Source organism: Parasteatoda tepidariorum, chromosome 5 (genome assembly GCF_982258835.1).
Source record: "Parasteatoda tepidariorum strain Cologne lab strain chromosome 5, Ptep-v5.0, whole genome shotgun sequence".
Taxonomy (NCBI): domain Eukaryota; kingdom Metazoa; phylum Arthropoda; class Arachnida; order Araneae; family Theridiidae; genus Parasteatoda; species Parasteatoda tepidariorum.
This window is the reverse complement of record NC_141759.1, coordinates 2,046,524-2,118,612: the sequence shown is the minus strand read 5'-3', so window position 1 is coordinate 2,118,612 and position 72,089 is coordinate 2,046,524. Positions and strand designations below refer to the sequence as shown.

Below are 72,089 nucleotides of genomic sequence, written 5' to 3'. Positions count from 1 at the left end.
AAAAAAAAAAAAAAAAAAAAAAAAAAAAAAAAAAAAAAAAAAAATTTTTTTTTTTTTTTTTTTTTTTTTTTTTTTTTTTTTACAATATAGTATTAAGCCAAACGCTAAAACTATATAATCTCATCGCATTGGAATTTTTTGAAGCTCTGACAACTTGCTCTTTTTGCTTGATAATTTTAATGAAGAAAATCTGTGTCTGACGATTTGGATTACGGATGGTCCTCTGACAAATTGACTTGGTTGAATTGGATCTCGTGATATTTACCTCGGCATCATCTACCACACTCATTCCATTGGGTCTTCTCTTGTGGTAATCCGTATCACATCCAATGCCATTATCCGCAGCAAACATGTTTCAAGCAATGAAAAGAGTATTAAAATGTAAAACTAGGAAAAGTAACAGGTGCACATGTAACTATCAGAGTTACACCCAAAGCTACTGGTTTGATTTTTTTAAAAGCTTTGGAACAATTTCTAAAGATTGGGATTCGAATATGTGGAAATACAATTCTTCACTTGAGAAGAAAGACATGGCGGTCGAAAATTTGAAAACTGATTGTTCAATTTGTTTGGCTACCTATAAACCACATGACGTTGCAAATAAGACTGGATGCAATCACATTTTCCATAAGGCTTGTTTATACAATTGGATGCTGATAAATAATTTTTGTCCAATTTGCCGAAAAAGTTTGCAATCACCATACCTTTGAAAAAAAAAAAAAAAAAAAAAAAAAAAAAAAAAAAAAAAAAAAAATTTTTTTTTTTTTTTTTTTTTTTTTTTTTTGGACATTGTAGTCTAAAGCTATACGTTTAGTCTTATGATCTCAGACTCGTCAGAATTTCTTGAAGCCCTCCAACTTGCAAGTTTAGAATTTCTGGGGCCTGGCAACTTTAGAATTTCTCGGAGCTCGCAACTTTAGAATTTCTTGGAACTCACAACTTTAGAATTTCTTGGAACTCACAACTTTAGAATTTCTTGGAACTCACAACTTTAGAATTTCTTGGAACTCACAACTTTAGAATTTCTTGGAACTCACAACTTTAGAATTTCATGGAGCTCGCAACTCTAGAATTTCATGAAGCTCGCAACTCTAGAATTTCATGAAGCTCGCAACTCTAGAATTTCATGAAGCTCGCAACTCTAGAATTTCATGAAGCTCGCAACTCTAGAATTTCATGAAGCTCGCAACTCTAGAATTTCATGGAGCTCGCAACTCTAGAATTTCATGGAGCTCGCAACTTTAGAATTTCTCGGAGCTCACTTACTCAAGTTCAAACGTCAATAGCTATGCTAAAAAAAAAAAAAAAAAAAAAAAAAAAAAAAAAAAAAAAAAAAAAAAAAAAATTTTTTTTTTTTTTTTTTTTTTTTTTTTTTTTTTTTTTTTTTTTGACGTTGTAATTTAAAGCTAGACGTTTAGGCTTATGATCTCAGACTCGTCAGAATTTCTTGAAGCCCTCCAACTTGCAAGTTTAGAATTTCTCGGAGCTCGCAACTTTAGAATTTCTCGGAGCTCGCAACTTTAGAATTTCTCGGAGCTCGCAACTCTAGAATTTCATGGAGCTCGCAACTCTAGAATTTCATGAAGCTCGCAACTCTAGAATTTCATGGAGCTCGCAACTCTAGAATTTCATGGAGCTCGCAACTTTAGAATTTCTCGGAGCTCACTTACTCAAGTTCAAACGTCAATACCTTTGAAAAAAAAAAAAAAAAAAAAAAAAAAAAAAAAAAAAAAAAAAAAAAAAAAAAAAAAAATTTTTTTTTTTTTTTTTTTTTTTTTTTTTTTTTTTTTTTTTTTTGTAATCGCCTTTTAAATGCTAGAGGCTCGAGGCTTGCTCACGTCAAAGAATGCTGTACTCGATCCGCTGGGAGAAGGTGGTTCCCGTCTTTAACAAGAAAAGCTATGAACCTCACATTATTCAAGTCAAAACCACGTTTTTGGATGAGTCTGGACAAATTAACCAAGTCACTCGAAAATATGAGGAATGGATAGGTGTTTGTACAAACCACATTGACAAGGTGGTGGAATCCATTCGAGAAAATTTTCCAAATTGTCCCGTCCGACATGTTAGTTTGGGATTTACTCGCAAGATTTTACCCTATTTTGAATCGCGATTGCATTCTGGAAAACTGGATTCTCCCACCAAACCCTTTTACAAGGTGTTTGTCAAAAATGTTTCGGTGGCTGATGTGGGAAGGCTCTTGTCCAAGTACAAATTGAGTTATTACGAAAAAGATGATTGGTTGGTTCGGCTGTACATTGATCTTTGCTTCAAATACAATTCTACCGGATTTTTTTACAAATGGTACACCGTGTCTCATCAGTCTGAGTGGTTATTGGAATCGTTTCAGATGCATCCGGAACAAACACAGTCTCCCGATTGGACCATTGGAGCGTTTGATTTGGAAACGGTGCCGATGGACGGGACCGATCATATTCCAAACGGAATGGACCCATCGGACGAAATTGTCATGATTAGCTTGTACAAATGGAATAAGCGGGACGGTGTGCGCAAATGGCTATTGTATCGTTTGCCTTGTGAGATGGAGGGCCTTTCCATGGAAGACACAATCGCCTACACCTCCGAACGACACATGCTGAACGATTTTCACGTGTTTATTCAAGACTGTCACGTTTTAACGGGTTACAACATTACTGGATTTGACATTCCGTGTGTGTTTGCACGCTTGCTGTGGCTAAAAATGTACAAAATCTTGAAACTGTACACTTCCCAACTCGTGGGCACGACCACCGTAGCCACGTTTCAAAACAAGTTGGTGTTGGATTTGTATCAGTATTTTCTCGTCTTTTCAAAATACGATTTACCAGGATTGAAATTGGATGATGTGGCGCGAGCAAAGCTCGGTGAAACCAAAGTACCCATCCATTCAACGGGTCTTTGGTCTTGGTATACCCATCCCAATGTGACTCCTTCCCTCGTTCTCTCCAATCAGGCGGAGGAGTGTTTCAAAATTTTACAACCGCGTCGTTTGCTCCAGCATCAATTTGGAACGTTCAAAGACTATGTGCGTTATTGTTTAAAGGATTCCTTTCTAGTGTACAAGCTCTTTACCAAAGAAATGGTCTTGTCGTTTCTAGTGGAACGAGCCAATTTCACGGCTTGGGATGCCGGGCGTGCGTTGTACATGGGTAATTCAAGCTTTTTGTTGGAACTGTTCAAAACGTATGGCTCACGATTGGGCTATTTTTTCAACAGCAAGTTTATGAAGAGTCCCATCGATCCCAAAAAATACAATGCGTTGATGGTAACCAACGCCAAAACCTATCAGGGAGCGTTAAATTATTGCATTCCTCAAACGGCTTACGAGGACGTGGCCGAAATGGATTTTGTGAGCATGTACCCGAGCGCCCTTCTCAATTGCAATCTCTGTTACAGCACCTGCACCATTTTGACGAGAGAAGAATGGTTGGCCTCCCCCCACACCCAAACCATGTTGGCCATTCCGTACAAGATTCATGGAGACGAGGATTTTGAAAAAAATGTAAACGTCGAGCATTTTCGATATCCATCTTACGAGTCGGAATCGTTCGTCATGGTCATCAACCCCCACACCAAGGGTTTCCTGCCTTGTATCGTGAAGCATTTTATCAATTTACGCAAATCACACCAGCGCCAATACAAGGAGACCAAGGATATTTATCATCACAATGTCCAACTGTGCATCAAAATTTTGATAAATTCCCTCTACGGCATCATGGGCAACAAACAGTCGTGTCTGTCGTACTTGCCCATTGCCATGATTATCGTCACACTCGCACGCTATCAATTGCTGGGGTCGTATCACTACTGCAAGCGTTTGGGATATCGCGTGTGTTATGCCGACACCGATAGCTTGATGGTGGAAAAATGGCCACACGACCATTGCGAAAGCATCAATGCTTTTTTAAACTTGCCTCACGTGGAGCTCAAATATGAGAAACGCATTAAACGCTTACTCGTCTTATCCAGAAAGCGCTACATTTACGAATCGGTGCAGGGACAAGTGGTGGCCAAATGTTTTCAGAAACGGGTGAATGAACTCGTTGAATTCATGACAGCCTTGGTGTTGGAAAATGTGTGGAATTTCATCTACTCGACCCGTTCAACTCCTATGGCCATACAAGATGTGCCAGAAAATGCCGTATCCAACGCTTGGCTGGAGGAGGGTCTTTCCTTGGAAAGTCGTGGATGGTTACTGTGGGTCGAATTGATTCAAAAGGCTTGTTACAAATGCAGAGATCCGACGAAATACTCCATCATCAAGAAAACAAAACACGTGAGCGAGTACAAATCCCAAAATTGCGCCGCTTACCGCATGTTGGAAAGGTACCCAGAAAAGGCAAACGATTACATTGAATACACGTATTCTCGAGCAGATGTGAGCGAAAAACATTGCCGATCGTTTATCATGGACGCGCGAGAATGTAAATGGGTGGATTATGCGCAAATGTTTATCAACACCAAAAAGACATTTTGCATTTTGTTAAACATGGCCTTTTGGAAAAGATCAAAGACGCCTATAGAAGAATGTGACATGGTCATGAATACATTGAAATGGAAACAATTGATGCATGCCGAATTGTTGTATTGGCACGCTCGAAAACAAAATATCGTCATGCTGGTGGAAAAGGGAATAAAATACACATTCAGTGTCAACAATCATGTGGTTGATAAAAAAGTGCGTATCACACGAAAATTGCAGCCGGACGAGTGGGATGATGGACCCACTACCAGCCACCCATCTAAAAACACATTACCCATCAAAAATAAAATTCTGGAGAAGAAACAATCTGCCACACTTTCAAAGAAAAGCAAATGTGAATCCAAACGTTCTGCCACACCCAAGAAAAAACGAGCACTGGAAGCATCTGCCACTCCCAAGGAAAAACGAAAATGTGAGAAATCTGAATCCACTGCTCCCAAGAAGAAAAAAAAATATCCAATGGATTCGACAAAGGCCACTGTTAAACACGCAAATTCAGAATCGAGCAAAAAAGATAAATAAAGATGAATTCACATAGACAATGCCTCATTAATATCGAAAAGGAAAAAGCATGTCGGGCCAGAGATAGGGCCGAGACAAGCATGAGATATCTCAAATATTTTTTGTCAAACTTGCTTGAAAAATTTAACAAAGATGAAATACAATATATCGTTTTGAAAAGAGAAATTGATGTCGTTCATTCATTAACCATGGAGTTTCACAATTCCATGGTCAACACGGAAATGCATGTATTTAATCACCCAATTATAAATAACCAATTGCCAATTGACAAAGAAAAATAAGTTTTTCTCTATGCACACATTATTGAAAAAAAAAAAAAAAAAAAAAAAAAAAAAAAAAAAAAAAAAAAAAAAAAAAAAAAAAAATTTTTTTTTTTTTTTTTTTTTTTTTTTTTTTTTTTTTTTTTTTTTTTTTTTTTTTTTTAAATCTGTATCTAGTCATGCCTTGAAATGACTTGTCTTGAGCTCTTGTTAGTTTTGATTAAACAAGATGAGTGAATTGATTGAAGACCACTTAGAATGTCAGATTAATGTGTACCGTGAAAGTATGTATCGTGACCGAAGACACCTCAGTAATGATGCAGTAAGCATTATGGATGATATTACACAGATTATAAATATGTTAGATCGGACTGATGTTCGTTTTAATATTTTGCAGAATCATCTGAAAAAATATAAAGAGTCATACACTGAGTTGAACAAAACTCTTGAAGCTATCGAAGTAGCATTGGCTCTACTCGAAGGAATTTCAAAATCATCCACTCCATGTGATGAAGTTGAACCGGCGAGAGATGACAGCGAACGAGAAAAAGAATAACTAGAAACAAGTTTAAAAAAAAAAAAAAAAAAAAAAAAAAAAAAAAAAAAAAAAAAAATTTTTTTTTTTTTTTTTTTTTTTTTTTTTTTTTTTTTTTTTTTTAACGTTGTAGGTTAAGAGCAAGCGTTGAGTCTCGATGATCTCAGACTCGTCAGAATTTCTTAAAGCCCTCGACTCGCAACTTTAGAATTTCTTGGAACTCGCAACTTTAGAATTTCTTGGAACTCACAACTTTAGAATTTGTTGAAGGTCCCAACCTTAGACAACATTGGTTCAAGCTCAAACATTAATTACGATGAAAAAATTTAAGCTAGGTTGTTAGGTTCCTGTTTTTTCAATCAATCAAGAAACGCATCCAATATGGTAACCCAAAAGGACTTGGTGAAAAGTTTGGAAAGTGTTCATAAAGACGCTTATTATAACAAGCTCTTTAGTGATTTGAATAATCTTTTAAAAGGCATACCTGATCTAGAAAATAACTTTAAAACCCAACAAAGTATTTTCAACTCTGCAAATTTCCGTACATTAGAACAATGGAGAGAATTATATAAATACTTGAAATCTGAAAATTGCAAAGTCTCGCATTTTAAAATTTTTTCACATTTATTGGATCCCTTAAATCACCTGATTAAAGAATATAATAACATTACAAAGTTCCCTTCAAGCGAAGCTAAAGTAGAATTGGTTCTTGACATAATTTTTGAAATTGGTATAAAGTGCAAAAATTTAACAGTTAAGGAGAAAAAAGAAATTGCAGAATGGATGGTCTATTGCCTCCAGCCAATCAAGACCTACATTGAAACAATTTCCAACTTGTACCGAACGAGGTTGGACTGCTACTTACTTCAACGAAGATCAGCCATGCAGTTTCTTGTAGAAGATTATGCTCAATTTCCCGTTGGAGATGCGATTTTATTGAATGAATTGGAAAAAAGTAATATAAAGGAGAGTATTGAAATACTTGATGATATAATTAAAGACTATCGAGATATATCCGATTCAAGTGATTGTGAGAGTGACTATGAAAGTGCTGGTGTATCTCGAATGCCTCATTCTCATTCGTGGTGGTGTAAATAGCCATTTATTTTCTTAAAAGGAGTATAATCAAATCGGCATTTAATTAATTATACATTAGAACATATTCTTTCAGGCCTCAACTTAAGAATTTCTTGAAGCTCTCAACCTTAGACAATATTGACACACTCTCAAACTTCAATGACATTGTAAAAAAAGAAAAAAAAAAAAAAAAAAAATTTTTTTTTTTTTTTTTTTTTTTTTTTTTTTTTTTTTTTTTTTAACGTTGTAGGTTAAGAGCAAGCGTTGAGTCTCGATGATCTCAGACTCGTCAGAATTTCTTAAAGCCCTCGACTTTAGAATCTCTTGAATCTTGGAACTCGCTACTTTAGAATTTGTTGAAGGCCTCAACTTTAGAATTTCTTGCAGCTCTCAAACACTCTGAAATCTATGGATGACCTTACCAAAGAATTGTTGGCCGACTTGCCGACCGAATGCCCACCCGATGATTCGACTGAAAATGAAATGTTTGAAGCGTTTGATTTTTATGATTGGATGACCACACTCGCTTCCACAGTTTTGACGGAAAAGAAAACACCACCCGTTGAGATACGTGAAAGTGCGTTTGCTCGTGTCCTAGGCTCTCGCCTCCCACCCTCGTCACATTCCACAAGCTTTGTTCACAAACTCTTTTCTGGACACTATTGGTTTGAAATGATTTTGGAAATGGATAAAATTAGAACGAGGAAGCCAAACACTCGCGTAAAATATCCCGAACCCCCTCTTTGTCTCTTACACGATATTCGACCTTTTAGACTTGGAAACACGGGGAAACGAGATTTGGTGGCGGGATCATTTTCATTGCGTTTCCCCACATGATACAACAAAAGCAAGTTTACAATGTGGGTGACAGCATTAGCGCTAGTCATTTTTTTACTGTATTTCTATTACATGGCGCAATCTGACTCCTTATCCGTTTCTAAACCCTCGACTCCATACGTCCCTTCCAAACCAACGTTTACTCAACAACTCGAGTTGAATGGATCCACATTTCAATACTCGACCCACTCTACTGTCGATTGGAAAGTAGATTTGCCCAATGAATTCAAAATTCAAGACGAAACCATTACTTTGGGAGATGTTTGCCACGGTCAACCCAACGGTTTTCGGGTGTTGGCTACTGGAAAACCCTTGTACGAGTACTTAAAAAGGGATAAAACTCTCGAAAATAATGTGCAATTTGAATCCAATGCCACTACCACGTTACGAGACAAACGAGTTTTTTACTTTACGTGCCAAGGTTCCCAAATCGATAAACTGCACATGTGCCCTCCTGGTCACCTGTTTACCAACCAACAATGTGAACCCATCCAACCTTGCTCGGGTGAAAAGGATGGAAAACGTTTTGCCAATCCTTATGAGTTAAATTTGTATTATGAATGCGAAAAGGGAACGAGAGCGGCTAAAAAATGCCCTTCCGATGAAATTTTCATGCACGACAAATGTGTCAACACGTCTGATGCGTCCGTGTATTGCCAGTTTCACAAGGAACCCAAAATTTTAAATTCCAAAACGCTACTCGTCTGTCGAGACAATCAAATGACGTACGACACGTGTCCAGAGGGGTTTCGATATTTCGACACAGCCGTATGCGAGTCGGATGCCTGTTTCAATATACCAGATGGAACGCTCATCCCTCTCCCCGATCAGCAAAATGGACCTTTCACATTTTCGCCAGGATATAGAGTGTGCATGGGTGGTAAAGTGGAAGGCGTTAACATGTGTTCTCCAAATTGGGACCCCTATTTATCCGAAGGGGATGATTTGACTCATTTACCACTCGTGTTTGATGGCAAGAAATGCTCCGTCCCTTCCTTTGGTAAAAACGTCCACTCTACCGATCCAGAAATTGTGGTGCCAGCCTATCACTTTTCAAAACACGTGCCCAACTGGAAGTACTCATCTCAAATGGATCGCGTCACAGGTTACGAGTTCAAAGAGACGCGAAAACGAGTTCACTTGGATCCAGGGCAACGGATAAACAAACGTTTTAAGCGAGAATCGGCATGTGACAACACTGTTCAAAGAGTACCCATGGGTGGACAACCCGACGCGTATTATGATTGTCAGACTGAAACAGTCCAAAAATGCCCTGCGAACCATTATTTCGATACCAAATTGTGTCAGCCACGCCGAGAAAATGTTTTTTCGTTCGAAGGACTCGATTTCTTTTCCTTTGATTCGTTGAGCATCAGTAATTGGATAAAGCCGTGGAACTACAAGCTCCCCACCAAAACTTGCGAGGCGTCTGAGACATATTTGGAAGCGTTTAACGTGTGCAGTCATCCAGAGTGCGCAAAATATCCGTTTCTTTCCCTCATACCCTCGTTTAAACTATCGCTCGAAGACGGTTCGCAGTGCCTGATGGAAAATGAAAGGTTGATTAAAAAGGAATCGCTCGAAAAACGTTTGTATTGGTCCCAGAGGCCCGTGGAGAAGACGTACGACGATCCATGCGAGCCCGGGAATCGACTCCGGTCTGGAAATTTCGTGTGGGACTCTACCATTTACATGACGTGCGATGAGAACGAACCCTTTTTGTTTTGCCCATCCTCCAGCACGACGGGCATTGAACTGATACAAGGGAAAAAATTTGCTTGTATGGCACCGAGCATGAGTTTTACCATGCCAAGCTACTCTACGGCCTATTTTACAAAAAACCAGGTCAAAAGAATAGTGTGGGGAGATCCCACACCAATTGTCAAGATTGACGGTTTAGACGTCCGCATTCCAGAAGAAGGATACGAGATTGATGACAAAAAATACCCCCAGGGTTTTAATTTGCAAACGTTTCGAAATAAAGTCGTTATAGAATACCAATACCAACTCACTTATCCACCTGACGTGGTGTTGACGGAAGACTTGCAAGGTCGAGTGTCTAGATTTGGGGGTGGATTTTTAATGAAGAGAGGAGACTTTACAACGAGATCTTTGGGTTTTCCAACCTACACGTTGAATTATAAGGCGATTGACTTTGAAATGGAATGAGAAACAAGGATGGGTGACCGATCCATTATACACGGTGTATTGTTTTATACGACAGTTTATGTAAACTGTATATTGCTTTCTGTCGCTATTCTAACGGGGAGATGGATATTTTTACTATTGATATTGTTGACAATCGGTTTGACTGCTTACATGATGTACATGACGTCACACAATGATGAACACTTGAAATCGGTCGGAGTCTGGGTGGAGAATTTATTCTCCCAGGGAATGCAACGAGTAAAAGAAATGATACCAGCATAGTAAAAAAAAAAAAAATTTTTTTTTTTTTTTTTTTTTTTTTTTTTTTTTTTTTTTTTTTTTTTTTACGTTGCAGGTTAAAGTCAGACGTAGAGTCTTGATGATCTCAGTCTTATCAGAATTTCTTGAAGCCCTCCAACTCGCAACTTTAGAATTTCTGGGGCCTCGCAACTTTAGAATTTCTAGGGCCTCGCAACTTTAGAATTTCTGGGGCCTCGCAACTTTAGAATTTCTCGGAGCTCACAACTTTAAAATTTCTCGGAGCTCACAACTTTAGATAATACTGGTCCAAGTTCAAACGTCAATAGCTTCGTTAAAAAAAAAAAAAAAAAAAAAAAAAAAAAAAAAAAAAAAAATTTTTTTTTTTTTTTTTTTTTTTTTTTTTTTTTTTTTTTTTTTTGACGTTGCAGGTTAAAGTCAGACGTAGAGTCTTGATGATCTCAGTCTTATCAGAATTTCTTGAAGCCCTCCAACTCGCAACTTTAGAATTTCTGGGGCCTCGCAACTTTAGAATTTCTAGGGCCTCGCAACTTTAGAATTTCTCGGAGCTCACAACTTTAGAATTTCTCGGAGCTCACAACTTTAAAATTTCTCGGAGCTCACAACTTTAGAATTTCTTGGAGCTCACAACTTTAGATAATACTGGTCCAAGTTCAAACGTCAATAGCTTCGTTAAAAAAAAAAAAAAAAAAAAAAAAAAAAAAAAAAAAAAAAAATTTTTTTTTTTTTTTTTTTTTTTTTTTTTTTTTTTTTTTTTTGACGTTGCAGGTTAAAGTCAGACGTTGAGTCTTGATGGTCTCAGACTCGTCAGAATTTCTTGAAGCCCTCAACTCGCAACTGTAGAATTTTTTGGAACTCGCAACTGTAGAATTTTTTGGAACTCGCAACTGTAGAATTTCTTGGAACTCGCAACTGTAGAATTTCTTGGAATTAGCAACTTTTGAATTTGTTGAAGGTCTCAACACTATACTAGAGAAACAACCTATTGAAGCAAGTCATTCCATTCGCCATTTAAAATTGAATTGTTATTCTCTGATGAAACATCTAGTAAGTGGTTGAAAAGAAAACAGCAGCGTGATTGTTGCAAACAACCAGATTTCAACAATACCTTACGCCAAGATCGCGCTATAGATGAACCGCCGAGTTTATATCGCGTTTGTAAGAATTGCGGCTTTAGTATAAAAGTAAAAGCGTAAAAAAAAAAAAAAAAAAAAAAAAAAAAAAAAAAATTTTTTTTTTTTTTTTTTTTTTTTTTTTTTTTTTTTTTTTTTTTTTTGAAGTTGTATATTTAAGCTCTGCTTTGAGTGTCGATGCTAAAACTATTGGATTGAAATAAAGGTTATACATGGATCCTTCATACACGTCTGAAGAAATTTTGCAAACAACATTTGCTGGGCTGGAAACATTTCTACAAAACACTTTGGATCCCAATTCATTTCAAGCTTTCCTTATTCAAAAGAATAACCTCTTCCCCACTTGGAATCACTTGTGGGAAAGACTCTACTTTTTTCTCGTCAATCATTCATTGAGTCGCCGGGAAGAAACAATTTCCAGTTTAGCTCATATGCTGTCAGCTGATGAATCTTTTCATAGAAATTTACAAAACTCTTTGACTTTCCACGAAACATTTTGGAATCAAGTGTATTTGAATTTGCTTGCAGCAAAGGAGCGAATACAATGTTGAGTGTCTCCATTTTGGAACCTTTTGGAATTTTATCTCTAGCAAGTGGTTTACTATACTCTATTGGTGTTTTGACATTGCAGACTCATGAAACTACATTTCGTTTGCATTTCATTGTGCTCACATTGATTATTTTTTTGGCACTCGTGTCAATCACCATGTTTAAATACTTGAAATATCGGTATACATGCGAGAAAATGGATGATATTGTAGCGTCTATGAAAATACGATAGCCAATTCTAAATCATCTCTATAAAACCCAACGACATCACCCTCCTTCCATCCAAACAGCTGAAAATATCCTAAAGGTATGGAAATGCAATCAGGACTGGCCTCTTTTCGTCGATAGTGAACATTTTGCAACGTGATTAAGAACATTCTACATGCCAAATCAAATTTTTCGGAAAGTATTTGACCATCCTCATATTCCACGCATACTGTATTTGAATTGAAACCGATGCTGCGTATTGGTTTGGTAGCGAGGTTTCTGATGACGCTTGCGTAAAATTCCATGATTTAAACAAGACGATGGAAACTCCTGATGTAGAAAAAATTGCAAAGGATCTTTTAACTAAAAACGCCGTCTTTCAAAAGATTTTCAACGAGAAACTGGAGTATGCCAATATTCAACCGGCTGAAAGTGAGCTGGCGGCAGCAGAGTTTAAAAGATTATATCCAGCTGTACTCGATGGGAATTACAAAATTTTTCACAGCCTGTGGTATGCTCAACAGGTGCAAGGGGATTTTTGTTCTCCAGAGGATCTACAATCAGAAAATTTCGAATCGGCTTGTTCGCAAAATATATACGATGCTTCAAAACGCAAGTATCTAACTCCAAAAGTTGTGCAAAATGGTAGACGCAAAAAAGTTGAAAAGTTTGACTTGTTTGGATTTATATCGAAAAAACGGGCAAGTCAAAGCTTTCACCAACTGGTGTTTGAAGATTCTGAATACACAGATGACATTTTGAAGGAAGTGCTACTCAACAATGAAAGAGAGAACAATCTCTTGGACGGTATTGCAGAGATGGCGTCAGCATTAAACAATTGCAGCACGTACAAGATTTTAAATTTGCATCCAGTGCCAAGCGTTAAGTAGAAGAGTTAAAAAAAAAAAAAAAAAAAAAAAAAAAAAAAAAAAAAAAAAAAAAATTAATTTTGATCTATTTAAAAAGTCAGTGAGATCTAGGCAAAGAGTCATCGGCTAAACAGGACTGAGCGCAAAACATTTACCTGTAGTTATGATTTTTACTGGATATATAGCATGCTGTACATTTGAGGAGCGATTTAAATGTGCATTATTCAACATTTTGACGAAAGAAATGATCTATTTGAAAGTACCTAATGACACAGGAAGACAATCCAACTTAGAATGCATTCCAAACAATGCCATTATTTTTGTGGGTGGAATAAATCAACTCACATGCTTTCAGAAACTCTTTGGTTCACGCAATTCCATCAAAATAAAATGTTTAGATTCCATCAACGTTCAAGAATATCCCAATGCTAAGGATCCACTGATTCCATTTTTATTTAGGGATAAAATATATTATTCGAAAGAATACTTTCAACGCAATGCAAGATATTTGGCGAGAATGATTGAACCGACTGAGCTACGAAATTGCAATTCCAGTGACATTAACACTTGTCCAAGTCTTTTCCAACTGTCTATGGCTGCAGTTTCTGATTCCATTGATAGTTATGATTACTTAAACGACTTAAAACTACCAAAGTGGTTTGAATACGAATTAAAATATAAATTCGTTCAAAGAAAAGCGAAACCTCAACTGAGACCCATCAACTTTTTAATGGCCGCCATTTTGGAAAGCAAAATTTTGAAAAAGTTTCAAGGAATAGATTTCATTAATCCGAATATGAGCAGAGCTTTGAAAGACATGAAAAAGCCGCTGAAATTTTACAAGAGGTATGTTTTTCAGAGACGTATTGGAAACCAGCAACTGAAATTTCGAATTTTAGTGACTGAAGGAATTTTTTACGCCGTCTATGGAGATTGTTTGATTGAAAACAGACACTTTGGATCTATTTTGAAAAGCATACAAGGACAATATGAAAATATTCATGTAGATACTGTGCATTTGAAAAAAGTGAACGAAAATTTTGGTGATGTGTACATTGTTGAATTTTATCTAAACATTCGAAAATGTCGCAACAAACGAAAGATTATAGTGTGTTTAAGAAAAGATGGTACACTTGTCGTATATCCAACTTTACTCCGTTGTATAGATTACTTTATACAGGACCTAACGCCAGAATTACTTCTTGCCATTGACTTGGAAAAACAACATAATCACATTTCTCCGTAAAAAAAAAAAAAAAAAAAAAAAAAAAAAAAAAAAAAAAAAAATTTTTTTTTTTTTTTTTTTTTTTTTTTTTTTTTTTTTTTTTTTTCTTTCGAGAATATAAAAATTGTTGGTGATATCTGAATTCATCACATCATCATCAGCTGCATAGGACTGAGCGCAAACTATTTACCTATAGTCATGATTTTTTCTGGATATATAGCGTACAATACATTTAAGAAGCGATTGAAATATGCATTATTCAACATTTTGACGAAAGAAATGATCTATTTGAAAGTACTTGATAATGAAACAGACAGACAATCCAGTTTAGAACTTATTCCAAACAACGCCATTATTTTTGTAGATGGAAAAAATCAACTCAAACTCTTTCAAAAAATCTTTGGTAATCACGATTCCATCAAAATAAAATGTTTAAATTCCATCAACTTTCGAAAATATCCAAAGGCTATGGATCCTCTGATTTCATCTGTAAAATATAAAATATATCCTAGAAAAATACATATTCAATGCAAAGCAAGATATTTGGCGAAAATGATTGAACCGACTGAGCTACGAAATTGCGATTCCAATGATATTAACACTTGTCCAAGCCTTTTCCAAATGTCTATGGCCGCAGTTTCGGATTCTATTGAAAATTATGATCACTTAAATGACTTAAAACTACCAAAGTGGTTTGAATATGATTTGAAATATAAATTTGTTCAAAGAAAAACGAAACCTCAACTGAGACCCATCAACTTTTTAATGGTTGCCATTTTGGAAAACAAAATTTTAAAAAAGTTCCGAGGAATAGATTTTATTAATCCAAACATGAGCTACGTTATAAAAAAGCAGTTCAAATTTTACAAGAGTTATGTTTTTTGTCAGAGACGTAAGGGAAACCAACGTCTGAATTTTCGAATTTTAATGACTAAAGGATTTGATGGTTCAGTCTTTGAAATCAGTGATTTGCTTGTAAACAGACATTTTAGAGCTATTTTGGAAAACATACAAGGAGATTATAGAAGTATGGATATCGATAAGGAGCATTTGCCAAAGGTTAGAGAAATATATTTCGGTGACGTGAACGTAGTTGAATTTTATCTAAAAGTTCGAAGATATCGAAAGACACGAAAGATTGTAGTGTGCTTAGATGAAGATAAAGAACTTGTTGTTTATCCAACTTCAATCACTTGTATAGATTCATTTATACAGAACGTAACACCAGAATTACTTCTTGACGTTGCCTGTGATAAATATCATGATAATCGAGATTATCACCCGGAATCATCAGATGAAGAATACTCGGAATCGTCGGATGAAGAGCACTCGGAATCGTCAGATGAAGAGGACTCGGAATCGTCAGATGAAGAGGATATGACCAATTTGTTTCGTTTCTTTTATTAAACTTACGACAATTTATAAAACTCCCTGCAACCACGTGTTCCACGTGCCATGTCTCAATCTATGGATGAATAAGCATCAGACTTGTCCCATATGTTACAACGAAATATCTAAACGTTTGGTGGAACAAATTAAATGTACGACGTCAACTAAACAAATTCAAATCGACGCTCATGTTAAACGCCTGGATATTGTGAATAAGCGGCTGCATATTTTTATTTTAAAAGTCATACGTGAAGTTGAGCTGTGGCGTTTACCAGTGCTCTTAAAATTGCGTCAGAGCTTGTGTCAGGATTTAAAAAAAAAAAAAAAAAAAAAAAAAAAAAAAAAAAAAAAAAAAAAAAAATTTTTTTTTTTTTTTTTTTTTTTTTTTTTTTTTTTTTTTTTTTTTTTTTTTTTTAGTGAATTATATCTCGATTGGCTGAAAAAAAATCTCTTTGATGCGTTGCGATGGTGTAATAAAGACGTCAGCCGAGAGCAATGTCTATATATCTACATCGAGTCAATACTGTGGAAGAAGCTCCCGTCTCCGATGTATACCTCCTCTATAACATTACAGGTGGTATTTCCTATGTAAAAAAGCAAGATTATCTCCATTTTGCTCATCATTGGTGCTTACAAATACATTTATAGCTTGCACGTTGGATTTGGCATCGGCCGAATGTCATTCTGTGGTTTTGGATTTGGATTTCCATGCGGATGGCCAAACGACTGAATCCTTGTTCGATATCATTCTTCCTGAGATTCATTCCACCCTCAAAATGACATTTTTGACACACGTTAACCATTTTACATATATTATTGCTGCTCGATCCGACGGGCATGGTGTTCACGTTCATTTACCTGAATTTCTCATATCGCACGACGATTACATACTGTTGTGTGAATCTTTGAAACCCATCTTACGATATTCCATTGTAAACAGGGGAACCTATACGCTCGATATTTTGCAAAACATGACACTTGCGGGATCAGCCAAACCCGACACACAACCCTACATGGCGCTTCAAATACATTACGTGGACGAGAAAAATGAATACATGATTGATTTCAGTAAGCCGTTGGATGTTCAACTGGAAAAAATTAAAAAATCATTTAAACGCGTCAAATACAATCTAGAGTCGTATTTTCGCAAATTTCTGTTTGTCGAAAGGCAACAGATTCGACAACACATTTTGAATTTTATGATGCCCGTCGCAACACCCTTCCCTGCCTTGTATAAATTGTCCTACCCGACCCTGATTGGATGCATTCCAAATGAATCGAGTGATTTTCAAGCCATTTGTTCATTTTCATACAAGAGTTCTTCGGCCATGGGATACATTTTCAAAGGGAAAAAACTATTGTTTGACGGCACTCATTTCTTGAAAAGCCATCATTATTTACATTTCAATACATTTTTATTAAGCAATTTCGAAACCAATAACGCCGCCTTAAAGAGTTGGTACGAGCGCGGAGCACGTTTGACACCCAACTCTACCAATGTCAATCCCATTTTTCATAAAATGAATCAAGGATTGCGAGAAAATAACGACAGGTTTGTAAGAGATTCCAATCCCATCAAGACCATCATGGAGTTTAACGACGGCATTTACTTTTTACCCATGTTTTATGCATTGTGCAAATGCTTAAACACTTCCTCTGTGGTGATGGTGGCGCATTTAAAAGGAACCTTGGACAAGGATTTTTTTCCGCTCTTGGATCGCATGGAACTGGTGGATGTGGAACACACCAACGTTACCATGAAGGATTTCACAGAAGAAACCATCTATTTTTGTGGCAACAATTTGTGCAATCGCTACGTCCGCAACAAGGACAAGCTCAAGCAAATTGTGACCGATTCACAGCGGGCCATTCTGAGTGTGACGACGCCACAGCAAATGGTGGAGCTGTATCGACGCATCCAAGAGAGTCACTTTCCCATCAAGGTGTTGCGCATGCTCAATTCGTTGCGAAAACCATCGACGTACATTTGGAATTATTTGATTGAATCGTGGAAAGAAATTTCGAGCGAAAGTGAAAAGGAATCGCACCTGAGCAATTTGTGGCAATCCATCGTTTCGTGGTTGCAAGAGTACAAGAGGTGTGGCAAATTGGGTGGACCCGACGATGAAACGATTCAGAAATTTAACCTCAGGGCAGTGACGTCTACCATTACAAGTGATTCGAATCTGGAACAGAAATACATTCAAATGGATCGTCACAAGTGGTTTATCCGTTTGCAGGACGGTTTACTAGACATCTTGACTGGACACATTGGAGCTACGGTACCCGAGTTGTTTTTATCCGATAAGCGTCTCGGCATCGACGTTTCCAGGCAAGAAATGATCAAATTGTATCACAACTCTCCCGATTTGGAAAAATTGTACGAATTGATGACTGACAAATTTTTCTTTTTAAAATATTTAAAAGCGTTGTTTACGGATCGGACGGACGATTTGTTTGACACGTTACACGAAATGATTCAAGAAGAAATGTCGCACATTGCTTACGATCCCTATGCCAAATCCATGATGCATTTTTACGTTCATTTGTGCAAGTACACTGCATTTGAACACGATTTGCTCATGTACTTGTGCGATGTGCTGGCGAGCATTTTCATTGCCACCAATTATGAGAGAAAATTTTTCGTGTGCAAAGGCAAAACATCCAACGGAAAGAGCAAACTCTTTGAGATTCTGGGTCGCGTGTTTGGAGGCTATTACCATTGTATCCAATCGGACAATTTGAAACCCAGCAATGCCGCGGGTAACGCGACTCCCGACTTGGCTTCGACCATTTTCAACTGTCGCATCGTGACATCCGAAGAACTGGAAGGTAAATTGAACGAAAATCGTGTCAAACAAATTACGGGAAATTCTTGCGTAACCTTTCGAAACATGTATGAGGCCAGTCAAGGAGGCATACCCACTGCCAAGCTGTTTACGTCGACCAACAACGTACCAGATTGTCAAGCCACTGAAGCATTTCAAGATCGCGTCACAGCCATTCCCTTTTTGTCGCGATTTGTCAACAAGCCACCGAAAACAACTTCGGAACAAGTGCAGCTGAATCGATATGGAAAAGATGAATATGCCGTCGAAAGATCATTTGTGGGATGTTTTTTAATACTCTTGTATCACTTGAAAAAACACATGAGTATTAAAGATGGGTTGCTGCATTATCGAGACGAGCCACCCAGTGTAGTGGAATATACTCAAATGTATTTGTTTAATACGGATGTTTACAATCAGTTTAAAACGCATATGGATGTGCAAATGAGCGATGATCACATTACCACCATGACGGATCTTCGATCAGCTGTGCGTCAATTTCTGAAAAATACCAAAAATAACACAACTCCAGAGGCAGATTTAATTGTAAAGTTTGAGGAGGAATTTAGCGAATACCGTAAATCTGATTTACAATTGGGATCGGTACGTCACAATAGTATATTGGATCAAGAGGATGAGCCCTTGACATTTGAAAACAGTATCTTGCAAGAAGAAAACAAAAGCAAAAGAAGCGCAACGTTTGAAGATTTGACAAACAAAAAACGAAAAGTGGAATCTGCAATTGTGTATTATGATCACATCATCATTAGAAACTTGCGTAGGACAATAGAATCCTAAAATCCATTTGCAAGGGGTGAGAGTTTCAAAACATCCCGATGAGCACAAAAATTATTGAGACTCGACAGCATTTAGAAAACTGCTCAAGGGCACAAGACGAGCTACACACAAGACAACAATTCTAAAAAAAAAAAAAAAAAAAAAAAAAAAAAAAAAAAAAAAAAAAAAAAAAAAAAAAAAAAAAAAAAATTTTTTTTTTTTTTTTTTTTTTTTTTTTTTTTTTTTTTTTTTTTTTTTTTTTTTTTGACGTTGTGCTTTTAAGGCAAGTCTCAATGTTCCCACCTCATCAGAATTTTTTGGAGCTGTCGCAACTTGCAAAATTTAAATGATGAAGAATTTGGATAATCTCTCGATGCCAAGACAACGTAAATATTAAACAACACATCGCAGGCAACAAGGGATTAAGGAGGGTTGAGATAACGTCAACCGGCATATGCAATCACACAACATTTCGAGACCTGCTGGCAACTCTGAACCACGTACATACACGCCGTTACCTGTAGAGTCTTTGCAATAGAGATACGGAGTATCATCTTTTACGTACTCTAGCAAAAAATTCCAAGGAATCATTGAAATACCTTTATGATTTTTTGCCAAATACGGCGTACCATCGCTTTTTCGCAATAAAAACGGTTTCCCTTCATGCAATAAGTAATACTCGTTACCGTGTTTGTCCACCGGATAACGTTGTGTGCCGTCATACATTTTTGCAATTTTGACACTTTGTCCTTGTTGTATTAAACAGCTTTTCTTGTTTCGAAGAGGATAATACTCGTTTCCATCAACGTCACTAGCGTAAAACTCTTCAAACCGCTTGTCACGAGCAAATATATAATCTTGACAGTCTGGATATATTTGGTTTCCGTACTTGTCACGGGCATACACCTCACCACCTAATCTCTTTAAAAAACCCTTCTTATCTTTGGAATAATACTCGGAACCATTTCTTCGTCGTCGATAACGTTCCATGGCGATTGATAATTACAAGATATCTCTCTTGTCTTTACAAGATTGCCCTATTCAATACCATCCTGAGGATGTAATTGAAATTTTAAAAGCATGGCGCAAGAGTCACACCAACGAAACCAAATGTTTAGTTTGCAAAGATACATTAAAATTTACAAAGGTGTCGTGGACAGTATGTTGTAAGCAGTTTTATTATGATGGTAGTATTCGGTCCTACCCCGTCCAATCGATTGCAGTCCCCACGCCTGGGTATACGTTTGCTTTACCCGTGTTGAAACGCACGTTGGACAAGTTTCGTATAGTATCGAATCAAGATTTTTTAATTCTTCCCGATCCCATTTATTGGCAAGTCAAATCCACACTCACGTATGAAAAAGTCATGAAATTTGTACAAGGTAAACCCATGACGCAACGCACCAAAGTGGTTCAACCCAAGGTAAAAGTAGACAAAATGTTGATGGATATCTTGGAAACGCCATTGAATTACGGGAGCATAGCACGCAGATCGGGTGGCAAATACACCATCATGAGATATCATGGATTTGGCAAGCGATGCACCTTGTCCATGCGGGGCATGATTGTTCCGGACGCCACGTTACGGCCCAACGAAATCCGATTACCTATCCACATTGTAAAATCATTCAACTTGCATAAGAAATGGATCATTTTGAATCGTATGCCCTCCCTACAACCCGGTAATTTTGTAGGGTTGTACGTTTCGTCTCCTGGATGGGAATATGATTGTTTTGGAATTCCATTAACTATTTTGCAAGCTATTAATGGTGATTTCGATGGGGATGAATGCAACTTGTACGTGATACCCAATGGTTTGTCGCAAGCCGAAGCCGCCACCATTTTAAATTCCGAATATTCTTTGGGTTGTTTTGTCATGCAGGGCCCAAAGCTGACGCCCAACCAGGACATGCTGGTGGTCTATTTCTTAAAGTATGAGGAGATTGATTTTTTACCTTTCAAGGCGAAAAATTTACATACTACGTTTAAAGTGTTGTACGACCATTATGGATCCCAGAAAACGTTTGAATACATTGACCGTCTGAGATTATTTTATTTGGAGGTGTTGCAAAACGAAATATGTTTCGGTTTGACGCTGAAAGAAATGGACATGTTGAGCGAGTTTGGAAGGGGATCTTTTGAAACGTTTAAGCAAAAAGCTGAAGAAACCAATGGATGTCTGGTGTCTATGGTTAAATCGGGTGCCAAAGGCAGTTATGAACACTTGTATCAAATGTTTGGGTGCATTGGTTATCAGGAAGACATGTACGTTAAAAGTTCGTTTTGGGATGGATTGGACGCAGTGCAAGCATTGGCACATGCCAAAACTTCAAACGATGCGCTCAGTAAAACGTGTAAAATTTGGGAACCCGGCTACAGTTATTCAAAGATGGTTTTCAATTTACAAGGGTTGTATGTAGATTACAAGGGACGCTTGATGGATGGTAAAACTGTTATTGAAATGGATGTATTGAACGCGTTACATTTTACAGATGTCATGAGTAGCGAAAGCTTCCAACATCTATTAAGCAAAACATTGAAATTGTAAAAAAAAAAAAAAAAAAAAAAAAAAAAAAAAAAAAAAAAAAAAAAAAAAAAATTTTTTTTTTTTTTTTTTTTTTTTTTTTTTTTTTTTTTTTTTTTTTTGTAAGCTCTGTTTAAAAGCTTGCGCGATCAACCCGGGATCCATATGCTATTCTCTCATCACTACTTGTTGGACATTCTCTCATCACTACTTGGAAGATGTCGGAACGTATATTACACTTGCTCAACGAGGAAAAGGATAAAGTGCAAAATCACACGACTGAACAAGAGTTAAACGGCCAAGCTGAGGTAGAAAATCAAATTCCCGAAGAAGAAACAGAGTTTTTATTGTGGTTCGATGAAGATCCATTGCATTTGCCAAATAGAGAAATCATTTTAAACCCTGGAAAAATTGAAACTGTAAAAATAGAAAGAATAATTAAACTGCGACCAAATGAAGCAGCTAAATTCTGCAACCAATTAAAAGGTGTTAAAGTACACAATGAATTCTTTCCCCTTGGATACGAAGGACAAATTGAATTGCAATTATCTACAGAGGGAAATGAGACTGTTGTGTTGCAAAAGTACCAAAGAATTGGATATTTGACAACAAGGACATATATGGTTGACGATGGAATAATACGTTTAAGAAGAAGCGTTACCATACCTACAGAGTCAGCTTTTCTGACTATGAAGAGTTTGCTACTCGATCACAAAGACGGATAGGATCTTGCTAAAAAAAAAAAAAAAAAAAAAAAAAAAAAAAAAAAAAATTTTTTTTTTTTTTTTTTTTTTTTTTTTTTTTTTTTTTTTTTTTTTTTTTTTTTTTTTTAAAGCACTGTTTAAAAGCTTGCGCGATCAACCCAGGATTCATATGCTATTCTCTCATCACTACTACTTGTTGGAAATTCTCTCATCACTACTTGTTGGACATTCTCTCATCACTACTTGTTAAAAGATGGAACTACCGACTATTAGGTGGCCTACAAATATTGATTACGTTGCAAAGATTCAATGGATGCATTACAATGGAGAGTGTGTACCGTATTCTTTGTACTTTGCTGCCACCTATGAGGAAAACCACGATTACGCTGTGGTCGCAAAAAAGGATTCTCTAACGTCTTTCACGTTTAACGAAGTTTTGAAAAATTGGGCATTACCTCAATCACCCTTTAAGGACTGGCACAATTTACCACCCAAGCATTTCGAGATACCTATTACACAGATGAAACTATATTTGAAAACGGAATTTTACCACGAGCATTTGAATGAACCCGCAGAAAAAGTTCATGGATGGCAAACAAAAATAGCGACTCTGGATATGGGCACATTTATGTATTTGAATGCATTACTACCTATGGATAGTGTGAGATATTGCGGACCAAAGCTTGATGCTATTAGTCTGGCTACTGATTATATGAGACAGTATGATTACAATGTTAGAGATGACGACGACAAATTTGATAACACAAATTAAAAAAAAAAAAAAAAAAAAAAAAAAAAAAAAAAAAAAAATTTTTTTTTTTTTTTTTTTTTTTTTTTTTTTTTAAACCTTATTGTTTAAAGTCAAGCGTTGAGTCTTAATCAATTCATTCCACCTCTGAATATATTCGTCATCATGGCCATGTATTGTTGTGATATGAAATGTTTTGAAATACCTCGTGAATCTGTGGATGGTATTGCTTGCAAAGATTGTAAAAGTTATTGTTACTGCATTTGCGAGTGTGAATCATATAAACGAAAACATTCTTGCAGCGGATGCTTCCAGCTTAGCAAACAACTGACATTGCATCAGGGTTTTGAAAAGAAATGTCCTTCGTGCACTGAAAAGAGTTGCAAGAACCATTCTAATTTCCAGATTTTTGAATGCAAGACTTGTAACGAGCCAATTGTGTATCAACTTTACAAACCCAGTTTATAAAATTTGGGAACCCGTCTACAGTTATTCAAATGTTTTCAATTAAGATCAAGCGTCAAGTCTTGAAAAAAAAAAAAAAAAAAAAAAAAAAAAAAAAAAAAAAAAAAAAAAAAAATTTTTTTTTTTTTTTTTTTTTTTTTTTTTTTTTTTTTTTTTTTTTTTTTTTTATTATGCTTAAAAGTTTTACGTTTGTCAAACTGGTTACTTGTTGATGAACCATCCAGCTACAGCATCAAGGTCTCTTTTTACTCATCAGCGCTTTCTAGTATAAAACATTGTTGCACCCACACCAAACGATACGAGATATGTAATCAGTTGTATGATATAGTGCATTTGATGCGAACTGATCAAAGCCGCTCCCGTGGTTGCAGTTGCAGTACTGTAATACATTCCATACGCTGAATACGCAAAGGACAAAAATCCTATAAACACTACTACCAAGAGTACGCCAATCATTAGCATCTGTAGATTCATATTTTTTACTTTATTACACATTCAAAACAAGCAATCATGTTTAACGTTACGCAACTGCTGAAATGGAAACGCTCCCAGGTTCCACAAAAGAGCTTTAGCGTATTGATTGACGTGCAACAAATACATGTACGAAATGTTTTCTTGTTTTGCTTTGGACTTGCCATGACCAGACAATTTTTCGGTAGCAACATCATCTGTCAAGTAGATGGGCATCGTGTCCACCAAGAATTGTTGGACACTAAATGCTTCATTAATAGTACTTTTACAGAGTCTTCAAGTGGAATTTTAAATCACAATTACTATCAATGGGTATCGGTGGTACTTTTATTGCTGGCGTTTATGTTTCATTATCCCTTTCGTATTTGGTCGAATCAAATGTCTAAATTTATGACAGAAATTACACACGAAATCAAAACCACAGATGATTCCGTGAGAGTTTTTAAAATTATTCAGGTATCTCAAGGAAACCGCTTGTTTTGGAAAGTGTTTGGATTAGAATGTGTTTACCTCGCGCAAAATGTTTTGATTCCGATAATTTTGAATATTTTTTTCAACTACGCTTGGTCGCAGTCTGATTGGCATTGGAATACCATATCCTTATTATTTCCCGAAATGGCTTCATGCAACTATGATTATTATTCTGGAGGAGGAATCACTACAGGAAAATTTAGATGTTTGCTGCCTTTGAATAGCGTGTACAGAAAAGTGTTTTGGATCGTGTATGGCATTTTCCCGACATTGATTGTATTTCACGTGTATATGTTGCTATATCGCCTTTACCAAGCTATACGTTTGGGAAAAGAGGGGATAAACGTTTGGTGGTGTCTAAACATTGCAAAAGCTGAAGCAAAAACTTGGCATGCAAAGCAGAACTTGAAAAACCAATGGCGAAATGCACATTTGAAGAATCCGTTGTATGTCAGCATGGAAGCTTTCATCGAAAGCTAACAACGAAAAAAAAAAAAAAAAAAAAAAAAAAAAAAAAAAATTTTTTTTTTTTTTTTTTTTTTTTTTTTTTTTTTTTTTTTTTCAAATTGTCTTTATAACTTTCAGAGCACATGGCGAGTGGATCCTTTCAAATCCTAAACCTCGATGAGCATTCAACGTAGAAATTCTGCTTTGAAGCATATATATTTAAAAAAAGCAATGTCTTTTCCCCGTGGGCAAGGCGTTGTGTTCATTGATGAAGAGATTATTTTTGAGAATGAAGATTTTTTGGTGGAAGCGGAACGAGTCGAATCATATGATGCAGTGTATGAAGATTTACCACCTCTAAATATGGAAGCTGGGCGAGCCGAATCACCTGATGCCTTGTATGAGGATTTACCTCCTCTAGATATGGAAGCGGAGCCACCTGATCCAACGCATGAAGATTTACCTGTTTCAAACGCTGAAGCGGTACAGTCTGATCCATCGCATGACGAGTTATCCATGGAAGCAGAGTCTGTCGAATCACCTGATCCAACGCACGAGAATTTATCTGTTTTAAACGCTGAAGCGTTAGAGTCTGATCCAGCCCACGACGAGTTACCACTCATCATCTCTCCAGATGTGGAAAATTTACAATCCGAACCAGTGTCTCGAGAATTGCCACTCGATTCGATGGACACCCAACCACCCGTCGCCTCTTCCAACGAGAGACAAAACGCATCCACTGAATCATCAGAGGCCCCCAATCCTCCAAATGCCATTATAGTGTTGCCTGCTGGCCCAGAATTGGCTCAATATGATATCAGTCATGAAGTGCTGTCTGACGTTTTGTGCGTGAGTGGCAATCAACACAAAAGTTTTACTTTTCTCGCCGTGCGCTTCACGAATCCAGTTATTGTCTTGAAACACTTTGGAGGGGACTGCAATCCTATAGACATTCCTCGTAGTACTTGCATGTTGGTCGAGGCAAGCAATCGTCCACTCCAAGTACGATATGTTGGAACCCCTCTGATGTTTGTCATGCCTGCAAACTCAAACGCTACACCTACAGAGCACAGCATTCTCTTGTCGTTTTTCCCACGATCATCCGTAATATTTTCAGTGTTTGACAGAGAAACCCTGTACATTGTGACCACAAGGAATCCATTTAAAAAAATTTGGAAGCGTGCGAGAAAGACAAAGGCCTTTGAAGCATTAAAGACATTCTTAGAGTGTTGCGTTTTACACACATCCAAATGTATGTTTGACATAAATACAGCGGCACTGATGAGGCATTTTAAACGCAATACAAGAGATATCAACGTTATAAGTACGTGGTATGCCCTGGCTTTCGCGATGGTTCAAAGGGACACGGTAAGACATCATGGTCGCGATCCCTGCGCACTCTTTGGAAAAAGATTGTTTCAAATTGCAGAACGCACGGAACACTTTGTACCTCTTCCGCATCTCCCGCCACCAGACTTTTACACGTGTCAAATCACTTTCGGCAATGAGCACCCCGTGGGGATTGCCTTTCGATTGATAAACGGTAAAGTAGAATACGTATCTTTGATGATTATTAGCTACACCAAAGAATGGTACTTGGACGCGAATAATAAGGCTTGCTGTTTTGTACCCACTTCCAAATTAACCCTGTGCCGCAACTGGTTTCCACTCTTTAAAGATATCCTTACTTGGCGGACGTTTGGATGTCAGTTTTACGAGAGCAATTTGGAACGTTACAAAAGGATCTTGATGGCCTTATTGGATTGGTTGTCGATTCAAAAAACAGAACCACATAGACACATTAAAAACGATTTGTTGCAAGTGTATCAACTTTTAAATGGATCCGTTGAAACAAGATGGTCTTTAAATCATTAGTGGCGGCGATTTTACAATCCCAAAGGAATCCGAACGACTTGGTGCATTTGCAGCACGTGCAAACGTTGAAAAGGAATGTGTCCCGTGACATTTCCGAGGCATTCGTCATGAGTCAACCTTTGGTGGAACGCCATCCCGAACTGTATCGACACAGCAAGAGTTTTTTGGATTTTTTGCTTCAGATGTGTCACGTGGACACATCCGAGGAGCCACGCGTATGCCAGGTGTCTGTCGAAACGTCAAACTGGGACGAAACTATAAAAAATTTGAAAGCGTCCAAGAATCATTTCAAAGACAGAGTCGACGCATTGGAAGGGGAGAAGCTGAATATTGAAAATCAACTCGAGTCATTACAAGACGAGGTCAAGTCTATGAAAGCCCAACTGAAATGCTATGAAAAGAGAAATGCAGAGCTAGAGAATCAAATGAAAGAAGAGGTCGAGTCTATGACAGCCAAACTGAAAGACCATGAAATGGAAAATTCGCGTCTACGGAATCAAATTGCCGGTGTTGGAGAGGAGAATAAAAAATTACGAGAAAATATGGAGCCTGAGCGTTTGACGGATATCCACAGGAGCGAATGGAAGACTGCTCTCAAGGAGATGTTGGTCAATTTTAAAGATGAATGGTCGAAAGAGTTTTCGACATCCAAAGAACACGAGGAAAAAATGAATCTCTTGCTGTCGAAACTTGAAAAGGATAAAGATGAAAAATTTGACAATTTAATGTCAAGGTTGCCCACTTTCAACGTGCAACTCATTGGCGACGCGCTGTATCAAAAACTCGAAGGACTGATGAATCGTATCATTACACACGAAGAAATGACTGAAATGTTGGGCATGTTTAAAGTAGAGGCTCATTTCGAATCGCTCAAAACAAAATTGAAAACTTATGTCACAGCAGGTGTAGCCTACACTGAATTGGAAACTGAAATTAGTCGCAGCCAGCAAAATATTATGGGACTGGCGAGAGAATTGTTGCAAAAAGTATCTACGGGATTGGGTAATAATTTACCGGTCGTCCATTTGTCCAATCGCATCGACGAGTTGCAACAGCATCTCACAGAAAGCAATACTCAACTGGCTCGCATCGATAAGGATTCCAAAATTACTCAGTATTTAAAAATGCATTTTGCAGAGATTGGATACGGAGAGAATTGGCAAGAGCAACTGATTGAGCTGATTGAACGATACAAAAAATTCCAAACGGATATGATGGGTCAATATCACCGGGTTAGAAACAGTATGGCGCAACGGCTTCTAGTCGAAATACCCATGATAACGAGTGAGGAGACTGAACCTAGACTAGATTTAATGTTACTTTTTAAACCTTTGGAGGATGAAAATATGAATTTAGTAACGACCAATAATGCGTTGCGGCAAGACGTACAAGCGACGCTTTCGTCTATCCATGAACGCATGGGCACACTGAACCAAACTGACCATTTACAAAATTATATTCAATCACGTTTCATGGATCTACAGGCACGTTTGGAGACCCTGCAACTGCAGTGGATTGAAAGACCCCAGATTGAGGAACCACCAGAAGCTCAGTCCAATTCTGATTCCATGTTTATTGAAAATGAATCGTCGGTGCAACAGGCCTTACCGAGTACCGCCCAATTGGCCATCGAAAGTGTACCAGAACAGAATGAAGACATACAAACGTTGAAAAATGTTTTGGAAGACGTTTTACACGAGACACTCCCTGAGGATCTGAACCAATGGGAGTCGCCAATCAGAGAAAAAGTTACAAATTTAAACAATCGATGCCAATCAGTGAATAACGAATTAAATCTCTATATTGACAATTTAGCAATATTGAAAGGTGTTTTGAAAAATGTCTATGGTGACACATTTCCTGACACCTTGAATCAATGGGGTGATCATATCCAAAACAAAATGTTTGAAATAAAAAATCAACACGAATCAATTGAAAATGAATTAAAGTACTATACAACCCATTTAGAAACATTGAGAGGTGTCTTGGAACATGTCCATAGCGAGGATTTTTCTAACCCTATGAGTGAATGGGGGGCCAAAATCCAAACCAAAATGTTGGAAGAGAAAAAACAATTTAACACTCAGAATAAACAATTTACTCTGTACAGGTCTAATGTAAAAGTATTGAAAGATGCTTTGGAAAATGTCTATGACACGCAATTTTCTAGTAATATATCTGAATGGGTGTCTAAACTCTATACATTGAAACAGTCTATAGAAGAAAAAGTAAAGTCGTACAAGGATAAAATTACTGAACTCGAAAACGCTAAAAACGTTAAGGAAAAGGAATTGAAAACACAATATGACGATTGTAGTAATGAAATTGAACAACTTAATAATAACATTGCGTCGCTGAAAAACAATATCAGTCAATTGAATACCACTGTAAGCAATTTGAAAGCAGACAACATCAAACTATCGCAAGAATTGGAAACGGAAAAAATGCAAGTGTGTGAAGATTCCATAGTTGAATCTCTCTCTGCATTAAAAGAGGAAAATGAAATGAAACAAGAAACAATTATTGAACATTGGGCAACCATTGAAGCACAAGGTCGGAAAATACAGGGTTTGACCGAAACTGTAAATATTTTGACTGTAGAAAAGGAAGGGTTGACACAAGCAGTAGCATCATTGCAATCACAATTCGATGAGACTTTAAAACGAGAAAAGGAAAAACTCGAGAAAGAAGGAAGCGATCAACTGCAGAATTTGACCGATACTCATCTCCAAAAACTGAAAGAGTTGCAAGAGCAAATAGAAGCGAAAACCAAGGAAATTGAGAAATGTAATTTCGATCTCAAAACAAAAAATGACAAAACACAAAACTGGGCCCAAGAAAACGAAAAGCTAAAGGGGCAAATAAAAAAGAAAAACGATGAAATTAAAAAATATAATGACAATCTCAAAACAATGAATGAGGATATAAAAAATTTGACCCAAGAAAGGGAAAACGACAAAAAGTATTTAAAGGGAAAAGACATTGAATTTGACAATTGTAAAACCGCTCTCGAAAAATTGACTCAAGAAAACGTTACTCTCCAAGAAACGAATGAGAAAAACACTAGTGCGCAAAAAGCAATGTTTGAGGAATTGCAAAAATTACGTGACGCGGAAAAAACACTGACGCAAAAAATAAACGAGAGATCAGTTTCCGAATCTGTTTCAAAATTGCGTCGGGATATCGATATGCTAAACGAAAACATCGACAAAAAGAACATGGAAATAAGAGCTCTACAAAGTGAAAAGGAACTTAACCACGAACAATTAAAAATTTATACGAGTGTACAGTATCCTGGTGCCAGCAAACTACAAGAACACATTAAAATAGTAGAGAAGGATAATGTTAATTTGCGACGCGAACATTCAAACTTGACGTTGGAAGTTAAAAACTTACGAAAAGAAATTACTCACTTAAATGAAAACTTTTCAAATTTAAAGCCAGAGGTAAAAGGAAAACGCAAGCGCATGGAAGCAGATGAGGAAATAAAAAATGAAAATTGGAGAATGGAATTTGAACGATTGCAAAAGAAATATGATGCTGTTGAAAATAGCAAAATTACCGTGGCTCAATTGACCCAATTGTTTATAATATTTTATCAAAACGTGTTTTCATTGTATTCACACTTTAAATGGAAACGCATTCCCTCAATTCCACAGGATTTATTGCTCGAAATACGAGAAAAATTGAAACGTTTAAGCGAAATAGATGTTAAATCAAGAGCAAGTGCAATTTTTCAACTTTTGCTTTACTACGTCCGATATGATTTAAAGACTATAATTGATGATGAAACTGACATAATGCAATTGATTAAGCGTGGCGATGACGTTTATCCAAATCTTGAAACTTTACTCGAACAAAATTTCAAGAAAACGGTTGAGTATATTGACCGTGTAGCAATGGAACATGGATTTGTCGAAACAGCCAGTAATGAATTGATGGAAGTTCAAACGACAAAGTAAAAAAAAAAAAAAAAAAAAAAAAAAAAAAAAAAAAAAAATTTTTTTTTTTTTTTTTTTTTTTTTTTTTTTTTTTTTTTTTTTGACGTTGCGTGTTAAAGTCAGACGTTGAGTCTTGATGATCTCAGTCTTATCAGAATTTCTTGAAGCCCTCCAACTCGCAACTTTAGAATTTCTGGGGCCTCGCAACTTTAGAATTTCTGGGGCCTCGCAACTTTAGAATTTCTCGGAGCTCACAACTATAGAATTTCTCGGAGCTCACAACTTTAGAATTTCTCGGAGCTCACAACTTTAGAATTTCTTGGAGCTCACAACTTTAGAATTTCTTGGAGCTCACAACTTTAGATAATACTGGTCCAAGTTCAAACGTCAATAGCTTCGTTAAAAAAAAAAAAAAAAAAAAAAAAAAAAAAAAAAAAATTTTTTTTTTTTTTTTTTTTGACATTGCAGGTTAAAGTCAGACGTTGAGTCTTGATGATCTCAGTCTTATCAGAATTTCTTGAAGCCCTCCAGCTCGCAACTTTAGAATTTCTGGGGCCTCGCAACTTTAGAATTTCTGGGGCCTCGCAACTTTAGAATTTCTGGGGCCTCGCAACTTTAGAATTTCTCGGAGCTCACAACTTTAGATTTTCTGGGGCCTCGCAACTTTAGAATTTCTCGGAGCTCACAACTTTAGATAATACTGGTCCAAGTTCAAACGTCAATAACTTCGTTAAAAAAAAAAAAAAAAAAAAAAAAAAAAAAAAAAAAAAAAAAAAAAAATTTTTTTTTTTTTTTTTTTTTTTTTTTTTTTTTTTTTTTTTTTGACGTTGCAGGTTAAAGTCAGACGTTGAGTCTTGATGATCTCAGTCTTATCAGAATTTCTTGAAGCCCTCCAACTCGCAACTTTAGAATTTCTGGGGCCTCGCAACTTTAGAATTTCTGGGGCCTCGCAACTTTAGAATTTCTGGGGCCTCGCAACTTTAGAATTTCTGGGGCCTCGCAACTTTAGAATTTCTCGGAGCTCACAACTTTAGATTTTCTGGGGCCTCGCAACTTTAGAATTTCTCGGAGCTCACAACTTTAGATAATACTGGTCCAAGTTCAAACGTCAATAGCTTCGTTAAAAAAAAAAAAAAAAAAAAAAAAAAAAAAATTTTTTTTTTTTTTTTTTTTTTTTTTTTTTTTTTTTTTTTTTTTTTTTAACGTCGTAGGTTAAAGTCAGACGTTGAGTCTTGATGATCTCAGTCTCGTCAGAATTTCTTGAAGCCCTCCAACTCGCAACTTTAGAATTTCTTGAAGCTCTCAATCTTATACAATATTGGCTCAAGCTCAAACGTCCATAGCCTTGTTTGGAACCTTCACAACTTGCGACAGTGGAGTCTTCAATATCTAGGCTCAGCAAAACTTTCCAAAGCCCTTACAACTTACAAATGTTGTATCATGAATAATTTCAGTCAGCCGTTGAGTCTCGATAATCTCAGCTCATCGAAATTTATGGAGCCCTCACTACTTACTAGCGTCGAGTCTTAGATCATCTCAGCTCATCAAAATTTTCTTAATTCAGTCTACGAAAAAAAATTTCTTAAGCTCATGAGAGTTAAGGAGTCTGCCACCATTGTCTCGCTTTGCAAAACCAATAACACAGATCAAATACATCACTAAACCATTCCAAAAACAACCACTTTTTGATGTAGCTGAAGAAGAAAAAAATAAATATTAATATATTTATGATAAAAAATAGCAATAAATACCACTTTCTTGTTATTAGCATGCATAACGTAATAACGCCTGTCGTATAAGCAGCTGTAGCCATCAACGTGCCGATGATTAAACGATCCATCCCAGAGGTTTTTCTTGAATCATATACAATCGCCACTCTTTAGGCATAACGTTTTTGTATAATGTATACCATGAAAGGTTTATATAGGCTCTATAAAACCGATGATTCCAGCCAACAAAAACCATAATCACACATAACAGTATCACAATCATCTTTCTTAAACATAAATAAAGGTATGAATATTGGACGTGATCAAAGTCAACCCATTCTAAAGCGACGTCGAAAGGCTAGATTGGAGAGACTTGAGGCTGTCCCCAATGATTCCGAATTAGGTATGGTCGGAGGTAAAGTATGGCATGACGTTCCAAATTCAATCATTCCGGTGATGAATCCCGATATAGCTTTTGACAATGCGAAACATCGCCGTAGACCACTCATGATAGAACCTGATGAACTCGAAGTAAAAAGCGATGATTATTCCACTTTTGCGATTCCTGCTCCAAAAAAGCGTCGTTCAAATGGAGAAGATCCAATGGACGACACTGAAAACCCTTCTGAAGAACCACCAGCTAATGACGCTGGAAACCCTTCCGAAGAACCACCAGCTAATGACGCTGGAAACCCTTCTGAAGAACCACCAATAAATGAAACTGCAAATTCTTCGGGAGAACCATTAGCAAATGACGCGCCAAATACTTCTGAGGAAGAACCAATGGATGAAACTGAAAACTCTTCCAAAGAACTACCGGCAAATGACTCCACAAATTCTTCCGAAAATCCACCAGCAAATTCTTTTGAAGATTTACCAGCCAGTGATACTGCAAATTCTTCTAAAGAACCACCTGCCGATAACACTGCAAATCCTTCCGAAAATCCACCAGCAAATCCTTCCGTTGAACCACCAGCTAGTGATACTACAAATTCTTCTAAAGAACCACCTGCCGATGATACTGCAAATTCTTCTAAAGAACCACCAGTCGATGACACTGCAAATCCTTCCGTCGAACCACCAGCCAGTGATACTGCAAATTCTTCTAAAGAACCACCAGTCGATGACACTGCAAATCCTTCCGTCGAACCACCAGCCAGTGATACTGCAAATCCTTCCGAAAATCCACCAGTCGATGACACTGCAAATCCTTCCGTCGAACCACCAGCCAGTGATACTGCAAATTCTTCTAAAGAACCACCAGTCGATGACACTGCAAATCCTTCCGTCGAACCACCAGCCAGTGATACTGCAAATTCTTCTAAAGAACCACCAGCCGATGACACTGCAAATCCTTCCGTCGAACCACCAGCCAGTGATACTGCAAATTCTTCATTCGAACCACCAGCCGATGACACTGCAACTCCTTTCGAAGAAACACCTGTCCCCACAAACAAAATTGAAAATTCTTTGAATCCATCAAAAGATACACCTGCACTGCCCCCGATGGACACGGCGCATGAACCAGATGAACATTTTGAATCAACCATCATACCGATGGTTGTGCGTTACGCGACTATCGATACAGAAGGCATTTATTTCCCTAATCCCTTTCATCTCCCATTTTTAATTTTAAATGAAAAATTTAACTGTTATCCCTCCTATCAATCTATAGTCGATGGAATATTGCGTACAGTTGAATACATTCCAAAAAACGCAGATGGAATTCCGCAATATTTGTTTACCAAAGACGATTTAATCGTGTATCCATTCGACTTGACATCCAAACAACCCTTGTATCCTAAAGATGAAAATGGCGATGAAACTTACCTTGAAATCGGTGGTGTGGAACACTATGCGCGTGATGCCTTGGGAAATCCAATCTATGCCAAAGATTCTCATAATCTCGAAGTAGCGCCTAAAAATATCGATGAGTACTACTATGCGCGCAATTTGTCTGGAAAGGAGATTTATCCTAAAAAAGCCAACGGAAGCGAGTATTACATTTTTCGTGTTTGGAAAGAAGTACCCGCTAAAGACAATTTGAACGGTTATTATGCAGTCGATGAAAAAGGTGTAGCCATGTATCCAAGGTATTATAAAGGTTTGAAACCTACAGGCGCGACTCTGCATTAATCTGATAAATCAAGTACAATGTACACGCAGCCTGACGTTCAAATGGGGGATTCCGACATGTCCGAAGATCACGAAAACGACATTAGATATTTTATCGTGGATGCATTTGGCAACGAAAGCTATACAAAAAGCCTGGATGGACGTGAGCTTTATCCCACTAGTGATGATATTGATGAGACAAGTGAGAATTCTGTGTTTGCCAAGCGCGGAGGTGAAGCGTATTACGCGAAAACTGCCTCCAATGACGAATATTACCCGACGCCTGAAATACTCCTCAAAACGAGTACCGGATCGTTTAAATATGCTCGCGATCGCTTGGGAAATGAATTTTATCCAAAACTTCGTAATGGTGATCAGTATGTCTTTAGGGATAATAAACGTCCCGAATACGCCACAATGAGCACAGGAGCTCCATTTTATCCAAAATATAGAAAAGGGTGTCAATTTGTGGTCGACAATGAATGGATTATGGATATAAATCGTCTTATAATTTACCCTTTGTGTCACAACGGTAAACCCGTTTATCCAAAAAACAGCAACGGCGATGAATATTACATGGACAACATAGCAACAAACAAAAGAGGTGACGAGGTGTACGCCCGAAAGGCGAACGGAGATGAGTTTTACCCAACCATTATGTCGTTTGCAAGATTGAAAAATGGCAACTACATTTATGCCCTTACCAAACATGGAAAAGTTATATTTCCAAAAGACAAAGACGGGAACGAGTTTTACATTACAGATCCAAATACAGATAGTGATGTCACACGTATGAATGGTAAAGACATTGACCGATACGCGAAACGGTCCGACGGCAAGGAAATTTACCCCCGGATCAAAACAGATGAGTTGTCTTTGGACAGAAAGGAAGTCATTTTAAACCAAACGTATGCTCGAGTATTTGGAGACGCTATCGGATATCCTGTAGATGAATACAATAACGAATATATTAAGGATTTCTCGACACCGGGTCCTACTATCCAAACACTTTTTCCATTGGGATATCCCGAAACGAACGATGGGTACGTGATCGTCCCATCTTTCGACAACAAACCCTATATAAATACAGGTATCAATCCCCAAGTGAATGAAGTTAATATCATTGGGAGATTATATCGCAAACACAAAGGATATGTCGATTATTTAACAAAGGTCCAACATACTAGTAGTCCAAGGGTACCCAAGAAAAAATATAATACAATACCTTTTATTAAAAATGCACAACTTCCAGCTCAAAACAACCCTCCAGTTCAAAACAACCCTCCAGTTCAAAACAACCCTCCAGCTCAAAACAACCCTCCAGCTCAAAACAACCCTCCAGCTCAAAACAACCCTCCCGTCATAAGAGGTCCTCCTGTGAAACCAACAACACCAGTTTCAACAAACAATTGGTTGGTGGTGACCCTACTCATTATAATGGGATTATTGATTGTAGGTCTTGGTCTGAGCATACGTATGTTTATGAATCGCAGCACGCAACCACCGCCATTTGGAAATGTGAGGCAACAGACAACAATCAGATAAAAAAAAAAAAAAAAAAAAAAAAAAAAAAAAAAAAAAAAATTTTTTTTTTTTTTTTTTTTTTTTTTTTTTTTTTTTTTTTTTTTTTTTTTTAAACCTTGTTAAAAGGTAAAGACGAAACAAGAAATGTCCAGTACTACTCTAACACAGAGAATTGAAAACATATTGGCCGCGGATGATGCAGATCGTGTAAAGGAATCATTTGGTTCTAGTGAAAAACAACTGGCCCAGATTGTATTGGTTCTCGTTGCGGTTCCAGCAGTATCCATACCAGCAATCCTTCATATCGTTTGGAAAAATATTTATTGGGGAGTATTCATTCTGATTTTGTACTTGGGAAGCATATATTTTGTTATTCAGCACCGATTGAATTGGCTGCTGTATCTTTCAGAACAATTCCACGCATTATACAATGCATGAATACGAATTTCGATTGGTCGTTCAAAACAGTTCTAGTCTCGACTATATTTTAAATCACATTGCGTCTGAATGGCTTGGCTCTGTCGTGACTCGCCCAGTCTATTATATAAAACCCCATTTTCGGTTTCGTGACAGAGCTCTTGAAATCAAAACAATTTTAAATACAAAAATGGTTTATCACGATCGTTTATGGTTCAGATGGATACATTCTAAAGAAATCCCATATGAAGAATGGAATATGGAGAATCACAAGACATTTCTGGATGCAGTGGGCAATTTTCAATGTCCGTTTCGGATCGAAACGCGACGTGTTTTAAAATTGGATGATTGTGCCCAAATTTACACGTTTCAAGCAATCGATGGAATGTTTCGGTTAGTATTTGAATGGGAGTATGGTGTGTTTAAAAAATCCCTTGAATCCATTCCCGGAGAGCAGTTGTTATCATGTTTAACAAAATATCAAAAAATCTATAATTATTTACGCGGTTTTCCACACCCGACCTACACATTAGATGAACACATGTCCCGAAAACCAGTGACGTGCATTCCTGATCTCATCTACTCTGATACCCATTTGGTGGCTCATAAATGGGATGGTACGTTTGGAATGGTATATAGCTATTCGGATCGCATTGTAGAAAAATGGGAAGGTGGATTGCAAAAACTCCGCAAGGGCATCACAATTGATGACGGAATTGTATTTTCTGCAGAAAACTTGGGTCACACAATTATTTTGCTGGATGTGTATCAAGTCCGTGGACATTTGGTAGCACCTTGGTGCAAGAGAAACATTTTTTTGGAGTATTTGCCAAGTATCTCTTTGCCTAAAGGGTATCGCGCGCAAAAATATTATTTTTCAGCATTTGAGTTACCCGAACCAGATTTCAATACAGACGGCTATATTATCCATGATACGGAAAGCGATAATGTTTTTAAAGTAAAAGAAAACCATTCTTTGGATGTCATGTACAACGATGGATACTTTTACATTCCTCAGCATCGGTTCAAATCATTGGAAGAAGATGCATTGATAAACGGCCACATTTACGAGGTTTCTATATCGGATGGTCGTGTCTTGCGTGAGAGGACTGATCGTATGACGGGAAACACACAAGATCAAATACATAGTATATTGAATAAAAGAAAATGGGGAGGATCAACGATTGAAAAGATAATTCCTCCCGTGGAAAAATCAAGACCTGGAAGAAAAAAATTGAGTTTGTTTAAATGAAAAATAAATTCTTACGAGTTGAGATTATCGAGACCCGCTACCTGACCTACTTTAGAATTTGTCAAAGGTCTCAACTTTAGAATTTCTGGAAGCTGTCAATCTTAGAATTTGTCGAAGGTCTCAACCTTAGACAATATTGGCTCGAGAAAAAAAAAAAAAAAAAAAAAAAAAAAAAAAAAAAATTTTTTTTTTTTTTTTTTTTTTTTTTTTTTTTTTTTTTTTTTTTTCGTTGTATGTAAAAGTCAAACGTCAAGTATTGTTGATCTCAGACTCGTCAGAATTTCTTGAAGCCCTCCAGCTCGCAAGGCCCTCCAGCTTTTAGAATTTCTTGGAGCCCTCCAACTTGCAGCTGTAGAATTTCTTGAAGCCCTCACTTTAGAATTTGTTGAAGGCCCCAACTTTAAAAAAATTTATTGACTGTATGTTGAGAGTATTAACTCTCAACCTCATGCAATATTGACTCAAGCTCAAACGTTTACAACAGTGTAAAAAAAAAAAAAAAAAAAAAAAAAAAAAAAAAAAAAAAAAAAAATTTTTTTTTTTTTTTTTTTTTTTTTTTTTTTTTTTTACGATGTTGTGTTTAAAAGCTCGGTTGCCTCGAAACAATTTTCACTCACAACTAAAACCAACCAAATCAAGACATGGAAGATTACAGTTCTCTCATCGCTCGAGTTTTGAAAAATGAAACCCTGTCCGAACAGATTAAGGAGTTGGCTGCCGAAGGCGATGCCTTAAATCTCACAACACAAGACTGGAAGCAAGTATTGGAAAACGACTCATTTTACCAGAGATTACAAACCGATGCCAGATCTCTTTATGGTCCTGCAAAAGTTTCATACAACCAACAATTTCGCGTTCAAAACTTGAACAACGAATCCGTTAAAGTGATTCTAGTTGGACAATGCTCAGTCTATCGTTCGTATGACAAGGATTCAAAACGCAGTGACAGCAAGTATTTCGCCATTAATTTAAAAGAGTGTCCCATTTTGAACGTATTGAGTGCAGCGATGAACAGCGATGTGGAAAATGTAAAGTTTTCAGACACGAGCAAATTAAATTTTGGTGCATGCAGCATGTTTTGCAAGTACTGCAATGATGCCAGAGAAGAAATGATTAGTAAAGGCGCACATTTAAAATTAAACAACTTTCATAGTTGTATCGTGAAAACAGCCATCTATGATGGGCGTAGGGTTCTGAATCGATTTGATACTCAAATATCGCAAATGTTTGAGGGAACATTTATCGCTATTCTCAAATTGGAATTTAATATCCGATATTTTTATACGTTAAAGGAAAGCCAGGATGAATGTGTTCGTCTAGGTGGCAACGTGTTGAAAATGATTGCCTTTCCAGAATCTAATTTAAAAGAATCGAAAGTATTTTTGGGAGACGTTTTTTGGGAACCTAAGCCTGACGTACCACAAGATGCTTCTCAGAAAAGAGCTTTGGACAACGATGATGACGACGGGATAATTGATGTGTACTCGTGCAAAATGATGAAAATGGAGAAACCTGAGTGCGTTGTCGTGGAAGAAGAAGTTATTGATTTCAACTAAAAAAACTGCCTATTGCTAAACGTACATATTAAAAAAAAAAAAAAAAAAAAAAAAAAAAAAAAAAAAAAAAAAAAAAAAAATTTTTTTTTTTTTTTTTTTTTTTTTTTTTTTTTTTTTCTCAAGTATGTATTTAATAGGCACGTCCAGCAATTATTGTTCTACGCAATGCATTTTGTTGATTAATCATATTTTTCGAGACTTTTTGGTTTACAACTTCTTTGGGATACACGATAACATTTTCCGCATAGAATCCCAAGTCGGATGCTGCCCCTACTTCGTGAACTCCTCTGGAAGATCCGAAAATGACGAGCGGGGCACTACACTCAACATCATTGCTGGCCACAACACCAATACCTTCAATATACGCACAACTGTAGCTTGTATTGTCCACCTCCAACGTTTTTGAATTTAAATCCTGTACAATGTGTTGGGAGGTTTCAAATCTACTGAGAAAGTATTTAAGGCATAGAGACAAATCTTGTGCTTCCATGAGACTCATTCGTTTATCCGTGGTTAATACAATTCCATTCATATGCTCCTTGTTGGCATGATTTTCAATAAACGTTTCCGATACTGTCATTTTCGATCGGATATAACCAATGTTGACTGGATCCAGTTCACAAGCTGTGTTAGGGTTAAGGTTTACGTTTTTAGATACTTCGGATAAATTTCGAAGCATTTCGAATGTTTTCCGATCACCTTTAACGACTTGAGTCTTGTCAGTTGCTCTTCGCATAAATTTGTCCAATACGTGATTCATGGAATACGTTTTTTCCTTATTAGTCAGCGCTGGCGTATTTGCATCATTTTTATTTCGATACGTTTTATCGATGAAACTTTGCACGGGGATAATGACTTCGTTTCGTTTAAAAATGATTCCATCGCATGGCTTCAAAACCCAACCCGTAAAATTATAAGAAGTAGGCTTTTCTATGCAATGCGCATATATTTCGAGTCCGTAATATTCTTTCAAATGTTTGGCACACAAGAGGTTGTTCAAGTGACTGTTCTTACGTCCAGTGCAAAAGGTATTTCCTCCACTCAAAAGGCAAGCAGTTGATTCCATTTCCTTACTTTGTTTACTTTGAAAATCAAGCAATGGCCGCTTGGAAAAAATGGGTGTTTAAGCGCCCCAAAATAGGAAAAAGCTTCAAAGGGTTTAGGGGGACGGTAAAAAATGTAAAGCACTTACGATCTTTTGTGAGTAAGAATGATTCACTGCGTCGCGTCATTTCCAAAGTGTTTACCAAAAAAGGTTTGGTGGCGGTCACTGCTGCCACTGTGGTGGGTGTTGGCGTGTCGGCCATCAACGATTACATTCAATCCAATTCGGGTTGTTTTTTAAAATCCGAAAACTCTGTGTGTAAAGTGAAAGACCTCAGTTGTTGTCAACCGGATCCAGTGGATGAGCTTTCATTCTGCTCGCAAACCGTGCAAGGTGATCCTTGTTTAAATTTCGACGAAGACAAGGAAAAGTCGTGCTGTAAATTATGCGATTGTCAATTTTATAATTGTTTGCCTGGTCAAGAAATGGAATGCCGTCGACCCACGATTGGAGAAGCGTTGGCCCATTATGCTCAAGGTTTAACGTTGGGGGCTTGGAATTGGGTGGCTTATTTGGTACCGTTACTCTATTGGGCAGCGGGAATCACGACAGCGCTTATAGTGTTGTGGATAGCGTGGAAAATTTATAAAAAGACAAGAGCGATATGATTCCACAGCTGAGACAATTGGATTTACCAAACGATCAATTGATTCAGCTCATGCGCAAACGACACAGGATGGACATTGAGAAAGAAATCCCAACATGTAAAACAATGCAACCATTTACCAAAAGAATAACACTAGAGCTGGTCAAATGTCCTACGGTACAGCAAATGGCCAAGACGTATATCGAACATCTTTTGAAAAACAAAAATGATTGCGGATACTTGTATTTTTTAATTAATCAACCTCTTTTTGTCAAATTAGACATTCGATTTAATGGGGAAATGGCCATTCAATGTTCACGAAGGGATGAAATTGTCACAATCATTGAAGACTTGGCCAAAACCTGGGCGAGAGAAAATACAATGCTCTATGAAGTGACTCGATTGGAATTGTTATACTTTTTGGTTTTGCTAATCAACCCTCATTTGAATTGGGTGGCTGTGGATTTTTTGCTGAAAGGAACCAGGAATCATACCCATCTAATTGTTGCACCTCATCGTCTGTTGAAAAATAAGAAATTAACATTGTAAAAAAAAAAAAAAAAAAAAAAAAAATTTTTTTTTTTTTTTTTTTTTTTTTTTTTTTTTTTTTTAACGTTGTTTGTTAAAGCCACGCGTTGAGTCTTGATAATCTCAGAATCGTCACAATTTCTTCAAGCCCTCAGATCGCAACTTTAGAATTTCTCTAAACTCACAACTTTAGAATTTCGTCAAGACCTCAACTTTAGAATTTCTTGAAACTCGCTCGACTTGAAAATCAACTTATCACACATGTACTCTGTTCCTCCAAAGTCTTTTCATCTCCTCTAGATACACGATTACTGTTGATGTAATTTGTCTCGTTTTGACCCATCTGCAGCTCAATGTCGTCATCACTCAACATGTACACGTAACCCTCCTTTTTATGAGGGGTTGTAATTTTTGTTTGAAAGCAAACTTTGTGCTGAACTAATGTTAACGCCATTGGAACCATTTTGACATCGACAAAATTGCTTTTGCTGTGCCGAAACAAATTCAACCACTCCATCACCAACTTTGGCATTTGAACTTTGGAAGGAAGTACATTGTCGGATTTTGTGAGGCACCACGATGGATACGCTACACCCTTTTGAATACCTTTGTTGACTGCGTGTACGTGATCAAATCGAAACGATTCCATCACTTGAAATTCATCCGTGAGTGTCGCAGTTTGAAAAATGTATTGAATGCCTCGTTGCGATTCTAACGCAGGGCGTCCCTCCAAAATCGGGAAGCTAAAACAGAAAAATCCTCCATTGTACGCGTATCCCAGCACCGTCGAGTCTACGCTCACTTTTTCTGTATTGGGTGGTAATTTTAAAAATGTCGGGACATAATAAATGGGTGTCCACGCGGTGGTGGGAACTTCATGAAATTCTGTATACACGTCATATGGATATCGGACGTACAAAATACGTTTAGGCAATTGACCATTTACAGATAACGCCACAAATTCGTTGGGTTCCTGTGAATGGGCTCGCGTTCCTTCATACGTAATGCGAAATGGCCATTCCACAATAACGCCCAATCGCTGCAAAACGTCATCTGAAGGTTTTCCTTGGAGAGTGACGACATGATTACGGTGATACGAATTTAAAATGTCTTGTATGATAAGGTGGGGCCTGTTTATGGACAAGCGTTTTTGTATCGCCCCGGTTCCGACAGCCCTCTCTTCTGGTAAATAAGGTCTTTCAACAACTTGAAAGGGAATCAATTTTGCATCTGTAATTTTATCTTTGGTCAAATACAATCGAGTTTCAATACCCAGATTCTGTTTGCTGCGCCATTCTTCAGCAACTGACAATACGTGTTGGGATGGTTCCTTACTCAAAATGCAAATGCGATACATGGCATTTGTACACGGTCTGCAATTTCCAAAATAGTTTCCACCGGGATACGGTAAATCCTCCTTATCCAAATAGACAACGCAGTTTTTGTAAGAAAATATAATATCTGACGCTTGATGAGATATTCCTCGCATGTATTCGGCGACAAGAGCGGGATCGCTTACAAAGTAAGGGGTGGCATACATTTGAAATGTAGCAGATTCCTCGGGCATAGGCATAATGGTCTTGGAATTACCCAAGAGAGCGCTCCAAGTATTATTTTGGCACACGACAGTGATGGGATCTTCTGTATTGAAAAACACTTTGAGTGCTTGAGCAAAAGGTTTTGTTGTATTTCTACAGATGGTATCGTATCGATACAAATGCAACACGGACCAAGGATCAAATTTCGCATCTGCAAAATTTAACACAATCAAATCTCCTTCATTTTTGGCTTCCGTATAACCATGAAAATTGCTATACAACGTGCTGTACCTCGGAAGATTCATCTTTGCTTTATTTCGTTTGGAGTAATGTAACAGAAATTTTAGAATCTGAATTTTTTGAAGCTCTCACAACTTGCAAAGTTGAATGATGAAAAAATTAAAAAACCTCTCAACACTTTAGACGAGCTACGTGTTACACAACAACGTAGGAAAAAAAAAAAAAAAAAAAAAAAAAAAAAAAAAAAAAAAAAAATTTCATATTTTCTGAATTAGGAAAAAAAAAAAAAAAAAAAAAAAAAAAAAAAAAAAAAAAAAATGTTGGATATTTAAGTCGAGATCGATTAAGTCGAGATCGATTAAGTCGAGATCGCTGAGAGTATCGACTCGATGCTCGACTTAAATGTCCAACGCTTAAAAAAAAAAAAAAAAAAAAAAAAAAAAAAAAAAAAAAAAAAAATTTTTTTTTTTTTTTTTTTTTTTTTTTTTTCCCTGCCTGAGCAGTATATAAGGTAGAGCCTTCTGAGCCTTCAGATCATTCAGAGCCAGTGCTTTGCCTTTGCCAGTTCTCTCTGCTCTTCTAACCATGGCTGACTCTTCGGACTTTGACTCGTCGTCTTCCTCGTCGTCTTCCTCCTCTGACGAAGACGATTTGACCGAATTGAATTTCCAGTCGGCGCCTCCTCCATCACCTCCGACACCCACTTCTATGGATATTGGCCAGATGAAGCTGATTTCTCCGTTGCCTCCCTCACCTGAGCCTCAGCTCTTTGAACCCATGTCGCCACCCATGCCTGTGGCCTCACCACCTGCCAACACACTGAAACCCACTCCACGCTCCATCGTCCAAGTGGCCCCCTCTCGTGCTCATCCTGCCAGAATACCCTTGGTCTCGGCCTCTGACTATCGATCCCGAGAGAAGCGAATCTCCACCTCTCCACCTCGCCTCTCCAATCCACCCAAAAGATTGAAATCACCCATCTCCAGGTCCAGGCTTCCCACCTGTCTCATCTCTGTTCCACCCGTAGACTCTAACACCTCGAGCCAGACACCCGTGGACTCTAAAGCCTCGAGGACTGTCAAAACGTCTGCCCCACCTGCCAAGTCCAGCACTTCGAGCCAGACACCCGTGGACCCGAGGACTGTCAAAACGTCTGCCCCACCTGCCAAGTCCAGCACCTCGAGCCAGACACCAGTGGACTCTAAGGCCTCAAAGACTGTCAAAACGTCTGCCCCACCTGCCAAGCCCAGCACCATCAACGACGTGCGTTCTCACTCTCCCCCGCCAGCCTTCGAGGAGACGAGTCATAACTATCGTCGAGACGGCTACGAACGTAGGCGAAAGACTCATTATACAGGGCGGCATTCACAGACCTTTGCCGTGCTGTGCATTCGAAAAGACGGACACACCCTGACCAACGGTTACGTATATGACGTCATGGATGGACCCATGCACCCTCAGCATCTGTTGGAGAAACTCTACGACATGCGGGTCCGTTTTTTGATCCACACGGACGCCATCACCAAATCAAAATGGGGTGAAGTATTGGCGAGGCTACCCCCCTATCATCCAGCCAGGGAACTAAAAGCGGTGGTATTGAAACCAGATGCCACCATAGACTCGAGCAGGTGTGTATATTGCTCGAGGGCAGAATGTCACAGGTGGATTGCCGTGACGAAAGGCATTTCAAAATTTTTGCATTTGGGAATGGAACCGATCCCACATCGAATGTGAGTGTTTATTTTTGTAGTATGCTCGCATTTAATATATATTATTATTATTATTATGAAAATAATTTTGTATTACGCTTGTGAAAAAAATAAAAAAATGTTTATAAATCCATGTTGTCATCTTTTCACACAAATTTAGAATTTGCAACTTTAGCTTAAACGTCAATAACCTTGTAAAAAAAAAAAAAAAAAAAAAAAAAAAAAAAAAAAAAAAAAAAAAAAAAATTTTTTTTTTTTTTTTTTTTTTTTTTTTTTTTTTTTTTTTTTAGTTGTCTGTTAAAGGCAGGCGGTGAGTCTTGATACTTTAAACGCATGAAAATTTTCTAAAGCTCTGACAACTCATCAGCTTGCAGTATAGAACGATATTGAACGTTTCAACATTTCAAACGTTGCCCTTTGAACACCGTACCACTCGAGACATTTTCTACTCCATTGCTTCAAGTACCCTTGGTGTGTTTTAGGAAAGAGTCTGGGTGCACGAGCATAGTCGGCCATACACTCTGGATGCATTTTCAAAAATTCCATACGTTTAGTTTTATCCGTGTTGAACCACGTCAGCAAATCGTTCATTTTTAGTTTAGTTTCGAGCAACAAATACACCAATAGAGCCATTTCATCAACGTGTCTCAAGGTTTTTACTCTTTTTCGAATGTCATTGATTTGATCTACAGTAAACCTTCTACCACTACGCTGCATCATTGTCTTTTTTCATGGAAACATCATTTGATCAATGGCATAATGCAAAACTAGTAAATACAAGAGCTGACGTGTCTCCCGATGCTTGCAAATACGTCATTTTGATGAAGACAACCAAAAACTTTAACGTTGAACAAGACTTGCAACGCCATTTGTCTTTACGAAACAAACCATTGGTGTGGTTTATTAAACAATTTACCAGACTTTGTGTTCGAGTGGAATACGCAGATATTTTTGTTCAAAGAGAATTGAATCATTTCGGACGCATTGCCCAAGATGTCTCATCCAGAATCGTTCAAAAGCTCTTTCAAAAAACCTATGACACACAAACGGTTGTTGCGCCAACCTGGATTATCAACAAAATTTGGCCAGAGCACAAACCATTTAAAACAGTTTCACCAGAAACTTTTCGAGACTGGCTCCTCTCATAACGTTTTGAAGAGGTTGTTGCACCAAGAAGTGGCGCGTCACTGTTTCCTGGGACGGCAAACGATTCGAAAACATCGATGGGATGTGTTGAAGCAAGTCGCTAAATGGTTACATCTTGACAATGATTTGGAAGATTTTCACGATGGACTGGTTCGCGAAGAATTGGTGTCGATACTCTCAAAAGGCGTAAAGAGAAAAAATTTAAAGCTCTTGCCCTCTGATGAAGCGGATTGGTGCGTATTGTTCAAACAGTGGTTAAGTCAAAATACAACAAGTCATGACGTGGGCAACCGTGACATGTATCGTTTATTGGCAGTAGACGGGTTTGACGGACTTGAATCAAAAGATTTGAAAACTTACTTGTTGGCAATGATACATCCAAATAGCATGCGTCGCGACTATCGCTCACACGCTCGATCTGTACGCGAAATGTATAAATGGTTGGATAACAAACCCGAACTAAGTAGTTTGGGTGGAACGGATTCAGGCTGCGTCGTTTTTTTGGCATTGTTGCAACTGTACACTCGGGAATTGCAGAGCCTCATGCTCAACGATGAAATTGCGATGCAAACACATCGAGTCAAAGTGTGGGCCGAAACATTTTTACATAGAAATGCGGAATATTTTACCGACGTTAGAAAAGTAACGACAGAAATTTTAAATGAGTTGGGTCAAGTCTATGCGTCTTGTGAGGAAAATTGGCAACAAGTTGGACGAGAGCAATTGATGAAATTATTGAGCAGTAACAATGTATGAAAAAAAAAAAAAAAAAAAAAAAAAAAAAAAAAAAAAATTTTTTTTTTTTTTTTTTTTTTTTTTTTTTTTTTTTTTTTTTTTTTTGTGACTACTTAAGTTGCTGCGAGTTGCTTGAAGCTTCACACTTTCAAATATCATCAAGAATCATAGCTCAAATATCATGATGAATCTAGTAACAGAATCACGTGTTGCAATCGAACATCAGCTGTTTTGTTCAGAGGATATAGTACTTGAACCTTTACAATCAAAATACGTAATCATAAAAGAAAATGTGGAATTCTTACCAAGATTTAGTTTTGTGATACCTCGTCCAAGTCCAGAATTATGGTTGGATCAAACAGTACGTGTGTTAGCTGACATTTTTAATGAATCAAGCAAGTATGTTCGGCCTTTAGACAGTCATAGTCGGCTTTTAGTGGTTTTAGTTAATTATTCAGATAAGGAGAAGGTACAAATATCCAAAGGTGACTTATTAGCTGAACTCGAGTTTATACAGATGAGTGGAGATCGCAATAACGATAGCTGTTATTTTGAAATTCCATCCGAACACGCAATAAGCCTTAGATATGGTAATAGCCTTAGATATGGTAATAATGGAAAACAAGAATAATCAACGAAACAAATGCTCCAAGAAGACAAGAAAAATTTTAGTACAGTTATTTCTTCAATTGAAAAAAAAAAAAAAAAAAAAAAAAAAAAAAAAAAAAAAAAAAAAAAAAAAAAAAAAAAAATTTTTTTTTTTTTTTTTTTTTTTTTTTTTTTTTTTTTTTTTTTTTTGATTATTTAAAATGTGGCTTCTTGCTTGAATCAAATTATTACTGCTGACGGACATGGTCAAAATACTTGTAGAGATTCAAGCCTCCTTTGTAGGTATCGGCAAAACTACCGTTATGAAAATTTTTTCTTATCCAACGGTTGATGGTTACATAGATGATTGTGTCGACATGATAGAGACTGACCCAGATTTCTTTCACGACTCAAACAATGACACGTTACGCAATTACTTGGTCTTGGAAAATTTTGCTGCTCGACTGCAGGCAAAGGTATCCACTCTGCAAAAAACCTGCGCATCCAACTGGACCATCATCACTTCCAGGTGTCCCTTGCTATCTTGTATTCAATTTTCAGACGGTCTATTGGATTGGAGACCTTTGGAAAGATATTACAGGAAGCGCTTGAAGCATTTGGGTGTAGATCACGTACTCATTTTGGATTATGGTTCATCCATTGCTGGATCACCGAAAGCTGTTGAAGCGGGATACAAAAGAATGAGAAAAAGAGGGCGCAAGTTTGAATTGGAGCGATACGATACACTCGAAACCTACAACAATTTTTTTCAAGAGGCTGAGCGCAAAAAGTTGGATGTGCTGAAGGATTTGGATCCAAATTTCTATCAATATCGAGACGTGGATTTTTGGAATACTGAAAATTTTAACGAATTCAACATTTCAGTGGCAACGGAAGTCATTAGAAAACATAAAGATTTTGTTTCTAATCTTTTAAAACTAGTCCCAAAGTCACGCAAACCTTTCTTGTATGTAGAACCGCTACTGGAACCCAATCCGGATCGCTTCGTGACATTCCCGATAGAATACCCAGACATTTGGGACATGTACAAAAAAGCTCAAGCCTCTTTTTGGACAGTAGGAGAGGTGGATTTATCCAAAGATTTAGCAGATTGGGATAATTTAAAACCTGATGAGCGTCATTTCCTCTCACATGTGTTGGCTTTTTTTGCGGCAAGCGATGGTATCGTCGTGGAAAATTTGGTGGAGCGCTTTGCGACAGAAGTACAAATCACGGAAGCCAGATGTTTTTACGGATTTCAAATTGCCATGGAAAATATTCATTCAGAAATGTACAGCGAATTGATTGAGACACTCGTTCGGGATCCCAAAGAAAAAAATACATTATTTCACGCCATTGAAAAAATGCCCTGCGTGAAAGCAAAAGCCGATTGGGCATTAAACTGGATACGGCATCCCTCCTTTGCCCATCGTCTGGTAGCATTTGCGGCCGTGGAGGGAATTTTTTTCTCCGGGTCCTTTGCAGCCATCTTTTGGATAAAAAAGCGTGGTCTTTTACCTGGTTTATCCTTTAGCAACGAGCTCATCAGTCGAGACGAGGGATTGCACTGTGATTTTGCGTGCCTCTTGTTCAACAAGTATTTGCAAGAGAAACCCACACAAGAGGAAATTTTGCAAATCATAACAGATGCAGTGTCCATCGAGCAAAAGTTTTTAACAGAAGCTCTACCAGTCAGCCTCATTGGGATGAATTGCACATTGATGAATCAATACATTGAGTTTGTAGCAGATCGTTTGATGGTGGACTTGGGATGTGACAAGTTTTACAAAAAGGAAAATCCATTTGATTTTATGGAAAATATCAGTTTGGAGGGAAAGACCAATTTTTTTGAAAAGCGGGTGGGAGAGTATCAAAAGTGTGGAGTGCTCTCAAAGAGTCACGAGTTTTCTTTGGAAGAGGATTTTTAAGAGCAACATGTTATCCAATATTTTTTAGATTTAAAAAAAAAAAAAAAAAAAAAAAAAAAAAAAAAAAAAAAAAAAATTTTTTTTTTTTTTTTTTTTTTTTTTTTTTTTTTTTGTTTTTTTTTTTTTTTTTAATACTCTTAAACATAACCAACAAGCTGTTTCATTAAATTTGTAATTTCCAAGTCGTCATCATTTTCAACTTTTGGAAGGGGATTACCATACGTTCTAGGATGCTTGCTAAAAACCTTAGTCTTGTGAGGCCAATGATTACAGGTTCGTCGTTCTTCGAAATATTTGATCCTTTTCTGAATTTGAGTTTGACTTGCCAGTCTTGCAGGTGTCATACAAATGTACAGAGCGCATCTGATGTTTGGTAGTTTACGATTACGTTGTGGTTCCATACCTTGGTGAATGGTTCGACTATCCCACAACACGAGGGAGCCAGCGGGAGCCTTTACGCAGATATCCGATGGACTGTCTAGACGATCCAAGTAAAATTGTTTTTCATCTTGTGTCAACCGACAAAAATCTGATGAATGTGTAATTTTAAACGTTTTTTGAAATTCCTTGTGCAATAAATGACTTTTTCTGAGAATTCTCAAGGTGGCGTCACCTTCGTAAACTGGAAAAAGATTCACGAGTCCTTGAACACATTCAAAATTATTTCGTTGAAAGTTTTGATCAGTGTGAAACCATTCCTTGTACTGCGTCCAACCACGCATCGTATATTCACAAGGTAAGGAAATACTGATTCCATCAAAGCTTGTGAGTAATTGGTTTGTACACCAAATACGACTAAATTGATTAAAGACATTTTGGTTTTGACGAACGTACCAGGATAAAGGATTGTGTCCAAAGTCCCAGTGCTGAAACAACATACCGTGTTTTGGATAGAGATCAAATAGAGATTTGTAAGTCGATATATCGTTTTTGACAATGGGTTTATCCAAGTATTTTGTTTTATTTTGTAAGCAAATCCACATTTTCTCTTGGAGTTGCGTTACCTCTTGAACCGTTAATACATTTTCAACAACCTCCACGCCGTCTGTTTCAAGCGTAAAATGTTTACAATCGTTATAATACATTTAGAACAATTTGTAAGCTTTGATACTTGCTTGTATAAAAAAAAAAAAAAAAAAAAAAAAAAAAAAAAAAAAAAAAAAAAAAAAATTTTTTTTTTTTTTTTTTTTTTTTTTTTTTTTTTTTTTTTTTTTTTTTTTAACGTTGTAGGTTAAAACCGAGTGCCAGGTCTTGTGCAACTCAGCTCATCAGAATTTTTTGGAGCTCCCACGACTTGGAAAATATAACCTTGCTGCATACAACGGTATTGGACGTTTCAACATTTCCACCTAATCTTATTATGATGGAAAAAGATCGACGCATAATACTATACAAAGTGAAAGAACCATTCTTTGGGACGGAGCCAAAAGTTTTTGAAAATGTCGTACAGATTTTTCCTAATGGTAATTACACCCTTGGGGAAAAGAGCAAGGAAATAGTGTCTACTGATATCGAGATCAAAATACCACGAGATGCCAGAGGTTGGTTATATTCATTAATTCCGGGGGTGAAAGTATATCAAATAATTCCTTCTGGTTCATATTGTAACCTTACTTTTCGTTTATTAAATAAAGAACGCGAACAAATTCATATTGATGAAAAAGAACCAGTGGTCAAATTGGTTTTAAAACGGGCCAATATTACTTTAAACCCATTTGGTAAGATATTGCTGCGAAGAATTGACAATTTCATACGGACTAGATCCTTTTCACGCTCCGAGATTGTGTGGGATTGTGCCGGAGAAAATTATGAAAAGATTGAAGAGTGGACATCACTGTTTTATGACCCATACAACAGTAATTGAAAAAAAAAAAAAAAAAAAAAAAAAAAAAAAAAAAAAAAAAAAAAAAAAAATTTTTTTTTTTTTTTTTTTTTTTTTTTTTTTTTTTTTTTTTTTTTTTTTTTTTTTGGAAAAAATGTAATTGATTGGTAATTGAAAAAACTTATGCTATAATTAAAACTTTAGCATTATTTAATACTGTGGAATATTAACCCTATTATTCAAAAGACTGAATTATTTATTTTTTTAAGAATTCTTTTTTTAATATTTGACAATTTTTTTGAACTCTTTTTTAATGTTTTACAATTTTATTTTCTTGAAAATTGTTGTTTTAAGTATGTATTATTGAAAAATGGTAGAAAAATTATGTAATTGAGACTGTAAAAACATGCCGATTTCGAATTTTGAGTTTAAAAGTACCCCCCGTCTAGCTGAGACTTTTAAACGATTCAAGGTACCAATCCTTTTGGTACCATGAATCGTTTAAAAGTTAAAATTTATAATCAAACTTTTAAACTTAAAATCCTATTTTAATAGCTTTTAAATGTGATTTTTACATTAATTTTGAATAAGTTGTATAGTTTTTTTAATCAGTTTTTTCATCTTTCAATAGCAAAACATAACATTTACAGACTCGAAAATGGAAATGTTTTGCGTTTTCCCCATTTTCCAAATTTCCAAATTTTCCTATGATAAATCAAACATTTGCCCGCACAAGTACTTTTTCGTTCTGAGAAGTGCTTATATATTTTTGCAGTTTTCTGCTATACCCAGTTTCAAGCTGACGGTCTTCGAATATGGAATTACCATATGGACGAGAGTCGAAAAAATACTTGAGCAGAAAAAAATATATAAGCGCCGTCAATTTAAACCGTTTGTCCAAACATCGCCATTTGGCTTGTCCCATGAAAAAACGTTACATAATAAAGGCGCTTTTTTAAAACATGAAAATTACATTGCTAGGTGCATATTGGGGGCTACCCTACTTGAATTACAACGTCAAGATCGGGACGTATGGAAACGTATATTGTAACACAGAATATGGAAGATTTCACATGGTTTGCGACAATCTTCCTCTCCATGAAGCATTTGAAAGCTTCCTGTTGAAGCATGGTGAAAAAAAGGAACATGAATGGATTATAGACCTGGCCGAAGCCGATTTAGCTGAAATTGTGGGTAGTTTTGCAACGTTGGTTGTTAAAATTGCTATGAGTGAAGTTTTGGATAATGTTTTCAAAACGATCTTTGTCGGCAATGGACAATGTGAAAAATGTAATGCCATTGGTCCTTTAATCAGTTTCAAGGAAATGAATGAAAAGAGCGTGATTTTAAATTGCAAGACGACCGGTATTCTCAAAGTGAATCTGAAGCAATGTGTGGGTAGTGATGGATTTTTGAGCGTGGAGACTAACGATGATGATTACATGAGCGTTATCTTTGTGAACCCACCCGATGATTTTAAAAATTTGTTGTATGATTGTAAGCGAGATCATTTCATTGTGTGTGAATGCTTTTCGAAGGATGTTGTCACGAAGCTTTTAAATTGGATTTGCAACGAAAATTTAAAATGGCTCACATTGTAAAAAAAAAAAAAAAAAAAAAAAAAAAAAAAAAAAAAAAAAAAAAAAAAATTTTTTTTTTTTTTTTTTTTTTTTTTTTTTTTTTTTTTTTTTTTTACGATGTTGCTGACGTTTGAACTTGGGCCAATATTGTCAAAGGTTGAGAGCTTCAAGAAATTGTAAAGTTGCGCGTTGAGTCCAAGTACCCACGCTAGAGTGTACCTAAAGATCCACGACGAGGCATTTCAAACTATACCATGTGAGGTCCCATCTCTGTAACTTCTGGCTCTGTAAAGAAATTACTCATAAACTTTTCTAAACAATGTGGTTTTCCGTTGACGGTGAACCTTTTGTATGGATTGGGGCAGAGACACAAAAAACTCTCTCGTCCATTGTATAAAAACGCTCCTTGTTCGCATACATCGGGATTGAGTGTATCACATGCAGGTCCCGACCAAAAAGTTTCATCGGTACAGAGGCAAATCCATCGCGCCACGTCGTCATTTGTCAACATCAATCGACCGCCTTTTTCTTCATTGCATTCAATGGGTGTTCGACCATCTGTTACACACACGCCCCCCACGCATCGGGTAGATTTTTCCACGCACAGGAAACTACAATCGTCTACGCAAAACATGCGTTTGTCTGTACAATTTTGCTGCAAAATGGGTTCACGTACTTGAATTTTTGATTTTGTTTTAAAATCCTCTGGTATCCACCAGAAACACATCCAGATGATTAAAAAAAGGAGCCAGGCGGCCCACATAGTTGTCTTTTTTTTAAAAAAATCAAGATGCAACGATCGATTGATCACCACGATTCCCAAAGTTGTCGTCGCACCTCATCGAATCACGTCGGCACGTGGCAAGATGCTTGGACCATATGTCGGGACATTGCGGATAAGTACTCTGCTACAGAATTTCATCAAATTCATATGGTGTTGGCCGAGTGGATTCCCATGCTCAATGTCATATTTGGGCGTCCCATCAAGGACTTGGAAAATTATAATTTGACATTTTATTATCTTTTCGAACCCAATGGCCCAAAGGAAATTTTCACGTCGTACGCCGAAACTAATAAACGTAAAACGCCTGATGAGAGAAAAGGTTTTCATGTGGTTTTCAATCTTTATGAATTTAATGCGACGCTAAACAGTTATTGTGATAATGTGTGTCGAAACAATAACATGGTCGACGAGGCACGAGGCACCATAAACTTTACTTTGTTGGATGAGACTTGCCATAATCCAGCAGAATACTTTAGACACAACACCACGTGGCAAATGCTGTTTATCTACACGTGTCACTTTTTAGCGCACTGGGAAACTTTTCAAAATTATCATCACGCGCATTACGATAATCACGACAAAATGCAAAAGTCTCCCTTTTTTAACCTCTTTCACTACGGGGAGATTGTTTACAAATAAAGGATGCCACGTGCAAAAGGAAACAAGATTACCAAGAAAGCAAAGCCTCGTAAATATGTAAAACCTCCACCCTTTCCTCCTCGCAAAATTCCAGCGTTCTACGCGTACGAGTCAATGCTCGACTATTTTGCAGATTACAAGGACGATATGAAAAAAGTTTTTTCATTGTCACACATTGAACATCTGGGGAAAAATGGCTTGGTACCCCTTTCAAAATTGAAACCCTTCTTTAGAAGTTTTTCGGCCTACAAAAACTATGTGGACCAAAAAGCGACGGTGGTTCCAGAGGAGGCGTGGGAAAAGGCGTATCCGGATGCCACAAACTATGTTCGCAAGTATTACAGACCCCAACCGGGTAATCGAAAACATTTGAAAATGAAAGCTTTTGTTGGATCTCCAGTCATGTCCGAGGTGTCTGATGACGAGTCTGTCTTTTCCATCGATGCATCCAACGACGAGAGTGACAACTCCAATGTCAATCTGCCGAAAGAAAGTGTTTGCGCGGGCGTTTACAAGGTGTGTCGTCATTACGATGCAAAACGAAGATACAAAAAATTCCCTCCGGATGGTAGCGAGAGGGATCGTTACATGTTTAGTTTAAAATACCAATAATGGGTTTTCGAGCGGATTGTAAACCAACGGAAAGAGTGTCTTGTGCAGAGGGCTGTAATGCATTAAATACGGATGTTTGAGCTTTGTTGGAAAATCATTATTTAACGATAAAATTTTTGCGTGGGAGGTGCAGGGGGACAATTTACCCCTCAGCACACGAACGGGAATCACACCTGTAGTTTCGGGAGGACCAAAACAAGTTTCGAGTCCTTTGGAAACTGGACATTTTTGAAAATTTTGCGCATCGTATTTGAAAACCCAAAGCTTGATAAATTTAGGTAACATCCGAGTGCAAGTGATAGTGTCCAAACCCAACAAAGGAGAGAGGGTTGGAATGTCAAAATTTAAAAGTGTTATAAAATGGTATAGCTCTTCTTCAAAGGTTTCACTCGTCTGATTTTGGATCACGTCCACATAATAGCGATTCAATTTGACTCGTTGACAGTGTAGCGGTAAGGACGTGGTGTCGAAATGATCCGTCTCATGCACATAAAACATGTTTTCGTTACCGACGAGATAGGAAAAGCGAAATGGATCCGCATGTTGTGACAACGTGTACATGGCGTCATGCGATCGTTTATCATATGCATGTACTACGTCAAAATCTGCATTTTCTGGCAACAATTTGTAATGGATATCCATGACAACGATATCCTTCAGTATGGGATATTGCCTTTTGGAGAGTAAATGCAGTACAAGCGTCTTGTAATCTTCTGCCATGGTTGGCTTTATTAACTGTGCAAACACATTGCTCCGGAAAATGTTTGAGCTGGACGAGCAAAGATTAAAACCTGACTTTAAACTACAACGTAAAAAAAAAAAAAAAAAAAAAAAAAAAAAAAAAAAAAAAAAAAAAAAAAAATTTTTTTTTTTTTTTTTTTTTTTTTTTTTTTTTTTTTTTTTTTTTTTTTTTTTTTAACGATGCTACTAACGTTTGAACTTGAGCCAGTATTATCTAAAGTCGCGAGCTCCAAGAAATTCTAGAGTTGCGAGCTCCGAGAAATTCTAAAGTTGTGAGCTCCGAAAAATTCTAAAGTTGTGAGCTCCGAAAAATTCTAAGCTCCGAAAAATTCTAAAGTTGTGAGCTCCGAGAAATTCTAAAGTTGCGAGGCCCCAGAAATTCTAAAGTTGCAAGTTGGAGGGCTTCAAGAAATTCTGACGAGTCTGAGATCATAAGACTAAACGTCTGGCTTTAAACTACAACGTCAAAAAAAAAAAAAAAAAAAAAAAAAAAAAAAAAAAAAAAAAAAAAAAATTTTTTTTTTTTTTTTTTTTTTTTTTTTTTTTTTTTTTTTTAACGATGCTACTAACGTTTGAACTTGAGCCAGTATTATCTAAAGTCGCGAGCTCCAAGAAATTCTAGAGTTGCGAGCTCCGAGAAATTCTAAAGTTGTGAGCTCCGAAAAATTCTAAAGTTGTGAGCTCCGAAAAATTCTAAGCTCCGAAAAATTCTAAAGTTGTGAGCTCCGAGAAATTCTAAAGTTGCGAGGCCCCAGAAATTCTAAAGTTGCAAGTTGGAGGGCTTCAAGAAATTCTGACGAGTCTGAGATCATAAGACTAAACGTCTGGCTTTAAACTACAACGTCAAAAAAAAAAAAAAAAAAAAAAAAAAAAAAAAAAAAAAAAAAATTTTTTTTTTTTTTTTTTTTTTTTTTTTTTTTTTTTTTTTTTTTTTTTTTTAACGATGCTTCTGACGTTTGAACTTGAGCCAAGAAATTCCAAAGTTACGAGTTGAGGGCTTTTTTTTACGTTGCGTTGTAGCCAAGTTTTTTGACCCATTCCAAAATGATATTTTCTCTCAAGTAAACGTCTGGCATCAAATGTGCAAAGTCTCGCAATACTTGAATTAGGCTCTTTTGATTACTTTGACACAAGAGCATATGCGTTTCCGTGTCAAATACCTCTTCAGTCTCGTTCAAAATGCATCGTTGACCCTTCTTTTTCTTTTGATTAAACATGGTCATAAATTCCAGTTTGAGATATCGAATGACATCTCGTATGGTTTTCTTTTCCATAAATCGTCTCCATTTTTTTTCATTAAAGTGAGGTGCGTTTCCTTTTAACCGAATACGATTCTCCACGTTATAACTTCCCATATCACACAAAACAGGATGCTTTTCCGTGTATAAAAACAAAAAATGTTTTAAATCTGGTACCGCGCCCCCCAATTGATGGCAGGCGGCACAAAACAATACAATGGTTGCGTAGGCACACTCTTTGAACGAAACACGCTGCAATTTACTGGGTGGATACAAATCAATAGCTTGTCGAAACATGCCGATCGTGTAACCGGATGATTCTCGAAGATGACCTGAAAACGGCAACACGTATTGACTCCCCAACCATTCTTTCATTTTCATCATTTCGTCAAAGTGTTCGGGTATATCGCAAGATTGATCTATCGTGTACGATTTCCAAACGGTGGATCGATTCGCGTACAAGCAGTGAAATCGCTCCGCGTTGAAATTATTCAACAGCAACATGCAAGGTTTTCTAGGATGAATGGGGCAATCTGCCGCCGTGAAATTTGAATTTGTGAGGTGCCGAATTATACTTTGAATACGATCTTCTGCTCGGATCGTGCATTTTGAGCTCATGTTCTTTGTTTACAGAGAAAAAAGCGACATGAGTCCAAAGTACGTTTGCGTACTGGATATGGATTTGACCCTGGGGTTTCACAGTGCCAGAAAATTCCACCCTCGCCCCAAATTGAAAACGTTATTGCAGTTTTTAAAATTGATCCAAGCAGACATTATCTTGTGGAGTCATGGCAAAGACGCCTACGTGAAAGACATGGTGAATGCGTATTTGCCGGACGTGGCCGAATGCGCCCACACACTCTTTGGACGAACAGAGTGCGAATATTCTAAAAAATTTTACAATTATCTCAAGGCATCGGAGCACGTGCGCGACATGTATCGAAAAAGGTACAGTCAAAACATACTCTTGATGGGGGTGGACGATAATGTCACCATCAACATGGACGACGGTTATGATTTGCGTATTTACGTTAAACCCTACGAGACTGTCAATTCTTGCGATAAAGAACTGATGGTGGTGGTGGAGAAGATGATTCAAGGTATTGTGGAGAGAACCCAATGAAACAAAAATGTATAGTGTGGATCAGTATTTAAAGTCTGTGCGAAATTTACAAACCAAATGTAAACTCTTGACTTGGTTGCGTCTACAGGATGCCGCCCATTCAAACATTGGGTTGTTTTACAGCGATAAAGCGTATCAAAAGGTTTACATTTATTAACAAAGCAATGCGTTTTTGGATTCTAATATTTTTGTATGCTGTAATCGTCATTTATTACGCCTCGCAAACGCCTCGTACTCCCTTTTCAAAGTGGCCTCTCCTCCCAAAACACGCCGAAACCTCTTCCCCCGACACATGCACACACACATCAGACTGTAAAAAACACGACATTTGCGTGAATAACTTATGCGTTCCTCAACTGTTGAGAGGCGAAGACTGTTATCCCGAAACTGGCACGTGGACGCTCGTTTCGCATCGTGGCAAGTCGTTTGCGGCCTGCGTATGTTTAAATCCAAATCTCGTCACCCAAACCCATTTCGGAGGCAACTGCACCGTCGATGTGGCGTGTCGGCCCAACGGATATTTCAGTATACAATTGCAAAAATGCATTTGTGCGGAGGGTTTTGTACCCACGAAGAATTTCGAATGCCAAAAAATGTCAGTCGTGGATCGCATGAAATATTATCCGTGTGAACCCGACGAGCTGAGCGGGCACCAGTTGAACGAGTCGGATGGGCTCGACAAAAATTACATACGTCGGCACTATGAGAAAAAATGCTTCAAGAGACCTTGCACGTTTGACGCCATTACAGGAAAACCGTTGAAAAAAGCTCGCTACAAATCTGGTTTTGGGTGTGTGTGTGATCCCACACTCGGTCAATTTGGAGTCAGGATAGAGGAATTGGACGACTACACCTATGGCAAGGGTTACAATGCGTGCGTCAGTGCGTTTAAAAACCCCCCGGAGGAACCTATGGACGTGCAACTCTATGCCTATTTTTACTTGTTGGATCATAATCCCGTAACGTTTTTACACTACAGTAACGTGGATCCCAAAAAGGTGATTGCTCCCCTCCGAGACCAGGTGCGCGATGGATCCTTGCAAATTGGACAAGAATTTCCTTTCGATTACATGCAAGTGTTTTTTTTGGAAAAGGAATCGTTTAAAGCGAAAATTTACAATTATCGCGTGTCATCCTCTTGGTTTGGAAAATTAAAAATGGAATCGTCCCTTCAACCTAATCGTATGGAGTGGTGTCGGTGGATCACGCGTCACTGGCAACCCGGGTCGACGCCCCTCGTATGGAAAAATCAATTAATGTACGCATTTCCAGCCTGTTATATCGGCAAAAACGATCTCGGAGTACCTGAAAAATACCGAGGAACCATCGTTTCCAATCCCCATCATGTAACCCTTCCAGGATGGCCCGAATCGCCTCGTTCCAATGGATTGCTTTTGAAGCACGAGGGGGGTGATTGGACACTGGAACTGGCTCCAGATTACAAATTGGAAACATACTCGCAAGTCACCGACAATGTGCCGAAATGGGACGATCCTTTGGTGGAGGCGTTGAAAAATCGTAAAGTAACCCGACGAGCCGTAACAGCGGGTCACGAGGCGTATGAAAAGACAAAGTCTGATCGAGAAAACGAGCCATTCTTTTAAACAAAGATGAAGCGTGCGCACGAAGAGGATGCGTCATCAGAAGACGAAGAACCCCCCACCAAACAGATTAAACCCTCGGACGTATTGCTTGATCTTGAAGCAGGTTTGACGGAAAGAGACGATATTAGTCAACAACTGATGAATGCCCAAAAGCAATATTTCACAACGTATATGGAAAAATTGATGAATCAACTCCCGATGGGAAAATCCGTCATCGAAGCGGTTCGCAAAACTGGTTCAGAAAACGATTTCATGTACATGTATACGGCAGCAAATACAATCATCCAATCCCTTTTAAGCGTGAAACAGGTTAAAGCTACAAACTCAATGGTGGATATGATTGCGGGGGTCATGTGTCGTTACATTCACGAAAAAGTGCTCACGCCCATGTTACAACCAGTGGTTCACGATGAACATTTGAAGAGAGCATTCCAAGCCTATCAAGCCAGTGTGAAACAGGATGAAGATGCAATTGAATTGGAATTGCGGTGTGTAGTGCATACAATTAAACAAATGTTGGAAAAGGAAAAGGATACCTTGAAAATAAATCATCCCATCCGGGCTCAGGTGACTCAGCAGATGAAAGCCATAAGTGATTACGTCGTAACGTTATTACTTTCCATCTCAACAAAGCCATCAGAAAGCAAAACGGAAGTTGTCGAGACTGAACTCGAAAGAGAAGAGGCGAATTTTGAAGTAGATATTTTAAAATAAAACATTTGCGAGTTGGCTGGATCAGTGGCAGAGGCCGTAGATGATTTTTACAATTTAAAACTGAAACAACGTTGAAAAGTTTTAGATGGGGATGTAGCGGCGTCAAGTTTAAATTGGCATGGTCACTGGAGAGAATTTAAAATTTTACAAGCTGTGAGAGCTTTGGAAAATTTTGATGAGCTGAGAGTATCGACCCGATGCAACAACATCTAAAGTTGCGAGCTCCAAGAAATTCCAAAGTTACGAGCTCAACGTCTGACTTTAACATACAACGTAAAAAAAAAAAAAAAAAAAAAAAAAAAAAAAAAAAAAAAAAATTTTTTTTTTTTTTTTTTTTTTTTTTTTTTTTTTTTTTTTTTTTTTTTTTTTTTGACGAGGTTGTACACGTTTGAACTTGAGTCAATATGTTGAGTCAATATGTTGAGTCAATATTGTATAAGGTTGAGAGCTTCAATAAATTTTAAAGTTGGGACCTTCAACAAATTCTAAAGTTAAGAGTTGGAGGCCTTCAAGAAATTCTACAGTTGCAAGTTGGAGGGCTTCGAGAAATTCCACAGTTGCAAGTTGGAGGGCTTCGAGAAATTCCACAGTTGCAAGTTGGAGGGCTCCAAGAAATTCTAAAGTTGCGAGCTCCAGGAAATTCTAAAAGCTGGAGGGCCTTGCGAGCTGGAGGGCCTCAAGAAATTCTGACGAGTATGAGATCAACAATGCTTGACGTTTGACTTTCACATACAACGTTAAAAAAAAAAAAAAAAAAAAAAAAAAAAAAAAAAAAAAAATTTTTTTTTTTTTTTTTTTTTTTTTTTTTTTTTTTTTTTTTGACGAGGTTGTAGACGTTTGAGCTTGAGTCAATATTGTATAAGGTTGAGAGCTTCAATAAATTTTAAAGTTGGGACCTTCAACAAATTCTAAAGTTAAGAGTTGGAGGGCTTCAAGAAATTCTACAGTTGCAAGTTGGAGGGCTTCGAGAAATTCCACAGTTGCAAGTTGGAGGGCTCCAAGAAATTCTAAAGTTGCGAGCTCCAGGAAATTCTAAAAGCTGGAGGGCCTTGCGAGCTGGAGGGCTTCAAGAAAGTCTGACGAGTATGAGATCAACAATGCTTGACGTTTGACTTTCACATACAACGTTAAAAAAAAAAAAAAAAAAAAAAAAAAAAAAAAAAAAATTTTTTTTTTTTTTTTTTTTTTTTTTTTTTTTTTTTTTTTTTTTTTTTTTTTTTTTACAATGTTCTATTGACGGTTGAACTTGAGCCAGTATTATCTAAAGTTGCGAGTTCCAAGAAATTCTAAAGTTGCGAGTTGGAGGGCTTCAAGAAATTCTGACGAGTCTGAGATACGTTCTTGATAGACTGTGTCTCAACACTTTTTAAATTTCTACTGCGACAATTTGATTCATGCTCCTGACTCTGCTCAATGCCGTATATACCAAATTCAAATCACGACTTCCGTTAAAGTTGATGGCTATTGCGGCATCGTCCATTGTATCCCCTTGAAACTTGTGTATAGTACCCGCATACCCAACCATAATTGGAAAATCTCCTTTGGAGTTTCTTTGAATTATTACTGTGCTGTTGTCTGCGACATTTTTACATTCGATGCAATCCTTTTCTTCATTGAAGCGCTCAAATATCAGAGACGTACCATTTGAAACTGTGGAAACTCCATTTTGGAGAAGGAAAACATGACATCCTGACTTTACGTCCACGTATGCGTTACCCGAATGGGTTTTAGATTTTCGCCACAAGCGCAGTCGTGGACCTTTTACCAACTGCGTCAAATAAAAATTGTTGTACGTTTCTACGGAGGATTTCAAGTAGGCCAGAGCTCGTGTGCATTTCGCCAATAGTGTCGTGTCGATATTTTCCACCACTGGATAATGAGTCACTAGAAATGTAAAGAGTCCAGTCTCATCCTCTTTGTCTACAAATGACCTCAAATTCTCAATAATTTCCTCATACTCTTTTTCAAAACGCTTGCTTTGCATTAAATCGATGCGTTTGGTTTCAGATTTGACACCCGCCGTAAACATGTTGTGTATAGACCTTACGGGTCGCAGTTGATTGGGGTCACCCATCATGATGCACAACACGGGATCCGGGCGCTTAAAAAAGTACTCAAATATCCATTCCACCAACCAAAATGCAACCATACCCACTTCATCAATCACCACAATTTTCGGCTCGAATGGACAGTTGAATTCCTCGAGGAGGCAAGCGCTTTTCTTTAAACACTCTTCTGTATCAGCTTCCTCAACCAATTCCTTCTCCAAATTGTTCAAGACGGATCCTTTGCCCCAATTTAATCTCATGGCGGAATGAATCGTGCTTCCATTCATTCGACTCGCCACTCTTGCCGTAGGAGCCATGCGTAATTGAGGAATTTTGATAAAATCCAAACAAGTCATGACGGTATAGGATTTCCCAGTGCCCGGTCCACCCGCCACAATGACTTTCAAATTTTTAGGTTTTTTAAGCCATTCATCCACCAACAAAGGAAACTCTTGTTGGCTTTCAGTGAGCGTTTCAACATGTTTGTGATACCCGACTCCATAAGCGGGGTGGTTCCATTGGTCAGTCATGGATGCCCCGATTGCAATTTGAAATGCGCGACACTCGTCTTGATGGATTCTGAAACACGAGAAGAATATTTAATGCTAGCTTGTGAAAGAGTTGCAGTTTCGTACTTGATGGACTTGTATGCTTTGTACGTGGCCAAAGATGCTGTACGCGTTCCGTCGGTTCCAATCAAATCAGTGGTGACACTCGGTGTGGAAAAGGTGATCCCTCCAGACAAATGGTTAAAATGTATTTTGTGGACGCGCTACCAACGACAAGGTCCGCAGGCAAGTTTGGAATGGTGCGTTTCTAGACCAGGCACGGCTGCGTTTTACTACTCGGTGGGAGAAGAAGGATCGTTGCTGATGCCTCGTAACGGTGATTTAAATACGATACAAATTCACCCAGACACTGTCAAAACAGTATCGGGACAGTCTGACCGTTTTTGCAAAAATCCAGTGCTGTTACTGTTGAACAAGGAATCGCAAAGACATGAATGATTTGGCATGAACAAGATTTTTCTTTTAAAGGCATCAGAGTAAAAAAAAAAAAAAAAAAAAAAAAAAAAAAAAAAAAAAAAAAAAAAAAAATATATTTTTTTTTTTTTTTTTTTTTTTTTTTTTTTTTTTTTTTTACGTAATGTTTTGTATTTCTTCTTCCATGTGTGCATCCTCTGATGGAAATTCAATAGCTGGTGTGATTGGATCCAAAAACACCATATTGGGGCATGGTTTTATTGCAGATTCTTGAAATACAATCATGTTTTGGATTGTCCCACCAATTTTGTATTTATCATCTCCAAAAGTTGTTCTGCTCCTAATAGTAATTTGACAAATGGCTAAAAAAGATCCCATCTTTGTTAAACTCGCTTCCAGAGGTTTTTTGAAGGCGTGTTTTAAATCTTTACCATTAAAAACTCTCAATTTAGTCACACACCAATTTCGTTCAAAGTCTAACGGTACGTTTCTCGACAAATGCGCTTCATAACACGTGTGACACAATGCTGGATCGCAGTAATCCATAAATAATCGAGCACCATCATGTAATTTTTGAGTTGGATTTTCTCTCATGGCATCTCCAATGACTTGTAATGGGTAACAGTCGCGAGCCACAAAAGACGTGTGTCCTTCCGATTCTTTTGTTTTATCATATGTAAAACATCCCACGAGAATAACCTTATGCATCATACATGGTTTGATAATGTTGCGAGTAAATGTCTTTTCATTACTGCTGGTATGACCCTTGGAAAATAAAACGCCGTTTTCTTTATGAAGTTTATACGCCTCATTTTCATTTAGCTTATTTTCCCAATCAGGTGTTATGAGGTTTAACGCTCCGCTGTCTGTTTCGAGATCCTGAATGGCTTTGGCGAGTGCAGGAACTGCGAGTGTATGTTTAACAATGTAAGAATATTCCATCTTGATTAAAGACGATTCAAAAGATCCATTTTGAAAACTCTCTGAAACTCTCTGATTGAAAAACTCTCTAAAACTCAACTACCAACGACAAGGTCCGCAGGCAAGTTTGGAATGGTGCGTTTCTAGACCAGGCACGGCTGCGTTTTACTACTCGGTGGGAGAAGAAGGATCGTTGCTGATGCCTCGTAACGGTGATTTAAATACGATACAAATTCACCCAGACACTGTCAAAACAGTATCGGGACAGTCTGACCGTTTTTGCAAAAATCCAGTGCTTTTACTGTTGAACAAGGAATCTCAATGACATGAATGATTTGGCATGAACAAGGTTTTTCTTTTAAAGGCATCAGAGTGAGTAAAAAAAAAAAAAAAAAAAAAAAAAAAAAAAAAAAAAAAAAATTTTTTTTTTTTTTTTTTTTTTTTTTTTTTTTTTTTTACGTATGCATTTCTTCTTCGTTAGGCTTATCGTTACTGGTAGAGGGTTTAGAGGTGCCAGGACTAGTCGGCTCTGAGAAATAGCCAATTTCCCCCATGTCTGGATGTTCTTTTCCAGTCATTAGTTCAAACGTTAACGCAGACAACCGCCGTTTAGTCACATCATCATAAGGCAAACTTTCGATGAATTTGTTATTTTCCAAATCGCCCGTCGCTCTGTTTGCCAATAAAACCTTTTTACCATTAGCCAATTCTATATAATTTCCATAACGCCGTACCACAGACAACCAGTGTCGATAACGCAAATAAATTGCAGCTTTAGAGTCGGGAAATTGTACTTCTACTCCTTTCATCGTATCATTTTTAATAATTTGGATTCGTTTATTTGGAAGTTGATTATTTTCATTTTCAGTGCCTTCTAAGGTTCGTTTCTTGGCTAGACGAAAAGCTTCCCAAACTTCATTACTCGTATGCCAAAGGCTGTCCTGGCCAAATAGGAACATTTTTCCGTCATGGTTGATTTTAACTTGACCATCTTGCGTTGTAATTTGTATACCCTCTGCTACATTCTTCACCTCACCTGTTATTTTCTCACCAATAGCCATGTAGGCTTGATCATCCATATCGTCTTTATTTGATTCAATTTCTTCAAATATCGGAGACAATACCTCCGATGAATATGGACTTGAAACAGGGGCATCCTGGGGACAAATTGGAACAATCAATTCAGTATCACTGTCCACATCCATTTGACGCAAACTGTTGACAAAAGGATCGGCCCAATCGTTTAGCAACTCTCCACTAGGGTTTGAATTTTTGTCCGAGTCTGAATAATCTTCCTCATTCATTTCTTGATTGTTTCATTTAAAAAAACAAAGAATATGTCGAGTCTAAACGCAATTTTACATCAAACACCTTGGATACCCTACAATGACACCTTTTATCACTCTCGAATGATTTTAACCTTTCCAAAAAATGTCATTTTCACAGCACAGTTGCTGTCCCACGTTCAATCCTTGCCCGTTTATAAACAGTATCCCCATGCCGAACGTTTCGAAGCGAAATGGTTGCAAAATGTGGATTGGAAGCAGAGCATGATTGTCTTTGATGACAATTCTCACGTAGTGATGGCTCCAGAGCCAGTGATGGATTTAATTCAATTGGATCGTCGTTTGCAATACAAGGAGGCTGCTGACGGTATATTTGGTTCTTTTCGACCCATGTTTCTTAAGAAGCAATGGCTTTGGATTCTCGGATTGGTATTGGGTTGGATTCTGGTCAATGTATTCTCGACTGTCGCGAAACGGACCCCTTATCGCTTGGTGCTGTCGAATCCACCTACACGTTCGTAGAGGACTTTTTCAACCGCAAGGAAATGCACGATCTGTGGTTGGGTTGGGTCCATAGACCTTGCAAGAAATCCACCTCGTTTGTAAATACGGCCCGCTCCGCTTCTTTGTAGCAGGCTGGAACTGTGACGGTGTTTTGGTAGAGTGTTTGCGCTCGCTCAAAAGACTCTAGAGAGTATCGGGGTGTCGATAGTGCCGTCAACAGACGATTGCGATCAAAATTGTCAAAAATTGTATTTTGAATGTACTTTTGAGGAAATGTGTGTTTTGTGTAATAATCCTTTAACCAGAAAAAGGTCACCCAAAACGAATCAATCAAATCTGAATCTCCGTGCGTCACCTCCTGATAACGTAAATATTTTTTCATTTTTATAATAAAACTAGCTATTGCAAAGGGTGGATCTTGATCCTCGTCGGAAATCAAAGCCTGCGTTATATAAGGTGCGTTGATGGGAGTAATGCCCACCAGAGCGGGGATAAAATCATTTCCAAACAAAAAAGAGCACGTTTCCAGCTGTTTTGGAGAGTAGGGTAACCATTCATGGACGAGTTGTGTGAAGGGGTAGTATTTACCATACCGATAAATTTGAATCGTTTCGTAGCGATTCAAACGCATTAAAGCAATGACAAATACATCTTGGTCTTCGCTCGCAACGATTGGATTTTTGCAGTGTAGCGCTTCGGCCATGTGAAACAATTTATGCTCTCCCTCGCCGGGAACGTTGCATCCACTGAGGACGACGTGAAGCTCACGCGCTTTGAAAAACTCAAAGTGTTTCAACCGCTCTTTGAAGTAATCCTGAATTTGTAGAGAGATTTTGTTGGTTCCAAACAAGGCGGCTCGGTATTTGGCTTTTCCGCTAGCGATTGAATGGTTATCCTTTCTGGTTCTCCGTGCACGTTGAGTGGGCCATTTCATGGGTACGCCATCTCCATCAAACGAAAGTATCAACGTAATTTTGTCAGTAGAGCCATAATACAGAAATTCATTTAAATGCGTGACCAATTTGTGCCACGCTAAACGACACATTTCTTTAAATAATTTCTCTTCATCAGTCTCCAAGGCCAACGAGATGGCCACATGTAATAGGGATTGCACATCATATAAAATGGAATCGAAATACTTTGGTTGAGTGGGTGGCTCTTGATCAGGTTCGTGCAGCTTGTTGATTAACGCACAAAAGTTGTTGATGCCCATCATACAAAAACGTGTGTTGGCGAGAGGCTCGCTTTTAAAAGACAACCTCAAAAAAAAAAAAAAAAAAAAAAAAAAAAAAAAAAAAAAAAAAATTTTTTTTTTTTTTTTTTTTTTTTTTTTTTTTTTTTTTTTTTTTTTTTTTACGATGTTACTGACGTTTGAGCTTGAGCCAACATTGTATAAGATTACGAGTTCCAAGAAATTCTAAAGTTGCGAGTCGGGCTTCAAGAAATTCTAAAGTTGGGACCTTCAAGAAAATGGACCTTGAAGATATTCTAAAGTTGGGACCTTTAACAAATTCTAAAGTTGGGACCTTCAACAAATTCTAAAGTTGGGACCTTCAACAAATTCTATAGTTGCGACAGCTCCAAAAATTTCTGACGAGTCTGAGATGATCAAGACTCGACGTTTGACTTTAGCACAATTTTGCCTTTGCAAACTCTTCACAGCGTTTCTGCTGCAGCCGTTTACTCCTCCTTGGTAACACTTCCAAGTTTGACATGCAATTAAAAGATTTTGTTTTCGAGTCTATATTGCCATCTGAAGATTTTGTTTTCGAGTCTATATTGCCATCTGAAGATTTTGTTTTCGAGTCTATATTGCCATCTGAAGATGTTTTCGAGTCTATACTGCCATCTGAAGATGTTTTCGAGTCTATACTGCCATCTGAAAAGCTTTCTCCATAGTCTGTTTCACCACCACAGCATCCACAGTCCTTCCCTCCACAGTCCGTACCGCAACCTGAAGAGTCGTATCCCCAGTCCGTACCGCAATCTGAAGTGTCGTATCCCCAGTCACAGCTGAATGTCCTGTTCCTGCGACCTGACCTGCTATTCATGCAACCAAAAGATCTTGTTGCCGAGTCTGCTGACCAACCTGAGTTGGTCGTGCAATCTAAAGAGCTTGATTCCTCATCCATGTTTGTCTATAAAAATGTCAATAAGAAATTCTAAAGTTGCGAGTTGAAGGCCTCAAAAATTTCTGACGAGTCTGAGATCATCAACGCTTAATGTTTACCTTTTATTGAAAAAAAAAAAAAAAAAAAAAAAAAAAAAAAAAAAAAAAAAAAAAATTTTTTTTTTTTTTTTTTTTTTTTTTTTTTTTTTTTTTTTTTTTACAATGTTCTAACTTAGAGCGAGAGCAAGTGTTGTAGTATAATGTTTACAATGTCCTAGCTAATCTTAATCTCCATATTCATACACCTCGTTTAGCGATTCTTGGTATTCTTGCTCGTTACATTTTTCGTAATGAGAAACATATTCATTTGAATCCGTTTTAAATCCTTTGGTAGATATCATCATCACTCTTCGTAGGTTTGGCCTTTCGCTACACAATAAAATCATTTGCGCAATGGGTTCGCCAGTTTTGATATGCGCCGATTCATTACCAACATTTCGCAAAACAACTTTAACGCTTCCTCTGTATCCAGTATCAATAACACCAGCATCCACTTTTAATTTTCGTTTGGTCACCACAGATGACTTATCTTTCAACAATCCAATTTTGAAATTGGGTAGAGAAAAAACCACAAAAGTATCAATAATTACTTGCTGACCTGGCTCAATATCGACATCCATTGGAGAATACAAATCAACACCGGGTGACAATTCATCAGACGTAGTTGGCAATACTGCTGATTCATTCAGCAAGAGGAAATCTAAATTTAAATGAGCCATGTTCTAATCTATGTGTGATTTGGAAAAGTTGTAGGAGTTTATGATTTGGAAAAACTCAGCTGCTGCTTTTAAAGAAAGGTTAAAAAAAAAAAAAAAAAAAAAATTTTTTTTTTTTTTTTTTTTTTTTTTTTTTTTTTTTTTTTTTTTTTTTTTTTTTTTTTTTTTACGTTGTCTTAACTTAGAGGGGGAGTATCTAGATTCTTCATTTAGGTCTCCAGAACAATTTTAAGGAGCTGAGATCATTGAATATTGTCTAGGCTATATAATCTACTCCATTATGCAAATTTTGATATCCTTCGAAATGGGAAGAAAAATCTTCCATATAAGGTTGTTTGCTCAATTTCTCATGATGATAGCCGAATCCAATTATACCTCGTTCTGTTTCGGTAGAAATCCTTTTTACTCTTTGTAAGATTGGTCTTTGACAAAAGAGTAAAATCATTTGCGCAATGGGCTCGCCAGTTTTGATATGCGCCGATTCATCCCCGACATTTCGCAATGCAACTTTAACGCTTCCTCTGTATGCAGTATCAATAACGCCACTATCCACTTTTAATTTTCGTTTGGTCACCACAGATCGCTTATCCTTCAATAATCCAATTTTCGAATCGAGTATGGCAAAAATTACACCAGTATCAATAATTATTTGCTCACCTGGCTCAATATCGACATCCACTGGAGAATACAAATCAACTCCGGGGGACGATTCGTCAGACGTTGTTGGCATTATAGCTGATTCAGTCAACAAGAAAAATTCCAAATCTAAATGAGCCATGTTTCAATGTATGTGTGATTGGAGTTGTGAACCCGGTAAGACTCAACGCTCAGCCTTTAACTACAACGTAAAAAAAAAAAAAAAAAAAAAAAAAAAAAAAAAAAAAAAAAAAAAAAAAAAAAAAAAAAATTTTTTTTTTTTTTTTTTTTTTTTTTTTTTTTTTTTTTTTTTTTTTTTTAAATGACAATGTGGTGAACCAAGAATCTGAAATCATGTTGATTCTATATATTATGTTATTTTTCGCCATGTATACATTCCATTGTTTAATGGCACGCAATTTTCTTGAATATTACACGGCTCGCGCACATCCATTTCATTGGAATTTGCATCGTTGGAATCAAGATGTCACATTCCTCGTTGATAAATTGGTTTAAACAACTCTTGTTTGGGTGCAACCATGGAAAAGAAATCCCTCCACCCTGTGAACTCGCCGAATTAATCTTTCTATTGGAAGAGGATGGAATTTATTGGGAAGACATGCTTCATCGGGGTGGGCTCACAAACTATCGTTATCAAATACAAGGTGATTTAGATCTGTTACTGGATTCACTCGAAAAGAATCCGGATGCTTTGCCAGTATTTCGTACTAGGGCCGTCACCTCGTTTTTCAATCATTTGATGTGTCTCTTGTCTCGCCCTCGCCAAAATACTGTAAAAGACGACAATTTGAATCTCAAAGCCATTCTTGAAGGATCTTCGGGACCCTTTCACTTTGAATCTGCTGAATTTTGGGGAAATTTGGTTCAACAGTACTTATCTCGCAACCGACTTCCACAAGAGTTGCAACCCTTGCCCGCAGCCCGGGATCTGGACTTGAAACGCAACGAACGGTTGTATCAACTCACTTGCGAAACTCGTGGCGAGCGTTTGAATCCATTTTCCACGTTTATCGTTCCGTCCCACGAATATGTGAATGCCGTGCATTGGCAATCGGAAAACACGTTGGAAAGCTTTATGAAATTGCGACCCGACCACGCACTCTCCCAATCCATTCAACAATTGGTGTTGAGAGCATTGAATCAATTTTTAGATGGAAATTATCCATCCTGTTTGGACTCGAACCATTCCAAAGCGTTTGAATTTTTACAAAACGTTTCTGTGGTGCACGACTCCATTTCAGAAGTGACATTGCTCTCCCCACCGCCACGGGTCATTGATGTGTTTCAACGTTTACTCTCCTATGCTCGACTGGATGACTTGTGGCAATCGTGTTCCAACGTTCCCCTCGACACGAGTTCCGTCATCGACACTTTTCACTTGTCCGAAAAGCTCCTCTTGGCCGAGAAGCAAAACAAGATTTTGCTCCAACATATACCGCAGGATTAATACGAGAGCCACGAGAGAACACTTACTAATATGCTTGTGGAAAGGACAGAGTATATTTACAGCGTATTGGGCGGATAATTTTGTCAAAGAAGGTACACCCAAGGTATCTATATTCAAAATTCTAGGTATCTCGGCATCTCGCAAGACGTTCATTTGATACGTCAGTCCCTTGCAACCAAATACGACTCCAGGTATCATTTTTTCCAAAGAATGATAACGCTCTTGTAAAAAATGAAGCACTTCTGAATAGGGGGTGGCTTGATCAGTGGTCACGATGGCATCTGGATAGTTGTGAGGATACATGGATTTCAAATAGGCATAAGACATTGGACAATTGATGTGAAAATGCTTCTCGTATCCAGTTACATCCACAAATGATAGTTCAAGAGGTGCGTATCGTTGACCGAGCAGCACGCCTACGGTATGAACGAGACCATGTACAGCCATATCTTGTTTGTTTTTTTGTAAAACAAGATGAAATTTGGCCTCCGAAATATAATCTTGGTGACGGTGTTGGGACTGTTGCTTATAACGGTTGTGGTTCAAGTATATGTCATGTACCAAATATCCAACGCCAAGAAATATACCATAGATCAAACTAAAGTCATGAAAGAGAAAGGTGTAGACGCCCAAGAATTTTGGAATTTGAATCAGTCTGGTTTCTATTACCCAGCAGTTGGAAATTTGGCGTGTATGGTTTTGCTGGGCTTGATACTCGTAATGGGATAATAAAGTATGGACCTCAGAACAATATTGCTGTTGGTGTTGGTTATTGTAACCTTTGTAGGACTGGTGTGCTTTGGATATCTAACGTACTCGACGTACAATGAAGAAACAAAAACTGCTTCAGTATTTGTGAGTGACCAAAAACTATTTGTGTACCTACAGACTGCAATGTATATTGTAGCACTTGCACTATGTGGTGGAATCTGGCAGATGGCTGCAGGCAGACGAAACTTGTGATTAACATTCACCGCTCCGAGAAGAAAATGAATAGAGTGTGAAGCTTCAACCAAGTTATAAAAAAAAAAAAAAAAAAAAAAAAAAAAAAAAAAAAAAA

The 72,089-nt window shown here is 37.5% G+C and overlaps 4 protein-coding genes and 1 pseudogene across 4 annotated transcripts; 2 read left to right on the top strand and 3 right to left on the bottom strand.

The window, feature by feature from the left end:
* The first annotated feature begins 24,195 nt into the window (after positions 1-24,195).
* LOC147808484 (innexin inx4-like) lies at positions 24,196-24,981 on the top strand. Its single transcript, XM_087165068.1, has one exon. The coding sequence runs from the start codon at positions 24,196-24,198 to the stop codon at positions 24,979-24,981; it is 786 nt and encodes a 261-aa protein (XP_087021194.1).
* A 23,468-nt stretch (positions 24,982-48,449) lies between these two features.
* On the top strand, positions 48,450-49,569 carry LOC147808483 (ribonucleoside-diphosphate reductase subunit M2 pseudogene; annotated as a pseudogene).
* Positions 49,570-49,577: 8 nt separating this feature from the next.
* On the bottom strand, positions 49,578-50,525 carry LOC147808482 (uncharacterized). Its single transcript, XM_087165067.1, has one exon. The coding sequence runs from the start codon at positions 50,523-50,525 to the stop codon at positions 49,578-49,580; it is 948 nt and encodes a 315-aa protein (XP_087021193.1).
* Positions 50,526-68,433: 17,908 nt separating this feature from the next.
* Positions 68,434-68,928, bottom strand: LOC147808481 (uncharacterized). The gene has a single exon (XM_087165066.1). The coding sequence runs from the start codon at positions 68,926-68,928 to the stop codon at positions 68,434-68,436; it is 495 nt and encodes a 164-aa protein (XP_087021192.1).
* Positions 68,929-69,181: 253 nt separating this feature from the next.
* LOC147808480 (uncharacterized) lies at positions 69,182-69,703 on the bottom strand. The gene has a single exon (XM_087165065.1). The coding sequence runs from the start codon at positions 69,701-69,703 to the stop codon at positions 69,182-69,184; it is 522 nt and encodes a 173-aa protein (XP_087021191.1).
* Between the last annotated feature and the right edge of the window lie 2,386 nt (positions 69,704-72,089).

What these genes read in the sequence shown, in the direction of transcription:
- LOC147808484 (XM_087165068.1), top strand. Translation starts at nt 24,196, where the DNA reads ATGACCAGACAATTTTTCGGTAGCAACATCATCTGTCAAGTAGATGGG.
- LOC147808482 (XM_087165067.1), bottom strand. Translation starts at nt 50,525, where the DNA reads ATGTATTATAACGATTGTAAACATTTTACGCTTGAAACAGACGGCGTG.
- LOC147808481 (XM_087165066.1), bottom strand. Translation starts at nt 68,928, where the DNA reads ATGGCTCATTTAAATTTAGATTTCCTCTTGCTGAATGAATCAGCAGTA.
- LOC147808480 (XM_087165065.1), bottom strand. Translation starts at nt 69,703, where the DNA reads ATGGCTCATTTAGATTTGGAATTTTTCTTGTTGACTGAATCAGCTATA.